General features: G+C 35.1%; 6 protein-coding genes and 1 pseudogene across 6 annotated transcripts in view; 5 read left to right on the top strand and 2 right to left on the bottom strand.

Moving 5' to 3' along the window:
• The window catches only part of macf1a (microtubule actin crosslinking factor 1a), a 388147-nt gene extending 376084 nt beyond the window's left edge, over positions 1 to 12063 (top strand). Inside the window, 5 exon segments of the mRNA XM_056479293.1 lie at positions 87 to 119; positions 3578 to 3789; positions 6241 to 6354; positions 8062 to 8167; positions 10533 to 12063. Of these exon segments, the coding sequence (XP_056335268.1) occupies positions 87 to 119; positions 3578 to 3789; positions 6241 to 6354; positions 8062 to 8167; positions 10533 to 10771 (704 nt within the window). The 3' untranslated portion in view covers positions 10772 to 12063.
• Positions 12064 to 15294: 3231 nt separating this feature from the next.
• Positions 15295 to 37547, top strand: bmp8a (bone morphogenetic protein 8a). The gene is made up of 7 exons (XM_056479290.1): positions 15295 to 16371; positions 25996 to 26188; positions 28128 to 28276; positions 32615 to 32794; positions 32889 to 32968; positions 34443 to 34553; positions 37162 to 37547. Exons 1-7 carry the CDS (start codon positions 15933 to 15935, stop codon positions 37309 to 37311), a joined length of 1302 nt encoding a protein of 433 aa, XP_056335265.1. The 5' UTR covers positions 15295 to 15932; the 3' UTR covers positions 37312 to 37547.
• A 2009-nt stretch (positions 37548 to 39556) lies between these two features.
• zgc:91910 (Zinc finger protein 706-like) lies at positions 39557 to 43260 on the bottom strand. Its single transcript, XM_056479292.1, has 4 exons — positions 43190 to 43260; positions 42508 to 42650; positions 40232 to 40362; positions 39557 to 40103 (listed from the first exon to the last, which is right to left on the bottom strand). The coding sequence occupies exons 2-3, from the start codon at positions 42640 to 42642 to the stop codon at positions 40267 to 40269; spliced, it is 231 nt and encodes a 76-aa protein (XP_056335267.1). The 5' UTR covers positions 42643 to 42650; positions 43190 to 43260; the 3' UTR covers positions 39557 to 40103; positions 40232 to 40266.
• A 375-nt stretch (positions 43261 to 43635) lies between these two features.
• psma2b (proteasome 20S subunit alpha 2b) lies at positions 43636 to 48365 on the top strand. The gene is made up of 8 exons (XM_056479866.1): positions 43636 to 43725; positions 44574 to 44650; positions 46493 to 46625; positions 47054 to 47176; positions 47252 to 47333; positions 47422 to 47495; positions 47611 to 47668; positions 48121 to 48365. Exons 1-8 carry the CDS (start codon positions 43685 to 43687, stop codon positions 48235 to 48237), a joined length of 705 nt encoding a protein of 234 aa, XP_056335841.1. The 5' UTR covers positions 43636 to 43684; the 3' UTR covers positions 48238 to 48365.
• On the bottom strand, positions 47335 to 51586 carry ntaq1 (N-terminal glutamine amidase 1). The gene is made up of 6 exons (XM_056479867.1): positions 51325 to 51586; positions 51147 to 51246; positions 50066 to 50116; positions 49790 to 49938; positions 48772 to 48896; positions 47335 to 48669 (listed from the first exon to the last, which is right to left on the bottom strand). Exons 1-6 carry the CDS (start codon positions 51402 to 51404, stop codon positions 48566 to 48568), a joined length of 609 nt encoding a protein of 202 aa, XP_056335842.1. The 5' UTR covers positions 51405 to 51586; the 3' UTR covers positions 47335 to 48565.
• Positions 51587 to 53775: 2189 nt separating this feature from the next.
• On the top strand, positions 53776 to 54985 carry LOC130247089 (forkhead box protein Q1-like). Its single transcript, XM_056480275.1, has 3 exons — positions 53776 to 54063; positions 54144 to 54239; positions 54337 to 54985. The coding sequence occupies exons 1-3, from the start codon at positions 53911 to 53913 to the stop codon at positions 54889 to 54891; spliced, it is 804 nt and encodes a 267-aa protein (XP_056336250.1). The 5' UTR covers positions 53776 to 53910; the 3' UTR covers positions 54892 to 54985.
• Positions 54986 to 58029: 3044 nt separating this feature from the next.
• Positions 58030 to 59099, top strand: LOC130246952 (uncharacterized; annotated as a pseudogene).
• The last annotated feature ends 12990 nt before the right edge of the window (positions 59100 to 72089 follow it).

The raw sequence follows: 72089 nt of genomic DNA, 5'->3' as shown, positions 1-72089 counted from the left end.
TTGAAGGGATCGCGAGTGTGTGTATGTGACTCTTTCTGCGGGATGGTGTGAATGCGTGTTTTCACGTTGTCTCTTGTGTCTCTCAGTGACGGTCACTCCTGGCTATTTCTGCTGCAGAGGTACCTCATCCTTCTCTCCTTTCCCACTTCTTAACTCTTCTCCTGTTTGATGCCATCTGTCTGTCTGTTCCATTCTCAGCCTCTAATACTTCTTGTCCAGCTTGGGGTCCATCCCATCATTGCTGTGTCTTAGTATCTGTTGTGTGCGTGTGTGAGCGTGTGAGGATTATGTGAGGTCTATGTGTCAGCTAGCATCATGCTAACCATTGAAACCAGGCTTGGCCAGGCCTGGGCTTGATTTCTTTCATGTGTGTCCTGGATGAATATTGCAAATGAAAAAGCATCCAGGACCAGGGTGTGGCCAGGCTTGGGGTTTCTAATATTGTTTGAAGCAGCTCTTAAAGAGCAATTACTCATGGAGAAATGAATTACAGGCCCCACCTGCTTTGTGGGGAGGAAATTACATGGTGTGGCAGTTATCAACTACCCTGCTCTTACTGGGTTTGATGGAAAAGCGAGTGTCATGCAGTGTTGGGGAAGCTACTTTAAATGATGAGAAGCTTTTGCAATCTGCAGTTTAAAAGCTACAGTCAAGTTAGACTTTTGAAAAGTTATTTAGCTATACGGCAGGCTAAAAACAAAAACTAGCTACACAAACCATTTAAGGGAACAAAATCTTATTAAAGTTGCCATCAAACAGAAGTTAAGATTGTCATTTTTACCAATATCATGACGTATATCCACTTGAAATGGTCCTGAGATGAGAAAAATATTAATAATAATAATTCCTTGCATTTATATAGCGCATTACACAGTTTTGGGGAGAATCTCCTCATTCACCACCAGTATGCAGCGTCCATCTGAATGACGCGAAGGCAGCCATATTGCGCCACCCCCCACCTTGGGGATTGGAGGAGAGGAGACAGCGTAATGAAGCCAATTATGATATGGGGATGGCCATAATGGACAGTGGCCAGTGGGCAAATTTTTCTGAAGGACGTCCTGGGATTTTTAACAACCACAGAGAGTCAGGACCTTGGCTTAACAATCCATCCAAAAGATGACACTTACTGAGCAGTATTTAGTCTACATCAATATACTGGGGCGTTAGGACCCACACAGCCCAGCGCGCAAGTTGAGCACCCCTTGAAGGTCTCACCACTTCTGGCAGCAACCTAGCTTTCCATTGTGGTCTCCTATCCAGGTACTGACCAGGTGCAGCCCTGCTTAGCTTTAGCGGGTGACCATGTGCGAGTTGCAAAACTGTATGAAATTGTGTTGCTAACAAAATGAAGGAAGATTGACGAATGGACCAATTCAGAGCATAAAACGAGACACACCCACTGATATACCTGCCTGCCCTAAAGAATTTCCATGTGACCAGAAGTGAAGAAAAGTCTTTCAAGGGGCAGGGAAGGTTATGGGATTAGATTAACAAGAACTACTACTATGTACATATAAAAAATAAGATACATTCGTCTTAAAAATGTATGATAACGTCATTACATTGAATCATTTGGCAGATGCTTTTATAAAAGCAAATTACAAATGAGAACAATAGTAATCAAGGCAACAAAATAATAAATGTATAAGGCCTGTTCACACCGAGCATGATAACTATAAAGATAATGACAAAGCTAGAATTATAAAAATCATTCACAGTGTTAAAGTATAGCATAGTTCACAACACAACGATCTGATGGACTATAAAACACTGACAACCTGTCAGAATGTATCGGAAATTAAAGGCCTTGTGCAACTTAAAGATACAGATGACACTGTGGAGGTTATGGCATGTGAAATAATGATTAAAAAACCATGGACGTTACCATGCTGGTAAATTGAAGCATAAAACTAAAAGTACTGCAGGAATCCAGTGCTAGTTTCAGTGTCTTTGTGTTGCCTTCTTTGAAAATGCTGGGGAACTGACTGTGATTTCCAAATTCACTGTTTGATTAGATTACATGTCAACAGCTCAGTAGTGTAGATACAAATATTATATACACATATATAGAGAGAGAGCTAGAGTATTAATTTTAGGTCAGATCAAGTATTTAATGAAATACATGTACATAGAAAGGGGACTAATAGTGTTAATCAAAATAACAGAGAGAGGACAGTTGTTAATGTTTCATCTAGCATGTCTGTCTGGCTACATGATACTGTATGCCCTGCTATAACACCACTAAAAACATGTAAAATATTGTCTTTGGTTATAGTTGGTTACTCCCCAACACTGATGTTTTGAGGGCATAACTTTTACCACAGCTACTGCTGCCATTACACACAGCCCTCTCTCTCTCTCTCTCTCTCTCTCTCTCTCTCTCACTCTCTCTTCTCTCTCTCTCTCTCTCTCCCTTCCTCTCTCTTTTTTTTTTCTTTCAAATGAGCTTTAGTTGTCAAGTATATTTGAGCTCTATTTGAATTGTCAAGTAATTGCCAAAGCATTGCACATTACATAAACAATTAATTAAAAGAGTGATTTAGATTATATATATATATATATATATATATATATATATATATATATATATATATATATATATATATATATATATATATATCACGCTATGTCTTTTTCTTCTGGAGAAAGTCTTATTTGTTTTATTTCGGCTAGAATAAAGGCAGTTATTAATTAAAAAAAATAATTTATAAGGTCAAAATTATTAGCCCCTTTAAGCTATATATATTTTTCAATAGTCTACAGAACAAACCATCATTATACAATAACTTGCCTAATTACCCTAACCTGCCTAGTTAACCTAATTAACCTAGTTAAGCCTTTAAATGTCACTTTAAGCTGTATTGAAGTGTCTTGAAAAATATCTAGTCAAATATTATTTACTGTCATCATGATGAAGATAAAATAAATCAGTTATTAGAAATGAGTTATTAAAACTATGTTTAGAAATGTGTTGAAAAATCTTCTCTCCGTTAAACAGAAATTGGGGGAAAAATAAACAGGGGGGCTAATAATTCTGACTTCAACTGTATATAATTTGAATGAATAAATGACTATAATAACAAAAAAAGCAAATAAATAAATAAACCCACAACTGTAAATTAAGATTAGTCTCTCTCTTTCTCTTTCTTTTATTCAAATTCTGTCTCTCTGCTGGCTGCTGTGGTCTGTATGTTGTGCAAGGGCTGCTGCGTTGGGTATCTGTTATTCTGACTGCTGTGTGGAGGCTTGTGTTGGTTTTCAGTGTTTGCTAAAAGCATTATCAGGCATGACCCTCAGGCGTCTTGTCTGCTCTGTGCACTTGTTTACGTGGTGGGCTGAGGAAGGCTGTGCTTTTTTTAAGTTTCTATTGACTTCTTGTTTTGAGGATGCTTGCTCTGACTCCACTGTTAACTCCCTGCATCGTGTCCACCACGCGCACTGACTGCTTTTAAAGTGGGTTCACCGACTGCAGTGAGCCGGAGGAAGCGCTGACTCTCTCCACTCACGCTCTGCACTGAACCTGGACGTCCATTAAAAAGGTCAACCAGCTGATCTCATTTCTCCTCTTCTGCAGCTCGCGGACGCACCAACCTGGAGCTTCGAGAGAAGTTCATTCTTCCAGAGGGAGCCACGCAGGGTCTGGCGGCCTTCCGGTCCCGGGGTCGGCGGTCCAAGCCTTCGTCCCGCACAGCTTCACCCACGCGCTCGTCTTCATCTGCGTCACACAGTGCCCACAGCTGCGCCTCTGTGCCCTCTGCACCCGCTACACCCACAGCCTCCTCTAGGGTGAGTGACAACATTACACCACATAAAATCTACATACTGCCTGTACTTTGCGTACTTATTAACCTCAAAAATGTTGCAGCTGGTATTATTCAGTAGGGGTGCGGTTTAAAAAAAACTCCTTACAGTGCTCAGCATTATTGAGCACACCCCATTTTGAAAATAAATATTTTTATCCATTTCTCAGTGAATATAGACCATGTATTTTGGTGCATTTAAATAAACAGATTTATTAAACAGATATATTTATTACAATAATATTTTAGTCACCAAACATTTAGAAATGAAAAGATAATACAATTAAATTCAAGCAAAATATTGCAAAAAAAAATTACAACCTACAAAATTTCAACTAAATTTGTACATTTTTTTGCTTCTCTTGATTTTTCCTCTTTTATTAAATTTGTATTTAATAATTTTTTATAACATAAATTTGGCTGTACTTGTTTTTGGACCATTATCGTAAGTTATTTTGTTAGATAAGCTCCAGATTTGGCTTCAGTACTGACTAATTTAATGTATATGCACAAATATAATATTGTAGAGCTTCCTATTAAAAATATGAATTTAAAAGAGAGATTTGACATGGGGTGTACTTATATAAGCTGAGCACTGTATATTTAGGAATTCAGTTGATTATTGTTGAGTGTGTATTTGTGCAGTTAAATTGGTTTGTTTACACTTGTAATGGACAAATTAATAGGTAAAAGATGCTAAACATGTTAGTAGGATGTGGTGAGGCATTAATTAACTCATTTATTCAAATGATTTGTTCAAAACAGCTGATTCATTTAGACACTAGGCATGTGACTTGCTGAACAGTATGTAAAAAAAGGATTCATGTCCAAATTCAATGTACTAATATAAAAGTAGGCAAAAATTACCTCCAGCGAGATTCTAAAGAAAATAATCTGTATTTGTTTTTCTTTTTGAAATAAATAAAAAATTTTATTCAACAAGGATGCATTATTCAATTGGCCAAAATGACCGCTTAAACAGGATTATATTGAATTATATATTATAAAGTACATTTTAAAATCGAATGTTATTGTAAAACGCAGTATTTAACGATAATAAAGTTTTACTTTGGCAAGCATTAAAAAAACATTGGAACTTTAACAACTCTTATCTGTAGTGTGCTGTACATTAGGCTCTCACTTGTTTACAATCTGTAATGATGTTTTAAAATTGACAAAAACGAGATGAAATCTTAAATTTACCACTGCCCTGAAGATGCTGACGCACAACGGGTCATTGTATATATAAATATATAGTACAAAATATGAGAAGACGTAGACAATCTACTTGAGCACACCTGTTTCTTTTTTTCACAAAAGCTTTGGAAATAAATGTCATCTGTCACTAAACGCATAACATCATACTTCATATTGAGTGTTAATCATGGTCTTTCATTACATCTATATGTTTCATGAGCATTTGATCATGTGATTGCTTGTTTTATGTTGTCATGTAAAGTTTCAAATTTAAGAATTTGAAAAAGCATTAAACGTTTTAACAATTATTTAAAATTGTAAAAGTATTTTGTAATATTGCTATTTTTGCTGTATTTTGATGTATTAAATGCAGTCAACAAAACCAGTCATGAGCATCCATTTTTGGAAATTGAGATTTATTATCTGAAAGTAAAATAAGCAAGACAAGCTTTATATGGATGTAAGCTTTAGATAAGATATCTGTCTATTTGAATATCTGGAATCTGAGGGAAAATTCTGGGAAATTTACAAAACTTACAATTAAAGTTCAAATGAAGTTCTCAGCAATGACCATTACTAATCAAAAATTGTGTTTTAATATATTAGTGGTAAGAAACATTCAAAATGTCTGCATGAAACATGATCTCTACTTAATATTCGAATGATTTTTGGCATAAAAGAAAAATGTATAATTCTGACCCTTACAATGTTTTTTTTTCCTATTGGCAAAAACATGCCAGAGCAACACAAGTCTGGATTTGTGGTCCAGCTTTACATATTGTAAAAGGAAAAGATAATACCAAGCGCCAAACTTTAAATGGTACTGGGCGAAAAAAAATTATTCTCCAATTTCTTGGCCATTCCAACACATCAGTCCTTCATTTGTCTTGAAATCTGCGGTGATGGTTGATATCTGGTGGACGGTTTCTCTGTCTCTGGTTGTGGTGTTTGTTTACATTGTTGTGTGTGGGATCAGGATGTGATCAATGTTGTCTTTGCATGTCAGAATCATATTGTCATCTGTGAGATTTTTATTTGTTCTTTGTCTTTTTGTCCCTCTCCCCTCCCTTGCTTGGAAAATGTGCCTTCCTCCACCCTTACTTTGTGTTCATCTCCACCTACCAAAACACTGTGCTGCATCGCCTTCCCTCTACTTAACTCTTTTTCCGATTATCCTGGCTTCTTCCCACTGCTTTTCCCACTGCTACTTCGCTCCTTTTTTGCTACCGCATTTTCCCAGTCCTCCCAATCCCAATCTCGTGGCTATGCCAAGCCCTGGCTGGCACACAGTAAAACTCCAACTCCAACCAAGTGCCAGTCCTGCCCAGAGCACAGCCAGACCCCTGGGCATGAGGTAACGCACTGCCCGCTCCCAGCGCCCTATAACACACTAACAAAAATAAAAGAAGCTTAAAGCACGGCCTGATCACAACAAATGAGAAGAAACTGAGATAGACGAATCTACGTTTAGATTCAGAATATGTAGAGGAATCAATCCTGTATGGTCCTATAATTATAGACTGTGACCTTATGCAGCTTAAACTCCTATTGGAAAACAGACCATTCATTTAATGTTCTTCAGGGAGTCAAGCCCTGTTCACACTAAAGAACTGTAACTATAAAGATAGATGTACTATATTAGTGTTTACATCCAATAAACAGCAAATGTGGGACAATAACATTCTTTTTTGAACTGCAAGTCACTCCAACCTTTCATCAAACAACAATACAGCACAAGCTTAGGGTAAAATCGCAACCTCACAACCTTTACTAAACAGCAATATCAATATGAAACATTGCTGGGATTCAACAGCATTGACACAAAATGCAGAGGAAACATTCAGTTTCTGTCCATTTGTATTTATAACAGGGTTATAATAGTGCACTTGATAACTATTATAGCTTGTTTTGTACTTGTTTTTTATTTTTAAAATTTCTGTTTTTGTCTTTTTTATTATTATTATTATTATTATTATTATTATTATTATTATTATTATTATTATGTGTTGTTGCTGTAAGTTAAATTAAAATTATATATATATATATATATATATATATACACACACACATCAGGGAGAATAAGTATTGAACATGTCACCATTTTTCTCAGAAAACATTTCTAAAAATGCTGTTGACTTGAAATTTTTCCTTGATGTTGGTAACAACCAAAGAAATCCATATATGCAAAGAAAACGAAACTAATTAGTTTACAAATGAAGTTGTGTGTAATAAAATGAAATGACGCAGGGAAAAAGTATTGAACACATGAAGAAAGGGCAGTGAAAGTCCAGACAGCAGCTGAAATCTTTCAGTAGGTTTTCAGAAACCTTCTACCCTTCCTCATTGTAAATGAATATTAGCTGCTTCCGTCCATTATATAAAGTATTACATACGTTTCAGCAGTTCAGAACTTTCTCCTTGTGTTATTTCATTGTTGTTACACATAACTCATTTTTCTTTTCTTTTTTATGTTTGTGTTGTTTGGGTTTTTACCAATATCTGGTTCAATTCCATGTCAACATCTCCATTAGAAATATTATCCCCAGGAAAAAAACAAGACGTATTCAATACTTATTTTCCCCGCTGTATTTAAACTACCTAAAGAGAAAATAAGTTTAGGATATTTTATGTATTATTTTTTTAGGTAATGTTTATTTTAAAGTAACACAAACTATCATACATGTATGTTTTTACTTAACTATAATAACCCTGACTTATACTAAATGTCTTTAAACTCCTCTGTTTTATAACAAATACCATCACAGAAACCACAGTGAAACTCCTTTTAACTGTGATTATGAGATTCTATAAAGCGACTCTTTTTAGACATGTACTGTATCTATATAGTTCTCATCCGTGGTGTGAATGGGCCTTTATTATGTTAATTATCTTATGACAGATTGCCAACAAAATGGTAGATGAAAGCAGCTGTATGTTTTGTCATCTGGTTTCTAGAAAAAGACCAGTTACATTGCTAGGCTTGTGTTTTAGACTTATATTGTCTCTAGCTACATTAGCAGATCTGCTCTTTGTATTAAACCTTCTCTCTTCACTTTCACAGGGAGGCTCCACGACTAAGCTGAAGAGACCAACGTTTCATTCCAGCCGTGGCTCCTTAACTGGGGAGAACGGTGGAACACCAACAGCTGCTAAACCCGGACGCTCCGGTACGAAACCCTACAATACTACTACACTAAAATCAAAGAAGCCTCTATGAATTTATCTAATATGCTATTTTGGGGAATCTACATTGAAACTACTGTATATGGCATCAAAAGATACAAAGAAATTCTTGTGGAAAACGTAATTAGCTGTGGTACAAGCTACTGAAAAGAAGTACTCTATTAGAGCCATGCAAGTACGCAATGAATGCCAGTGTTTATTTATTTTTAATTCTTTAAAGAAATGCAATTCAGTCAATCAATAAAATTAAGTTTGATGTCTAAATGAGAATAGCCTGAAGTGAAAGCTAAAAAAGAAAGAAAAGGCTATAAGAGAATTACACCAGTCATATGACTTCAACATAACCACAAATAAACTTCTGAATCTGATCACATGTTTATTTAACCCTTCTGTGCTGTTGGAGATGTTTTCATTCACTTTGAGGTGATTTTGAGTCTTAATTTGGCCACAACTTTCTCTGTGTTTTAGCAAATGGAAGGACTTTTGCTGACAAATTTTGTTTTGACACATATTTTGGGAAAATGCTTTGAAATTTTTCAAAAACTCAACAATACACTCTTGGCAATACACTACTCTTTCATGATGTTTGGGGCTGTTTTTGCCACATTGACTGAAAGTTTAAGTTACCTTGTAGACAAGTTTTTCTTGAGACATTTAATCAAGAATTATATATAGTCGGCAACACACTAAACTAATTCCTATGTTTAAAGGCTTATTCCTGCAGCACGTTGTTAGAAATATATACCTCCCCAATGGCGTACTTTGATGTTGTTTTTGTGCAAATATAGCAAAACAAATTGAACAATTATTTTACATTTTTGAAATAGTTTTTGTCCAAATATATCAAAATAATCTAGTAATTAATTTACAGTTATAAACTAATGAATCTAGAAACTACAGAATGTCAAAAATGTAGTAAACAGCAGCATTGAAGTTGAATTTGCCACAGAAATTTCAGTTAACTGCGTTTTATATATATATATATATATATATATATATATATATATATATATATATATATATATATATATATATATATATATATATATATATATATATATGTGTGTGTATGTGTATATATATATATATATATATATATATATATATATATATATATATATATATATATTTATATATATTAGAGGTGTGAACCTACATTGGACTCACGGTTCAATTCGGTTACAATTATCATGCCATCGATTTGGTTCAATTCGATATCTCGGTGCATCACAGTGCATTGACAATGCTTTCCATACACAACTTTATATTTTACTTCACAGCACAACTCTTGTCTAAAAATGTATAAATATAGCCTATTTATATTTTTATATTATTTGTAATACAATTTTGTCCTTTAAAGCAAGCAGTCAGATATATGAACTGTACCTTTAAAAACTCAAGTACAGGCACAGAACAACATGAGCATTTATAGCAAGTAAACAAATGTAAATATCCTACTCGCTTTCTGAGCGTCGTTGAGCGAGTTCTTACACCCCTATGATTGGTCACATGCTCAACAGAAAGGGCTGCGATTGGCTCTAACGCATTGGTGCTGTTAACCGATGAGTGACACTGATAAAAGGCAGCAGCAATCACAGCTGATCCGTGATAGAAGCAGAGGAGAAAACTCGCTCTGCAGACACGCACTTGTGGCTGGATCCATAAGTATCGTTGGAACAGCCGAGAGGAAAAGTCACCTCACGCCAGCAGGTCAAACATCCAAAGTCAGAGAGAGAGACAGAAATCGAGTTTACTTTCATTTTCTCCATAGGAGTGAAATAGGGGCTTCTGCTGTAACTTCAGTGTCAGTGAAAGACTGTCCAGCAAACACAATCAGTAAATTGTGCAAGGTTTTTTTGTATTATTAAGTAGTTGGAGTGTTTTAATTACTTGCGCTCGCGTCCCTCGCCATAGTAAGCTACTGTAATATAGCGCATATGACATAAATGACGTCAGTATGTAATAACTGGTTATGATCTATTACTGAACCGATACCGTATTGTCCACGTCTGCATTGCAATGCACCGAAGAAACATTTAATTTTGACACCCCTATATATATATATATATATATATATATATATATATATATATATATATATATATATATATATATATATATATATATATATATATATATATTAGGGGTGTTAAAATGAAATGTTTCCTCGTTATATAAATATCATAGTGATTCCTAAACATCGCTATTGTAGCAGTTACTCCCAACAGTTTTAAATTGGGGCGATGTTTTCATGTACTGTACCTTTGCTTTGTGTTTGTGATCCTGATTTGCTCTATTCCAATAACCCTTAACCCATGCCTAAAACTCTTTTTAATCTTTCTTCATTAGAAACCAAACGCACTCCGTCCTCGACGAGTGGTCCAGCCAGTCGAGCAGGGAGTCGCGCTGGAAGCCGAGCCAGCAGTCGAAGAGGCAGCGACGCTTCAGACACATCTGAGCTCATGGAGACACGCTCGGCCTGCTCCGATACCTCAGACACCCCTCGCCGTCCTGGGGCCAAACCCTCCAAAATCCCCACCATCTCCAAGAAGACTCCCAGCCCCAAAACACCCGCGGGCAAGAAGTAAATCCTCCATTGATGGTGGTCACGGTTTAACCAGCAGGAGGAGATCAACTCTCAAGTCTCGCCAGCTCAGACGGGACAGGACCGCACTGCACTCCATCCACTACAGCGTCCAATACTGCTACACCACCCAGATTCAAACCTACCATAATGCTGCCTTATTTGTGTTACACATTATGTCCTTAATCTGACTGACGTTACGTGTTTTCTTTGAATGTGTGATGGAGAACATCCAGTGTGAGCAGACATATCCTATACTGACACTAGAAGGGGCTGAATATGCAAACGCCCGTCACTCACCAAACCCTCATGCATGGTTGGACAAAGTCGCCCTCTCCACCAGCTGGCATCTCGCCCGGATGTCAGTGCCACTGCAAACGAGAGGAAGTCGATTAGAAACACAGACCTTTTCCATTGGCACATGGGACATTTCAGACTCATGTATGTTTGTGCGTGCGTGCGTGTGTATGTATGTATGTCATGGTAAATTAACGCAGTAATAAGGAGAGGAAGTGGACGAGGATACATATCTCCGCCTTGTGATCCGCCTTCAGGTCACACGCGATCCTTTTACAGGAACTCCTATTACGCACAACACACGAGTTTCACACACTCGCACCAACCATGTGTCTATTTGTCGTTTTGTTACAGACATCATGTTACAGAGCTTTTCCACAGTATGCAAAAATTATTACAATTGTGAATGTTTGGTTAATTTATAATAATCCCGACGTTTCTTTTTTAGAGTAAAGAGCTGTATTTATTTGTGATTGCAGTATCATATCAACTCTTGAGAATGACTAGTATTAACACAGGCGGAATCACTCTTCGTTACGTGTTTTTGTTTTGTTTTGTACATCCGCACCTGACGTAATGAATTTCTTTGACTGATCATTTCGGATGTTAACTGACCAGGAAGCTTACTGATTCCAATGGTGGCCTTTTTGCCGGTGACTACACACTTTAGATGACGTCAAAAGTGGCTTCCTACTTGTTCTTTCGTGACGGAAGCACCCTGAATAATGGATGATGGGGGCGACTGGCGTAGCCCCTGTTAAAAACAGCTCTTTGAAATCTTGTCTTTGACAAGCTGAAGTATATGAATACCTGAAGAAAGGTGATTTTTATTTATTTATTGTGTCATTGTGAGGGGGGGTAAGGGCTGTGAATGAATCCACCTTTTGATTGTGTTACTTTTGACATGACTGAGAGAAACAGGGGTGCAATTGTGTAAAAGTAAAGAAGTTATAAATTCTTTTTGTTCTCTTTTGTATTAAAACAATGCTTGCAGTAAAATTGTCTGGCTTTTATGTTGTGTGTGAGCGTGCAGGGATGCCGCAGTTAACAGGAAATGGCACAGTAATTACAAGCAGTAGAGATAATGACACACCCCATTAAATCTTCAAAAGGGGACGAGCCTTTGGTGTGTGCAGTTTTGAACACGCTGCGCTTTCATATAAGATTTACACTAGGAGAGGTCAAAAATGGGCCCACGAGTGCATAGAAGCACCTTTGTTTGCGCCGGGTGTGTTGGTCACACATAAGTAGAGTGTGTTTGTACTGGACCGTGTGTATGTTTGGTGGTCAGATGCAGCGGATGGGGTTTGGGAAGGGTGGTGTTCCATCATCTCCATTCTGCAGCTGTGTGTCTGTGTTTATATACAAATATTTAAACCCACTCACATCCTTTCCCACCAAAACACCGTCCACACCGCAGAGCCAAGCTCTAGTGGCATCTCGCAATCCTGCAGTGACATTTCATTTTGATGATTTGGAGGATCATTGAGTGGTTCTATCAAACCACTGTTTTTCCTAGTAAAACATACAAGTCATTAAAACTGGTCATTTGGAATTTTGGTTGAGAAATGACAAGTATGTTTAGACATGAGGGGGAAAAAACATTTTTGCACGGCATTTATATTTAACTCCATTTAAAGAGCCCCTATTTTGCATTCTAAAGGGTCATATTTTGGTTTTGGGGTCTCCAACAACAGGTTAATATGCATGCAAGGTCAAAAAAACACTTTCATTGTCTTATAATATGCCTTTATTTTTACCTAAATATCCCAACGACTCCCATATGATTTGTTTAGCGATTAATTTGTTCTCAAAACCCTCCTTAGCGCAAAGCTAATCTGCGCTGATTGCTCTGATGACCCAGTCTGTTGTGATTGGTCGACTGGGTTCAGCGCAACAGAGAGAAACGCCCACCACAGCTATGAAGTAGCATACAAAGTACTCTTAACCCTAATCCAAAGTAATAACAAAGACACACATTCAGTATTAATCACACAGTGGCAAAAGTTGAACTACTTTGAAAATTGACCACACCACTCGTGTGTATAAACAGCTGATCGTGGCCATAGAAATGACAAACGACAGAGGATCAGAAACGCACTTAAATCAGAAAAAGCAATAAGCACGCGTTACATTTTCAACCTGGTTTTGGACGCAATATGTGAATAGCCCCATAAAGATTTAACCTGAGAGATACAGTACAAGCACTCATCTATACTAGATAAGTGATTACAAGTTACAATACACAATTAAATACATATTTTGCAAAGTACACAAATTGAGACAAATTTAATTACACTTATATGTTATGATCCGGAGGAAGAAGAAACTATTCCATGTGAACTGTAACAGTTACTGACAAAGTCCCTGTCAAAGTCTGACAAAGTCCCATACATAATAATCTGTGTTGCTCCTATTAATAGCAAACAGCCAACGAATCCCGCATTGCAGCGTAGGTTACTGCATCAATCATCAGAAAAATGACAGGAACAAACACAGGCACTAGGTTGGCTATACTGTGGTATTGTTGTGAAAATTAACCCTTTATTAGCCAAATCTCCATCTGTCAGTGATCATCATCTTCGTGTCATGATCAGTCCAGTGATCCCCCACGTTCCGCTAGTGTCTGACGGGGAAAGGCGCGTTCACGTTTTTACCAGAACCGGCATTTCATATTTGATAATGTACCGTATCGATGTTGAGGATGTTCAAGCAAAAGATCAGAACCCAACACGATTCGTTTAATTGACTCTGAGTCGACTATTTTAATAAAGAATCAATAGTTTTAAACACAGTGCACTTTCAGATTTAAACCTCAGCTGGATGTTTTCATTCACTCAGTGCTATTACACATTGCATGGAGGCTCATTTTCAAAAACCCATAATAGGGGCTTTTTAATTCAAACAATTACGACTTTTGATTTTAATGTGTTATTGGGCATTAACTTAAGAAATTAACAACGCCTTATATTAATAAATGCTTTTGTATTGTAGTTGTCATTACATTGACTTCAGCTAAATTTACTGTTGACAACAAATGATGCCTTACTGTACAGAGATAATGAACAAAGGCATATAAATGGTCCAAATGATCATTGTCAAATGCCAGATTAGCATGAAGTTGGTCATAATCCTGGACGAGCCCATATCCTAAGATGATGCTGCAGCGGTCATGGAGGAGCGGAGAGCATGAGGCTGATTCCTGAAAGACCCCAGTGACAGATGAGTCTTCGCATTGATCCAGTGGGCCAGCATGATCACCCGCCGGTGACCTACTCACACATGCAGTTCTCCGCGATGGACGTCCAGTGTTCTCCAGCCTCCGGCACTTAGACTGCAGCTCCGCACAGAAAGTTTGGCCAGAGGAGAAATGGTCGTGCCCAACTGAGCCTGGTTTCTCTCTAGGTTTTTTCCTTCTTTCGTCAATTGGTGAAGTTTGTTCCTCGCGACTGGCTTGCTTGGTTTGGGACTTGTGGAGCTGCGCATCGATGGATTTGCTCTTCAGTGTTTGGACTTTCAGCAGTGAATATTAAACCACACTGAACTGAGCTATACTGAACTTCAACTCTAAAAACTGGACTGACTCAGTTTCAATTAGAACAGATATGTTAAGCTGCTTTGACACAATCTACATTGTTAAAGCGCTATAGAAATAAAGATGAATTGAATTTTTGAAAATATTTACCTATTAAATACACTGCTCAAAAAATATAATGGCAACACTTAAACAGCACAATGTAACTCTAAGTGTTCCCTTTATTTTACTTTTATTTATTTTGAGCAGTATATTTACGCATTTGGTGCTGTGATGAACAACTAATACAACAATCTGAATTTTCCTAGAAGTTTAAATAATATATTTTCAAGTGTACACCATATTAGTATTGTCATTATCAGGACATATTGAATTGTTGAATATCGACATTCGTCTCATACACAGTAATCTCTCACTCCTTGGCTACCGCTGAACCCACAGAATACAAATTTAGTTTTCATATTACTGTAGCCACACAAACTCCGTCCCATTCTGTGCAAAGACTGGATCACATCTCCACGCCAAACCACATGATAATTGTCAGCAATTTGTGAGGTATGTGTAGAAGATGAGACGGTTTGATAGGGCAGATGGAGATTGAGGTGAGAAGGGTTTGGGATAAAGAAAAGGGCGGAGGTTTGAGATGGTGGAAACCCTCCCTCTGCGTAAGCTCGTTTCTTGGAGGGAAGGAGCTTGCCTGTGTTCAGAGTAAGCCTTCAGTGCAAGCAGCACACAAGCTAAGAATACCACAGCTCAACAAACTTCAGCGGTGAACCAATACACTTCCTTCCCTGAGTTTTCAGGAGCTTTGGATATTTCCATCCTTTGGAATATTTATTTTTTTTAAAGCTCGACTTTTCATGGATTACCTCAAGACAGTTTTGTTTTTCAATTAAACAGAGGATTTTATCAGTTAAGAGTTCTCAAAAGAAGCAGGTGTGCTTGATCATTTAAAGGTTGACCACTGGTTTTAGTTACTCAACCAAAAGACTTTCCATTCCACATTGTGCTTTGTCCTTCCAACATCCAAAATCCAGTTTCCAGGATATATTGTCATCCATCTTTGTAAGTACACTATAAATTATGAGATTGCTTTGGTAAATAAAGTGACGGCATGAGGAACGACTGTCAAGAGGCGATAAACTGAGCAAGTAAACATTGCATTCTTCCAAATAACGATGGCTGCTGTGGAATCTGAGTGGCTTAGACGTTCGAGTGTTGTTCGGGGTTGAACTTCGAGACGGTAGTCGGACCATTCCAGAGAAACCGACGTCGGGTGAACAGCCAAAGGAACAAATATCTTTACAGACAGCTGGACTTTACAGCTACACCAATGGACAGACACGAGGTTGAGATTGTGTCCTCAAAACCCCACAGCAAAGGGAGGAAACGAATCCGACTTTTCCCTCCGTCCATCTTCCTCCCTCTGTGTGTATTGCTGTGTGTTTGGGGTCAGGTGGAAGGAGTGGTTCATTCCAGCTTTCGTCGGCTCAGTGGTCGGGAAAAGAAGGAGATGCAGAAGGAGATTTTATCCATTTTGGGTCTCCCCGGGCGGCCTAGGCCTCACCCGCCGCTGCGGCCGCCTTCCTCCGCCCCGCTCTTCATGCTGGACCTTTATCATGCGGTGTCGTCTGAGGCTGATGACAGGCCGGGTTTGGGTTTCACTCCGGAAGTGGTCAGTCATGCCGCACTGCCCACTTTAAGCACACACATGCCGCCGCTTGGTACAGTGGTCAGTGAGGCAGACACGGTTATGAGCTTCGTCAACCTGGGTAAGTGAAATCTGGTAAGGGTTAAACATGCTTATCTGACAGAGGACGCTGATTAAAATACAGTGGCACAATTGATGTGTAAATGTAATAAAGTGTATTCGTAATGTATTAAATATTAAATGAAGTAGGGCTGCACAATATATCGTTTCAGCATCGATATCGCAATGTGATCATTCGCAATAGTCACATCACGCATATCCAATGTTTTTAGAGTCTGGGTTATAATTGATAATTTTGTGAGGGTTTTAAAAGCATTCAGGCATAAGATATTTTACTGTTTCTAACTTGTATGTTTCTAAAAATGTATTATGATGAATTTTTTGAATTGTTTACAGAACAAAGACTATGCGGTATTTTACATTTGATTATTCAATTACTGTATACGTAAACACGGTGACCCCTCGTAAAACAATAAAACACTGTTTATTTTATTTGTATCTTTTCATTATTGATGGTTCCAGCTTGAATGCAACACTGGGCTATTTTAACTGTTTATTATAGTTTATGCACTCCCATACTGAATCATCCCAATCAATCTAAAATTATAAATTCGTTCCAAATAGTTTGTTTAACTCACCTAGTAAAATGTATTAATATCGCAATATATATCGCAGAATAAAAAATATTGCAATGTTGGATTTTTCCAATATTGTGCAGGCCTAAAATGAAGTATCATTTATCTGAAAAAAATTCAATACAAATCATTTTTATAATGGAAAGTTTATTGGGTTTAAAATGGTAAGAACTAATATTCGCCAACAAGTGATTCTGACAATTATTTATGGACAGTTTGTCAAACATAGATAAACATTTTTAGTATTATTTGTGTACTTAACTATTTAAAATGTAGAATAAACACCAAAAATTTATTAATTAATTTTCCTTAGCCCCTCAGCTTAGTCCCTTTATTCATCAGGGGTCGCTACAGCGGAATGAACCGCCAACTTATCCAGCATATATTTTTTACACAGCGGATGCCCTTCTAGCTGCAACCCAGTACTGGGAAACATCCATGCACACACCTTTTCACACATACACTATGGCCAATTTAGGTTATTCAATTCACCTATACCAGCATGTCTTTGGATTGTTCAATCTAATTCAATTCACCTTTATTTGTGTAGCGCTTCACATAGAAGATTATAGTAAATTGAAACAGTGTAGTTCAGTTTTCAGTGTTTAGGTTCAGTTCAGTTTAGCTCAGGTCAGTGTGGTTAATAATCACTACTGAGAGTCCAAACACTGAAGAGCAAATCCATCGATGCGCAGCTCTACAGATCCCGAACAATGCAAGCCAGTGGCGACAGCGGCGGGGAAAAAACTTCACCAATCAGCGAAAGTGAAAAATTAAAAAACCTTAAGAGAAACCAGGCTCAGTTGGGCACGACCATTTCTCCTATGGCCAAATGTCTTGTGCAGAGCTGCAGTCTAGGCGCAGGAGGCTGGAGAATGCTGGACCTCAGCGAAGACTCGTCTGTTCCTGGAGCATCACAGGAATCAGTCTCATGCTCTCCACTCCTCCATGACCACCACAGCAGCTGCTCAGGATACAGCCTGGTCCAGGATTATGGAAACCTTGGGATTGTCTCGGGATGAGTATCTCCAGGTGGAAATAGAGATTGTGGGGGAAAACCAGAGCACCCAGAGGAAACCCACGCGAAAACAGGGAGAACATGCAAACTTCAGACAGAAATGTCAAGTGGCCCAGCGACCTTCTTGCTGTGAGACGACAGTGCTAACCATATACATATATATTTAGGGTTAGGGTTATATATATATATATATATATACAGTTGAAGTCAGAATTATTAGCCCCCCTGAATTATCAGCACGCCTGTTTATTTTTTTCCCCAATTTCTGTTTAACTGAGAGATTTTTTTCAACACATTTCTAAATATAATAGTTTTAATAACTCATTTCTAATAACTGATTTATTTTGTCTTTGCCATGATGACAGTAAATAATATTTGACTAGATATTTTTCAAGACACTTCTATACAGCTTAAAGTGACATTTAAAGACTTAACTAGGTTAATTAGGTTAACTAGGCAGGTAAGGGGAATTAGGCACGTTATTTTATAATGATGGTTTGTTCTGTAGACTATCAAAAAAAAATTGCTTTAAGGGGCTAATAATATTGACCTTAAAATGGGTTTTAAAAAATTTAAAACTGCTTTTATTCTAGCCAAAATAAAACAGAAGAAAAAATATTATCAGACATACTGTAAAAATTTTCTTTCTCTGTTAAACAACATTTGGAAAATATTTTAAAAAACAAAAAAAATCTAAGGGGGGCTAATAATTCTGACTTCAACTATATATATATATATATATATATATATATATATATATATATATATATATATATATATATATATATATATATATATATATATATATATATATATATGAATTAAAATCTCTTATTTCCTATAATGCTTACTATATTTTACAAAGTGACTTTGTTTCTTATTTTAAACTTTAACTTACAGTTACCTTTTTGAATTAAATAAAATAGGTTTAAGTACTAAATCTACATATGATTAAACTGAATACTTGGTTTCGTATTTTGGTCATAAATTTAAACAACAATTCTGTTTCAGCAGCCTAAAAATGTGAACATTTAAAAACCAACCTCAAAACACTACATTTTAGGCTTCATCCACACTATAACTCCTTCCACTGGGAGGTTTTGTTAATTAAAACTAAACCATTTTTGAAAAGTTTTTTGACGATTGATAAATTTGACTGACAAAGCAGCATAGTGGACAACATTGTACTGCCAATGTTTGGGCTGCTGACCAGTTTGATAGCTTTTGTTAAAAAAAAAAGAGAAAAGAGAAAAGAAAATGTCAGTTTGTACAAACTTCAGATTGCAATTCTCATGCCCGTAGCCAGGGGGGCTTCGGGTGGTTTGAAAGACCCACCCCCCACTGATAAAAGGTCTATAACCCCATACATGAGCTGATTTGTCTTATTTTGACTGCTATGCCATTATAAATTATAAAACCAAAGAAGGCTTCCAATGAATGCAAAAAATTAAACAATTAAAGAGTCCAAATGCAGATGTGCAAGAAAACATACAATATGACGAAAGTGGTCATCTTTAACTACAAGTAGCCCAACTTTTATTCTGAATCTTGGACATTATTCTTGAAAGAAGAAAAAACAATAAAAGGTTTGAAGCACCCTAAGCGGCCTATATTAAAGTTCATTTTAATACTAATTAGGCTTTCAAAATTTACTTTTTTGTACAAATGTGCTGGCCAGTTTGTTATTTGCTTAATAAATGACAATAGGCTACAGTTTTTTTATTTAAAACTTTAACTCCTTTTTTCCCCAGTGATATATAATGTAATAAATTTGTATTTAAAAATAAGCATTTTTTTCATATTTCTTAATTCTATATATTTAGCAAATGTTTTTAGAACCTCAAAAAGTGTGGTTATGATGACCATCCGATAAGCTAATCCAGCTGTAAATGGTGCTTAAAATGTAACTAAAATGCAGTATTCAAACCTTACAAATAAATAGAACATAAGACGAATAACTGCAAAAAGATCCACTTTTTGAGAAAAAAGAATCACCCTTTTCACCAGGCTGGCTTACGGGCCTGATTCTTTGATAGAGATGGAATATTTGTTCACAGATATTGTATATCGTTTAGATAACGGCAAGGGCAGTTTTTCTCGTGTACAGTACAGTGATGTACATGTTTTCTTATGTTTCAGAGTGGATGAGTAACTTATAGAAATGTTGGAAACACTACTAAGGTGTTCTTCTTACATGTTCCATGTACTTATTATAGTAAATACAATTAATTATACATAATTACATGCAACTACGCCGTATTCTAACCCTGAAAGTACATACATTTAATTATTATTACTCAGTAGTTACATTAATAGTTACACAATAACAAAGACACCTTTTAAATAGTGTAAGCGAAAAGCTTTTAATTGAAAACTGTTTTCGCATCGAGAATAATTTTTGTATCCTCATAAACTATAAAAGCATTATTTTGTAAAAATGTTGATGTTGTATGCATGCATATTAAGTATTTAGTCTGTAGGCATACAATGTTTAGCAAAATTGAATACACCCCATTTTGAAAATGAATATTTTTATCCATTTCTCAGAGAATATAGGCAATAGATTTTGGTGCATTTAAACAAAACAGATTTATTAAACAGATTTATTTATTACAATAATATTTTAGTCACCAAACATATTTAGAAATTGAAAGATTATACAATTAAATTTCAGCAAAATATCGCAAACCTACAAAATAAAAAAAACAACTAAATTTTTCCATTTTTTTTGGCTTCTCTTGATTTTTCCTCTTTTTTAAATTTGTATTTAATATTTTTCGATAACCTGTAAATTTGACTACTCATTTATGGACCGTTATGGTAATTCAATTTGCTAGATAAGCTCCAGATTTGGCTTCAGTACTGACTAATCTAATGTATATGCACAAATATAATATAGTATAGCATCCTATATGTGAGGTGTGTACTTTCATATGCTGAGCACTGTATGTAATTGACAATAGCATAAATAATGTGATGCCCAAGATGCGGAGTGACTTACAATGTTTTTGTCTTTGTGAAAGAAAAAAAAAGTTTTTAAAATTTACTGTGAAGTGGAAATTCACTTACATGATCTACACTGTGGTGATAAGTAATGTGTATGAACTTGTACCTGTTTGTACAGTTCATATTAGGGCTGAACAATATATCGTTTGAGCATCGATATTGCAATGTGTGTATCTGCAATAGTCGCATCGCTGGTTTAGATTATTTATTAAACAATCAAAGTTAAAGATATTATTAAATATTTATAAACATATTTTAATTATTTATACAATGATGACCATGTTATTTTACGTTTGATTGTTCAATATCTGTACCTAAATATTGTTAGACTAACCAGAAAACCATTAAGCGCTGTTTATTTCACTTATATTTTTGTTTCGTTTGCTTGTAATGTATTACAATTTATGCAACTGGACTTCATAGAAAAAAAAATACTTAATCACCCAAGTCGATATAAATTAATAAAATCTTCCCAAATAGAGCTATTCAAATACATCTGGTGAAATTGCATTCATACCGCATACCGCAATGTATATCGCAGCAAAACAAAACAAAATATCGCAATGTTAGATTTTCCCTAGTTCATATGTTCAGAGAAATTCTAATTCACCTCAAAGGTATGGTCAAAATAGTGGGAAGTCTTTTTTCACTTGGTATGACATTTTAAATAATACAATAGCATATTTAAGCCTGGCTTCAGTCTCTAAACCTATTTTGGTGGTTGGGGAAGAACTGTAAACTATACTGTTTTATAGCACGATCATGTAACCTAGGTGGTTGTTCATATATAGTCACATATCCCACTGGTTTTAGAGACTGGCAGGACTGTAATGTGTATTAATAATAATACAGTCAGTTTACTGAGACAGAGCCACAATCAGTCCATCATCTCTTCCTGTCTCAGCCCAAACACAGACGATACTTATCTGTCACGAAACAAACAACAGTTTAACATCCTATTTACAATTACTGCTTCTCTTTCCTGTCACAGTATGGCTGGTTATCACCTCTTTATCGTATTTGACCAATGTTGTTCCAAAGTCAGGCATCGCTGCTATTATTGCTCAAATTTCATCCTGACTGGAAAAACGCGGGAAAAATCACGGCGTCCAGTTGTAACGACAGAAGTTATAGCGCGAATCATGTAATGAAGTTTTGCAAATTGTAGATATTTATATAAAAAACAAAGTGCTGTAATGTTAACCTAAACGTGACGTGGACTACCCTACTGCCTGTCTGATATTAAACGTAAACACATTATTTAGTAAACGTCAAGAGCAGTTTCTTGTTCTACACAGATACTCACATGTACATTAATTACATTTTTGTTTTTTTCATCCTCTGTATTCCCTCTAAATGTGGCCATAAACTTCTCCGGAGCTGCTTTGACAGTCGATGATAATTTTACCCAAGATTTTATCATACAAACTGTCGTTACGGTTACAGAATCACGAACGTTTTCAAAACCCGTCAAAATAAAAGTTCGGTTTTACATGAAGAGACAGAAATATGTCCGTAGCCAGCCTTTTAAAAGGGGTGGTTCTTTTTTTTTCTCAAAAAGTGGATCTTTTTGTGGTTATAGGGCTCATTTAAGCTACAATTTAATTGCGAGATTTAAATACTGCATGTTAATGACATTTTAAGCACTACTTTAGCTTAAATAGATTGTCGGATGGTCATCAATCATCATAACCAAAAAAGTACATTGGAAAATTCATGGATCACAACAACAGCCAAAATATCAAATACATTTTTATATCAGTCGCTTTTGATGCTTTACACTTTTTTATTGGTCATTTTCTTTTTGTTCCAAGATTTACAATAAAAGTTACTTGTAAAATATATTCTCTATTTAAAAACAAACCAGTAATGAAAATGACTTCACTTGCATTAGATTTTATGTTTTCTTGCACAGCTGGATGTTGGACTCATGAAAAAAATAATTGTTAGCATTGGCCAAAACTGATTAGCTGAAGTCACACCAAAGCGACAGCCAACAGGATTCCACTTGGCCTTAAAACCTTTTTCGATGGGTTATTTTCACTATTTATGATGGCATAGCAGTCAAAATAACACAAATGAGCTCATGTATGGGCTGCATTCTGGACCTTTGTCAGTGAGGGGGGGATCTTTCGAACCACCCGAAACCCCTCGGGCTACAGCCCTGCATAATACAATAATAATCATTACACAATTATTATTCTTTGTTTTTATTGTATCACGAAAAATAAATAATTGAAAAAATATATTCTGTCGTAGTTAAATTTAATGTTTTATGATTTAAAATAACTGGCCATACTTTTTGATTAATAAAATGTATTTAAACCATTGAAATACTAATTAAATTAATAATGTAGTAGCTATATTATATAATTAATTTATTACACACAAAGAGAATTAGGGAGAACAAATAAACTGATTTTAAAGGTCCCTTTGGTTACTGATTTAAACTTGTACACACTAAGTATTAAACTTCATAACTGTCCAAACATGAATGATGTTTCAAATAAAGTTTTTACCTAACAATCTATAAGGCAAATTGAAGTAAAAAATTCATTCATTCATTTTCCTAGTCCCTTTATTCTTTAGGAGTCGCCACCGTGGAATAAACCGCCAGAAGTAAAACAATATATGACAATATAACAATAAGATTATAAGGATAGTTACATCTAGTTACAAAGAAAGAGTTAAAATCCAAAATATATGCTATATATAACAAATATAAACAATCACAGGACAATAGGTCATGTGTCAAGTTACAGTGCATCCGAAAGGTATTCGCTTCACTTTTTCCACATTTTTTCGTTACAGCCTTATTCCAAAAATGGATTAAATTAATTTATTTCCTGAAATTCTACACACAATACCCCATAATGACAATGTGGAAAAAATATTTTTTTGAGATCATTGTTACAAATTTATTAAAAACAAAAAACCTGAAAAATCACATGTACATGAGTATTCACAGCCTTTGCTCAATACTTTGTTGATGCATCTTTGTTCATGGCAGCAATTACAGCCTCAAGTCTCTTTGAATATGATGCCACAAGCTTGGCACGCCTGTCTTTGGGAATTTTTGGCCATTCTTCTTTGCAGTACCTCTCAAGCTCTATCAGGTTGGATGGGAAGCGACTGTGTACATCCATTTTCAGATCTCTTCACAGATCTTCAATATGATTTAGATCTAAGCTCTGGCTGGGCCACTCAAGGACATTCACAGAGTTGTTGTGAAGCCACTCCACTGATATTCTGGCAATGTGCTTTGGGTCATTGTCCTGCAGGAATATGAACCATTGCCCCAGAAGCAGGTTTTCCTTCAGGATGTCTCTGTACATTGCTGCAATCTTTTTTCCTTCTATCCTCACTAGTCTTCCAGTTCCTGCTGCTGAAAAACTTCCCCACAGCATGATGCTGCCACCACCATGCTTCCCTCTAGGGAGTGATAAGCCTGGTTTTCTCCAAACGTAACGCCTGACATTCACTCCAAAGAGTTAAATTTTAGCTCAGACAGAGTAACCATCAGGTTATTGCTCTCAATTTAGAGCTTCTTGAGTAGAGGTACACTCTAGCTTTTCTATTATAAAATATAAAGGTTGCACAAAACAAAAATAAGAACAATTAAAAACTTTCCTTTCCTCCGGGTGCTTCGGGTGCTTCCCTCACAAGTCCAAAGACATGTGGTACAGGTGAATTGGGTAAGCTAAATTGTCCGTAGTGTATGTGTGTGAATGAGGGTGTATGGATGTTTCCCAGTGATGGATTGTAGCTGGAAGGCCATCCTCTGCGTAAAACATATGCTGGACCTTATATCAATATACAATGCAATACCTTCTACATTCGCACTTGTACACAGCACCTTATAACCTGTATATTTATAACAATCTGTACATACAACTCAACATTCAGGTTTCTTGACTGACCGCATCTGTTTAATGTTTATCTTTTTTTTTTTTATATTTATTATGTGTTGTCAATTGTCACTTTATGTACACTGGAAGCTTCTGTAGCCAAAACAAATTCCTTGTGTGTGTGAAGCACACTTGGCAATAAAACTGATTCTGATTCTGATTCTGATTCTGGATAAGTTGGCAGTTTATTCCGCTGTGGCGACCCCAGATTAATAAAGGGACTGAGCTGAAAAGAAAATGAATAAATAAAAACTTTAATAATCCGAAAAACCTTTTTACTCTACCAGTAAAAGTATAGGGTGAAAGTATAAGGTTCCAAAATTGGGTTTGCAGTAAATTTTTCATTTTTCCACTATAAAGAAACGTTTGTGCAATGGAAAGATTTTCATGAATGTTAAAGCAACCATAGATCCCAATAGATGCCTATTACTTTCAAGAGTGGACTATTTATATGTTGAAATCAGGTTCTCCAGCCTGATCCCACGAGGAAACGTATTTTACGTTTTGTCAAAAATGTACGATTTTTAAAAGGAGGCGTGGCACCTAACTCCAACCGTCATTGGGTGATGAGCAAATCGTACTAAATTGTACGAATTAGATTGTACGAATTCATACAAATTAGCCACTAAATCAAAAAGTTACAAATTGTTGTGAGATTGTGTTGGGTTCTCACAAGCTCCTGCCGGACTCTAACATGGTGTTTACACGATGTGTATTCTTATTCTTGTGTGTCTACAAAGGCCAGTCCAGATCACGCAGGCCATGTGATGTTGTAGTGGGCACACAGCTGTGGCGAATTACAGGCCCCACTGAAAGCCAGAAAAAAAAGATGAGATGAAGTGGATGAAAATACTATTGGGCACTCATCTAAAAATACAGCGCTGGACTGTAATTAGTGGTGGTGCGCTGAGCTGCTGCTGCTCCACAACGCCTCTAATTACCCCACTGCAGAGCCTTGGCCGTGGGTGTCAGTCCGCTCCACCAGAACAAATGTTCCCTATTTTGTTTCCCCATCATCTCCTGCCAATCAGCCCTCCCGTATGTCTTCTTCATCTCAAGTGTCTTCAGACTCAGTTTCACAGTTGTTTTTTTTATTGTTGCTCTCTGTCTGACCACAGTTGAACAGGAGAAGGATCTGCTACAGCCTCGGCCATACTGGAAGGAGTTTCGCTTCGATCTCACTCCGCTTCCTCAGGGAGAGACGGTCACCGCTGCTGAGTTTCGCATCTATAAAACTCTTAGCGTGGGTTGGCGTTCCAACCACACCCTCCATATCTCTGTCTATGAAATCCAGAGGGAGAAAAGACACAGGTCAGTGCTCAGATATGCGAGCTAGACTCAATGACATTTAAACTTGGAGGAATGATTCAAGGGTCCTTCAGGTTTAAATTAAGGATTAAAATAAGGTCTAGTAAACAATTTTATGATAATTGAATACTTTGTTCTGCAACATAAAATGCAATGTGCAGGCTACTCAAAAGGTTTTTATTTAGTCACTTAAAGTGCACCTTTTTTTTACCCCTTTTACAAGATGTAAGATCATACCTGCTAACATTCGTATCATAAAATCTGGGAGATTTTATCCGGGGGTGTGCATAAATTGAAGAGCGGGGGCATGGGGGGGGGTATGGGCTGGAGGCTGATTGTTGAAGGTGCGCGCGTAACGAAGACAGGGGGTGAAGGAGCGCGTGAACTGGGAACCAAGAAGCTGAGGAGCGGGGGAGAAGGGAGGAGGGTAATTCTGGGAGCTTTCCGGGAGACAGAACAATACGGGAAGTGGGTGGGAGATGGGTCTGAAATACGGGAGACTCCCGGGAAAAACGGGAGTGTTGGCAGGTATGTGTAAGATAAGCCGTTGGTGTCTCCGGAAAAGTTTGCGTCTGTAAAGTTTTTAGCTCAAAATACCTATAAGATTATTTATTATATTTATTTTATTATAATTTATTAATCTGCCAATTTTGCTGTCTTGAGCTGTTTTTGTAGCCTGTGGCTTTAAATCTAAATTAGCTGCTTCTCCCCGCTCCCACGTGCATGTCTGCTTCTCCTGCTTTACATCAGATAAACAGCAGTCAGTGATAGAGACCGACACAGATAAAGCTGAAATGGAGCTCATTAGTCAAAAACATCGTTTATTTCATATATTTGTGGTGGAGTTTATTCAAGCCGATGAATCACACACAAATGCCGTTTGCAGTACACACACACACACACACACACACACACACACACACACACTCACACACACATATATATATATATATATATATATATATATATATATATATATATATATATATGTGTGTGTGTGTGCGTTTACTGACACCATGCGTCCATGGTGTTTATAGCAGTTAAGAATTACATAGCGATTTTAATGTTTTTATTACAAACATGCTCTTTTTTTAAACGTGTTGACCTTATAAAACCTCTAAAAATCACAGAGAGTTGGAACAGATATTTCAATCCGTTTATTTGCAAAAACATGTTCTGTGGACATGTCTATAAGTTATAGAAACATGGCGTCTGTCAGTCAATTCGGTGGGCGGAGAAAACCGCACTCCTACGTCACGCTGTGGTGGGCCATATTTTAACGTCAGGAATTTTTAATAAAGAGACTTCTTGTGTTTAAATCACTCCAATATGACTGTGAACAGACTATACCTACACACAGTTTAGTTCAAACTGCTTACAAAAGTTTTATTTTCATGAGAGGTGCCCTTTAAAAGAAACTTAGAAAATACACAACTTCTTAAGAAGATGACAAGCCATTAATTTATTATGAAATGGTAAAGCTACCCTGCGTGTGCATTATTTTGAAATAATAATATTGTGGAATTATTATGCTTATTCTACCACATTTAAAGACATTGTTCAGATATCCACTTGTGTGTGAAGGACTAGTTGATTATCCATCTCATTAGAGGCAATTATTTAACGTTTATTTTTAACTTTATTGTTTTATGCTCAATCCACCTAAATTTGTAAAAATAAGTAATAAGTAAATTCCTTCAGGTTGCCCCAACACAAATCGATTGAGTGGAACCCAGCATTTTTAAAGAATGTTCCTCAACCAATCAGAATCAAGCATTCAAATACCCTCTAGTATAAAAAGTACAGCCCTAAACTATATATTTTACAACCTAATCTATTAAGTACTAAATCAAATCCTGGAAACTATTTTAGTGTTTTATGCCGTCAATGTCACCATCATGGTTCATTATAGAAATGCCATTAAGATCTTGTGATTTGCCAGGGAGCCTGAGCTGGTGCTGCTGGACATGCAGTCTGTACCTGCTGGTCAGGAAGGTTGGCTGGCATTTGATGTGACTTCTGCAAGCAATCGCTGGCTTCTCCATCCTCGGAGCAACCTGGGCATCCGCCTATATGTGGAAACTGAGGAGGGTGAGCTAATTTTGTTGTAAGAAAGCTGAATTGAAGCAATCCCCACAAAGATTGCTGAGGGTGCAACTAAATACTACTAAATTGTGCTCTTACAAATTGACCTATTTAAATTTGATATTTAGATGCATTTTGGACGACTGGATCACAAGCAAGCAAGGGAGACACGTTTCCATTTACAAACGGTTTAAAGGGATAGTTCACCCAAACATGCAACTCTGCCATTATTCATTCACCCTTTACTTGTTCAAAACCTACTTTAATTTCTTTCGTCTTTTGAACACAAAGAGACGCTAGCACCCACTGAGTTCCATAGCATTTTTTTAATACTACAGAAGATGATTGTTGCCAGCAAGCAGCATTTTTCAAAATAAATTACATTGTATTCAACAGAAGAAAGAAACTCACAAGTTTAAAACCACATGAGGGGAAAAATAATGCGATTGGGTGAACTCTTTTTTAGATCTCTTTAATTCACTTTATTTATTCCTTTTTTTTTGGTATGTACAGAATCTTGAATGTATGATATTTCAATTGAATATAATTGTGAATTAAGCTTATTTAATTTACATTTAGACTTGATAGGACACTATGAAAAACAATATACAGAGCAGCAACTGCCATAAAACTTTACTAAATGCTGGTGGTTTGTGCTAGAATCAAGAACATTGTGGTTTGTTTAAATATATATTTTTATATATCCAAACCACTTTCTAATCCAATAAAAAAAGTCAAGTAAAATAAACCAAGGCTAATTTTAAGTCATTTCTGGCTTATGTGCTTAATAAATGCATTGTGTAATGTTTAAAATGAGATGTTTTCTGTTGTGGTGGAAAACACATTTAGAGCACATGAGCAATTATGATAGCAATCCGTTTTTACTACCTCTCCAAGTGGTCCTAATTGGACAAGTTCAAAATTTTTCAGACTCCCATTATACCATCATTTGATCAACAATAATGCATATATTATGCAAATATTGACAGGTGTAAACATGGCCTGAATTTCGAAGTCAAGCTTAAGCTTATCTATATAGCCCTTTTTGCAATATTAATTGTTTTAAAGCAGCTTTAGAAAAGGTAAATGTTGTTACATTATAATCAAAATCATAAAGATAAGGTGTTTTGTATAGGACGGACAGTTTATTTGATCTGCAGTATATACAGTGCTCAATTTATATAAGTACACCCCTCACAAATCTCTCATTTAAATTCATATTTTCAATAAGAAGCTCTACAATATTATATTTGTGCATATACATTACATTAGTCAGTACTGGTCAAATCTGGAGCTAATCTAACAAAATTTTAAAGTTTAAAACATTTAAAAAGAGAAAAATTCAAGAGAAACCAAAAATGTAAAAACATTTTACATTTTACACCCCCCCCCCCCCCCCAATATTTCGCATACATTTAAATGTATAATCTTTCTATTTCTAAAGATGTTCGGTGACTAAAATATTATTTTAATACATCGACACCTTAGAATTATATGGTTTTATCTGACATTTTTGTCAATTTGAGTTATTCACATATTATTAAATGACATTTTTTTTTAAATTATGTGATTTATTTATTTTTTTTTTTAAACATTTTTAGACTTTTTATTTAAAACAAAAAAAATGGTTTTTATCTACAAAGTCGAACTCGAGCTTGGCTCCATAAGGTCCTTTCTGTGAGCCAATCAGCATTTCGAATGCATGCTGGAGGACCAATCAGGATCAGCTTTTCTTGTCATTTCGCCGAACTGCTCTATTGACAGCAGGAAAGACCTGAAAGAGAAGAATCCTGAAACTGAAAAGATATATGTAAATGTGATGATTTAGAAGCATTTTTTGACGCTGAGATGAAATGTAAAACTTTACATTGTTGAAAAAGAAACAGTTATAAAAAAAAGGGTAATATATTATATATATATTTGTGTATATAGTCCGTGAAACATTTTTCAGTGTTTATTAAACTCATTTACTTATTGTCTGTTTTCTTTTAAAGTCTTTAAATTTAAAGAGCCTTGAAGGGCAAATACTTAATTTAATTCATGGGCATATAATTCAATAAATTGAATTTAATAGTTCATACAAAGCATAAAATTCAATAAAGAATACCATATTAATTACATAAAATTAACATCTGCAGTGTATTAAATGTTTAGTACAGCCTTGCATGCTTAATTTGAACAAGAAAAATATTCAAAACATTAAATAAAAGGTATAAAAAGCAAAAATGTAACTTTCTCAAGCATCAACATGTTGTTACAACATCAATTTGTATTTTTTTGTGATTGTATTTCTTGAAAAGTAATGCTTCACTGAATGATCTGCCAGATGGAACTTATAATTCCAAGCGGAAAATGACTTTTGAATTAGGAGGTTCTTTCTGCATTTGCCCTGTTTGTTTTTATCCCAATTTGCAAGTTTAAGAGAATTTTGATGAATTACATTCAGATACATTTAGGGTCTCCGTCTTGTTTATGCATGAAAGAGAACTGTTACATGCATATTGTTTGCTATATGCAAAAACTTTGAAGCTCAATATCTTAAAATTCTTTAGAACGCAGATAGAACCTTATAATTCCAAGGTGATAAAATATATCTGTTTAATAAATCTGTTTTGTTCAAATGCACCAAAATACATTGTCTATATTCACTGTTCAATAAATTATTTTCATTTATCTATTAAAATGTATGATTCATTTTCAAAATTGGATTTACTTATTTATGCTGGGCACTGTATATACACTGTAAAAACCGATTAGTTGACTTTAAATACAGAATAAACTTGTTGCCTTATAATTATTATGTAAACAAACTATGTGAATCATTTAGTCAATGTGCTTACTGACTTTTTAAAAGTAAAATCAACTTGATACTTTTAAAGGTGCAGTATGTAAGTTTGACACCCAGTGGTTAAACTAGGTATTGCACTCCTGGATCAAAACAAACGCAAGTGCAGGTTGCCAGATTGAAAACAGGAGCGAGTGATTTAAACCATGTTCTAACTAAAAGCAACGGCACCCGATAGAAGGAATATTTTTCATATTAAAAGGAGTTTTTGTTCTAACCAACACCTCAAATTGATATATTAGAAATCGCTTCTATTTCTTGCAGCTGAACAACAGAAAACTGACAATGATCACCTCAGGTACACTTCATGTGCTTTATTCAGAGTATGTTTGAATGTCATTTCACATGACTTATTGCCATATTACTAAAAGTAGCAGCAGATAGTTCACCTCAAATCTTGAAAATAAAATAAACCCCTTGAAAGGGAACTTTATAACAGTGACTCATCATGTTAGCCAGGGATCACCAAACTTGTTCCTGGAGGCCGGTGTCCTGCAGATTTTAGCTCCATCCTAATCAAAGACACCTGAACAAGCTAATCAAAGTCTTACTAGGTATACTTGAAACAAACAGGCAGGTGTGTGGAGGCAAGTTGGAGCTAAATCCTGCAGGGACACCGGCCCTTCAGGACCGAAATTGGTGACCCCTGATGTTAGCGATTCAGCATGCATATTTAATAATGTTAAAGAGGTTTAATATATATTAAATAGATTATAAACCTTGCCCTTTCGTGAGTGAGTGAGTGAGTGAGTGAGTGAGTGAGTGAGTGAGTGAGTGAGTGAGTGAGTGAGTGAGTGAGTGCATGTTCTGGGCTTCTGAATGGCTGTATTTAAATTGTCGTGTTTCGTCTGGTGCAAACAACCCAATTGTTTATCTCTGCAAATCTTGTCACGTAGCATGTTGTTACAATGTAACCTGCTCACCTAGTGTTTATGTTTGTAATATTTATATTATTTAATAATTAATAACCTCATGTGGAACTCTGAATCTGCGTCTCATTTTGGAGTCTGCTACTGTCCACCAGAGGTTGCATTTCAGTCACTGGCGCATACTTTGAGAGCCTTTCTGAATGAATGAATGAATGATATACCAGGTTTTCCAACAAGGTAACTTGGGGCACTGAAATATAATTGGCTAAAGTGGCAGTGGGTGGGTTAAAAGAACCAAAAGAAAGACAGCCATTCCAGCTCATAACGGACATTTTCAAAGCAGAAAATCTGACTTCAGCATTGCTTTTTAGATAAACAAGAACGTTTACTTAGCATGTTTCTAAATCTGCAAACATATGATGGTATTTTTATGCTTTAGAAGAGTCAAAAACTTTCAGCACCTTTAAACTTAAAAATAATTGTTTCAAAGCAGCGCTACAAAAGGTCCATGTAATTACAATATAATCAAGGTCAGAAAGCTAAGGTATTATATATGGGTCAGACAGTATAGTTAACCTGCAGTATACATTGTGTCAATGTCCTTGGTAAAATGCTTAAATGTTTTCCCAGATCACAGGTCATGGGTGGGTCTGGTGGGTCGGCGTGGGCCTCGCTCTAAGCAGCCGTTCATGGTGACGTTCTTCAGAGCTAGTCAAGCCCCTTGCCGCCCACCGCGCGCTGTGAAATACACTCCACGCAAGAAAAAAACTAAGTATGACCTGCCACACCCAAACAGACCCGGCATATTTGGTGAGCCACAATAAGCGGTTTAAGAGGCAGACTGTGTTTACAGGAGCATATGAAATGATTTGCCTTTGAGCTGTGATCCTCTCACTTATTCCAGACCAAAATCATACCAACAGTGGACGGCAGGCCTGTAAGAAACATGAACTCTACGTCAGCTTCAGTGACCTTGGCTGGAAGGTAAGAAATGCTGGCTTTTCTTCATTTGTTAGACATCGAAAAAGAAAAACAACAACAACATTGATTAATATGTTTTGCTCACCAAGTGGAAATAATTCCAAAAAATTACAGTTGAAGTCAAAATTATTAGCCCTTTTTCAAATATTTCACAAATATTTAATATAATGTTTAACATAGAATGGCAATTTTCACAGTATTTCCTATAATTTTTCTTCTGTAGAAAGTCCTATTTAGGCTAGAATAAAATAAAATAAAAGCAGTTTTACATTTTTAAAAAACATTTTAAGGTGAATATTAACGCTCTTAAGCTATATATTTTTTGATCGTCTACAGAACAAACCATCATAATACAATGATTTGCCTAACTAGCCTAACATGCTTAATCAGGCATGTGATCAGCCGAGGACAAACTGAAGAAATATGTGACATGAGACACCCCCCCCCCCGCCCCCCACAAAATTATAATTCTAAAAATTTATTATAAATAATATTCTTTATATAAAAATTTGATATTGGCCACACAGTTCAAGTTTATTTTTTTGTTTTGTTTTATCAGTTTAATAGTCACCTAAATAATATTTAATAGATTGATACTTTGTACCTCAATGTCTGGACAGATCCACACACCACCGCTAGATGGCGCCACTAACTCGGTTTAGTGCTCTTGTGTCCACAGAATATAAATTTTCCTGTAATTTAGTGACTTTATTCCACGTGATAAATAAACTACAAGTCAGTCAACAATTCGAACCATTAAATTGTTTTAAGTCCACCCTGGAAAAAAAATACATTAAAACGTTGATCACTTTCCCTTTCCTTCGCCTTAGTCCCTGCTTTTTAATGGTTTTAATTAATTATAAAATATATTTATATATATATATATATATATATATATATATATATATATATATAATAAATATATTTATATTAATTCAATATATTTTATTTATTTATTAAATAAAATATATTTTTATACATTTGTAATATCAGTTAAACTTACAAATCATTCAGGTATTAAATTTCAGGTGCTTGGCTGAAGCACTGAATAAATGAAGACATAAGGACAGATGACTTGCTGAGGATAGTAACAAATGAATAAATGAAGACATAAGGACAGATGACTTGCTGAGGATAGTAACAAATGCGCGTCCTTGCTTTATTTATAATGCACATAGTACAAAAAGTGCACAGCTGCACACACATTCAAAACGATTTCATATTCTTGCATATTATTATCGGATTCCTCCTCCTTGTGCACAATGAAAGTGCAAGCCATCAGGTCGTCTCCTTTTATGATAATGATGAAGAATGTCACTGAGACCCAGCCAACCCCCCCCCCCCCCCCCCCCTTATTTTTTATTTTTTTTTCCACATTTTGAACAAACACATATGAAGTAACAAAAGTCATCTGCTTTTGCCATTGGAGTGTGTGTAGTTTATATATTTTACTTGATTTTATTATTATTTTTTTTAGGACTGGGTTTTGGCCCCTACGGGTTATTCTGCGTATTATTGTGACGGGGAATGTGATTATCCTCTGGGCTCTTGTATGAATGCCACAAACCATGCCATGATCCAGCTGCTGGTACGTGATCTGTACTTTAAATGTTTCTTGATCAGATTACAAAATAAACTATAGGGCGACATGGTGGCTCAGTGGTTAGCACTGTCTCCTCACAGCAAGAAGGTCGCTGGTTTGAGTCCTGGCTTGGTCAGCTGGCGTTCCTGTGTGGAGTTAGCATGTTCTCCCCGTGTTCGTGTTCTTTCCTCCGGGTGCTTCGGTTTCTCCCACAGTCCAAAGACATGCGCTATGGGTGAATTGGACAAGCTAAATTGGCCATAGTGCATGTGAGAGTGTATGTTTCCTAGTGCTGGTTTGTAGCCGAATGGGCATTTACTGTGTTAATCATATGCTGGATAAATTGGCAGGTGGACTAAGCTGAAGAAAAATGAATGAATGAATGTAAATAAACTGTTTTGGGTCAAAGAAGAAGAAGTGGAGTTATGTTTTTACAATTATTTACAGAAGACGCTTAATATAATCAGTATTGATAATAATTTCAGTTTAACAACAGTTTATTGTTGTCAGGCTTATTTGAAATACGAATCATTTGACGACATTTCCATTCATTCATTCATTTTGCTTTAAATTAGTCCCTTATTTTTCAGGGGTTGACTCGGTGGAATGAACCGCCAACTATTCCAGCACACGTTTTTACGCAGCGGGTGCCCTTCCAGCCACAACCCAGTACTGGGAAACACCCATACACTTCCACATTCACACACACACTGCAGCCAATTTAGTTCATCCAATTCACCTATAGCGCATGTCTTGTGGGGGAAACCGGAGCATCCGGAGGAAACCCATGGCAACACTGGGAGAACATGCAACTCCACACAGAAATGCCAACTGACCCAGCCGAGGCTCGAACCAGCGACCTTCTTGCTGTGAGGTGACAGTGTTAACCACTAAGCCACCGTGCCCCTTGAAAATATTTGAAGACTCTATTTAGGGATCACAGTGCATCTTCAAAATACTAATTGTCATTTTAAATTTTACTTTAATAAATATTGCCACAATCCTACATTTTATGTAATTTAATAAGTAAAGGTCAAATTATGTAGTATATTTTAGTTGCAATTATTTAAAAATATTTACTTTTCCACTGAGTGGTTACAGTAGGGTACGGTATCAGGCTTGCATTTACACTGCCAAAAGGGTACCAATGGCGTGGTGTACGACAGAAAGTTTCAGTCGACGTCATTCTCGCTTGAGGAAATGTCTAAGTAAAGCTGTACGGGTTGTTCACATTTCATATTAGAAGCTCTTCTCTCAAAACAGAGGCTTTATACAGATAAATACTTGTGTATAAATGTTCATTACTAACCTTTCTATGAACAAGATTTGATTATAACTGCAGATCAATGAGAATGCGAAATATCCTACTGTAACGTCTGGGATTACATAAAATAAATAAATATATACAATATATATGAACACATACAACAGCATACATTTAGCCCTTATTTAGGTTCAAAAATAACATGCAACATATAGCCCAGTCAATGCAAACCTCTTATCTGCATCTTTAATCTTCAGCAGCACATGTAATCTCTGTTAGAAAGTAATTCCACCATTCGAAGTTCATAATAGTCCAAAAGGTGATGATAATAGTTAAACATGGCTGATTGTTCATCTTTTAGGTTGCCGTAAGAATCATTTGCTCCTTTGTTTTTTCGTGCGTCGCTCTCGCATTTGTCCGTTTCTAAAAGGATGTCAGAAGCACTTCAATAATCATATTATTATCATCAACTCAAGAAGTACCTTATTTCAAACATAGATGTGCAGCGAGCTCTCTGGAGAAAATGAAACCGCTCGTGCTTTTAGATGGGCTGGTAAAACAACAACAGGTAACGGAAGATTTTGTTCTTCTTGGCTTTGTGGCTGTTCATCTGGACAATAACAAGGTTTGTTTGAGCTCGGCTCGATCATGGCTTGTTACTAAATGTATATCTTATTAAGGTGTAATGTCTCGGCTGTGTATTTAAAAATGGCAGAGTCTTTGTTTTCATTCTCCTGGCTTGTGCACGCTCGAGTGATGCATCTCTGTAAACCAATAGTGGTCATCTGCGCGTCAAGCTCCGCCTTTTGGTACCCTTTTGTCATGCTAGGTACCCTTTGGAAATGGTACCCAAAAAGTGGTACGATACGGTTCGCTTTTTGGTACCCTTTGACAGTAGAAACGGCCATAAAAGCATACCGAACCGTACCACTCAGTGGAAACGGGTCATTAATCATTTAAGTTATACTGAATGACAATGGAGCATATTTCACCCCTATTTTGACATTTCCTTTTCACAAACTAATTTTTAAGTAGACACTTAAACACCTTTTTAGCATTTTTAATATGCTAAAAATATTTTAATTATAAAATCACTTTTATATATTTCATTCAATGCAGATGAACTAATAAACTAGCCAATACTTCATGGCTACAGAACTTGTAGTCTCACTGGAGTTCATTAATCAGTCTCTAAATAGGCAATGGTAAATAAAATGTTATAGTTCTTGTCAATAGTACAGGCATCAGTCATGAAAGGCAGTATTAAAAATATGGATATTGACAATTTGTACTGCCTAGTTACTTTTCACCCACGCTGAATGTTTGTGTGCCTTCTGTCTCTTTTGGCAGGTTCATCTTCTAAGACCAGACGAAGTGCCTAAAGCCTGCTGCGCTCCAACCAAACTCAGTCCCATCTCTGTGCTCTTCTATGATGACAACAACAATGTTATTCTAAAGAAACATCGAAATATGGTGGTCAAGAATTGTGGCTGTCTATAGCCACTCGCACATTCCTGTTTTAAATCTGACACGATGTAGATTTGTTATAATACTCACAGCCACCATTTGTAATATAGTCATTAAAATTTATTTAGCCAAACGAGCGCTTCTGCCTGTCCCAAATGATTGACAAATTATATTTATTGAAGCGTCATGATGGTTTATCAGCATGTGACCATTTTAGTGTGAGTGGATTTAAGGTTGGTCCATCCCATAATAAAAATGTACTTTTCGCATATTTGTCTCGCATATAAACTGTCTAACTGTGCATAGGTATGAAGTATACATAAGACAGGGAATTCATTCTACAAAAGCCTGTTGCTTTGACCATCACATGCACATTTTTCGCATCAATCTGGTAATATGCATTTAAAATAACTTTCTTTTTTTTAATGTACCACACATACAAAAAAATACCATTAACTTTGTTCGCTCACATTGCTCATTTTGACGTGAATATTTAACCCTTGTTTGCTGTTAGGGATGTTTTCATCCACTCTGGGGTGATTTTAAGTCATAATTTGGCCACAATTTTCACTGTTTCAGCAAATTGAATGATATTTGGTGATAAATTGTATTTTAATATTTGGGGAAAATGCTAAAATTCACCAGTACACACAAGTTTGCTACTCTTTTGTTATGTTTGTGGCTGTTTTTGCCCCATTGACTTCCATTATAATGACATTTTTTGATTTCAAAGGTATGACGCCATATATCATTCTTTATTGTTGCTGGTTTTTCCTGTTGGGAAGTGGTAAAATTTTTTACTGTTGTTCATCAGTGGCATTGCAAAAAAACAACAACAAAAAACCCAAAACAAACAAAAAAAGCTTTTTGTTTTCTATATGGAGTATAGTGATAGTGTGAGAGAGATATATGTGCACTTATTTTAATGTGTCTGAGAAAATGGGGTCCATTCTTCATACCTCAATTAAAATAATCGAATTGGCTAATTTGGTTCTTCAAATAAGTTCACGAATCAATTTAAAATGTCTGGATGAACCTTATTATAGTAGCCTTGGCCTATTCAAGTTTCTTAATCTGCGTAAAGAATAACTGGCTGTTTAAATTAATTTTGCATCATAAAAAGATATCAGTAAAGGTGTCTGCAACTTTTGCGAAGCATCAAATCACAGTCATATTAACTGTCAAATCATGTGCATGACTGCGTAAAGCTGTGGTCACACTAGAGTTTGAGCTTGCAAAATTCTGTAGTACGGCGCTGTGAAAAGGGGTGGGATTAAACAAGATGATTAGACATTTAAAAAAGCAACGATTGGTCCATGTTTTAAATTCCTGTCCAGAGAGGTCATGTTTTCGATTGGTCCGACGCATTCGTGTGTGATGAATGGAAGTCTATGGGGGAGAAAAGTGCAGTGTGACCACAGCTTCAATTATTATTCATTAAAAAAAAAAACTAACAAAAAAACCACACAAACACACACACACACACAAAAAATGAACAGTCGAATATTGTGCATGTCTACTATCATACACAAAATGTACTAAAGCTGGGTCGGTACTTTAAAATAGTGTCTGTTTGTATCTAAAAAGTCCATATTAATAAAGTTCTCTTTGAACCTCTTGCGGAGAACCACCCCGTGAAGGTTTTTGTACTTTTATTTTTGAGTGCAGATTGCCTAAAATGTATTTAATGTTTAACTATTTTTTCTAAGTGTATATAACTACTACTGTAAGAAAATATCAGCATTCGGTACATACTTTCAGTATTACCTTTGTTTGAATGACCCGATGCAATCCTGTTTATATGAAATAAGCCTGCTCCTGAGCAGGTTTGAGCTACCTGACCTGTTAGCTATGACAACTCTTGGATGAGTTTTTAAGAACGAAATGATCCTGGACCATGTGAAATCGTCAATAACCAAATCTAGTTAATTTAGTAATCCATATGTGAAGAATGGACCCCAGCTCTCAGAACACAGTAAACATAGTAAGTGTATTTATGCGCACACGCACATTATAAAATCTCCTGTTTTACTCCATTTAAAAGCCAGATACTTTTTTGTGCAGGCCTAAAGGGTTAATGCTGTCAACTGATGATCAACAGTAAAAATTACACATTTTCCCTCATCTCAACAGGTAAACAATCAATAATGCGCTAAACCTATTACAATCATGGCTAAACCTATGACATATGGCCTATTATTTAAGCCTAAAAATTATAATTCTATAATAATAATAATAATTCTTTATATTTTAACAATGAAACACACATATGGACCACTATATGCATATACATTTATTGAAAACGTTAGAAAACAAAGTAACAAAAGCATATTTGTGGGTCCCGACTCATTATTCTGAATGCTAGAAGGAACAGGTGCAAATTTTTGCATTTGTGATCATTTTAAGCATGTCAATCAATGCATCTCAATCCTAATCCTAGTCAATGCATATTCGTAATACACAGTGGTGCACCACTCCATTTTGGTTCACAGTTAAAAGATCAGGGCACGTACATTTTTATGGATTGCAGCACCTAATATTATTTTAAAATATAATCTTACTTTACAGGGATGAAGCGCCACAGGGTATTGGAAAAGTGGTGAATAAATATGGCGAGATACAGCACATGGCAATGGGACTGTCAATTCACAGCACACTTGGAAAGATGGAAGCTATATGCACATATAAAAATATCAACAAAAAAGAAAAAGTGTGCTGGTGTGCTCGAGTTCACCCCAAGATCTCCTTTGTCATGGCATCCAAATGGTCCATGTTTGTGAAATACATCAGTCGGCTGAGTCGAATAACATTTCTTTCTCCAGAGTCTGAAAAAAAGAGGACAATCATTCACAAATTCAATCTCAACGTTAAAGTTACACAATTTATTTAAAGTACTTTTAGGTTTGATTCTCAATTCCATCATTGCTTTTGGAAACATTTGTATTAGACTCACCCCTGCGTTAGGTCCATGTTGGTTTATTCTATCCTTTAGGCTTGAACATCTGCCAGCTCAGCAGGCATGGGGGACTTTGGGTGTTTACTTTCAAAATGCTGTTTAAATGTCTTGGGGTCTGGCATCTGTGTCTATACAGTATGTATATAAAAAAAACATTTCTCAGCAAGCATGCACAGAGAGGATTGGGTACAGCTGCTTTTGTTCATTAGCACAAGAAAACTAAATTACGCTGAAAATATGGTCCGTACTGATTTATAAAGTCACAGCTACCAGAAATTCAACAATCTAAATAGCACATACAGATTAGGGTTGTCAAAAGTATCGAGTTCACTACCAATCAGTGGTGAAATTTTTAAAACGTCCATTTTCCACTAACATTTAACCGCTTGCTTGGTCATTTCTGTTGAAATCATTACCACAATGGTCAATGAGCTGCGTTTAAGTGCTCAAATGTTAGTAGAAAATTAATGTTTTTTTCAAACATTCAATACAGATTGGTAGCGAACTATACTTTTAACAACCCTGATTCAGGTAAATAGAAAATAATATATGGGCCTCATGGTGAAATACTGCAATCTTTATAAGTGAAAGTAACTTTCGATGTTACATTGATTACCCCTGTTATCAACAAAGTAGGACTGTCAAATGTATTGACTTCGGTACTAACTGGGACTGAAAAAAAAAATTGTAAATTAAAATAAATTTTAAAAAAGTCGATTTCCCGCTAACATTTCCAGCTGATTAATCGATGAGCCAACATGTGAATGATCTGCTGATAGGTCAATGCCAATCAGCTGTTAAAGAACATGCTCAACAGCACTCAAATGTTGTATGAGACAATGAAGTATGAGAGGGCAATAACTCTTGCGCTGATGCTGTTGGTTTACAATGGAGGACACACAAGTTGTATTTTATACACATATCATGGATGTTTATATATAAAAAATGTTGGTCAAGATTAAAGGGTTAACCAAAAATGAAAATTCAGTTTTAATCACTCACCCTCTTGTTGTTTTAAATGCAATTTTTTTGAGCTCCCTCATCCTCCATACACAACAACGGTCCCAAGACATTCAAAGTCCAGAAAATAAACAAAAAACATTGTCAAAATATTTAATGTCATTCAGTGGTTCAACAGTAATCATACAAACCCCTAAGAATACTTGTGTGCCAAATAAAACTGTAAAAACAACTTTGTTATATGTCCTCCACATCAAATCAGGGTGCGTGTTTAACATACAATGCTTACATTTGCAATACAACACTAGAGTGTTGCGCTGCTGACTCTAATGTCAGTGTCATATTTCCCATAGTACTTGCACACCCTGATGAGCAAGAGAAGGTATAGGTGAACAAAGTCATATTTACAGTTGAGACAGACAAGTGTTTTGGGAGCTTCAAATGATCACACTTGAACCACTGAAGTCACATGAAATGTTTTGGATTGTTCTTCTGGACTTTGAATGTCTCGGGACTGTTGCAGTCTACAGAAGATTAAGGAGCAGCTATCAAATTTCACCTAAAATATCTTAATTTGTGTTCCTAATATTAACAAAGTCTTAGGGAATTGGAACGACATGATTAATTGATTGATTAATAACAATTTTCATTTCTGGGTGAACTAACAACTTACTAAATTTTACAAATACTTTCTGTTTCTTGCAGTTCTCATCATTAGACATAAATCAGGGTTTCAACAGGTTTCATCGAGTTAAATATAAGACCCTTTTAAAACCATAATGACAAATGAAATTTCAGAATTGCACAAGGCTAAAACGCTAAAGATTTTTTCTGTAGCCAAGTTAAAACCTTAAGAAAAACAAAAAAAACAAGTGTTAATGTAAGGAAGATAATTAAACCATTATTTACTTAGGTAAATAGAAATAATAAATAAACATTTCTTAAAACTTTTATTGAAATATATTGTTAGAGATTGGATAGGTGTTGGCCCAATTGGGTTTAGCTTTACATGGATATTAAAAATTAAGACCCATGTAAAATGATTTAAGACCTACAACACTATTTCAGTGGATTTAAAAATGTTTTTTGAAATGTAAGACCCTGCAGATACCCTGATAAATATATCGTCAAGGGTCACGTTAATTCTGTTGTGCCCACACTTTTTTCATACTGGTAGCCATTGACATGCATGCTCTAAATCCCTAAGGAGAACAGTTTCAGCTAAAAATCATATGTTCTTTTGATGAATTTGTGTTCTTTCATCTGCATTTTGTGAAACTATGTCCACAATTTAGGTTACACAAATGTCTCACCCTGCACACAGGACATGTGTGGACCAGTGCTGCTTTGGCTGCAGTCTTCTGATCCGCTCCTTGAGCTTTCTTTTTCTCAGCTGCCTTTTTTGCATTCTTCTGCTGGGACTGGATCTTCTGCTGCCCACGAGCCATGGCCTTCTCTAAAACAAATGGACATTTACAGATTTGGTTACAGACATGCATAACGCTCACAGTGTCAGTCATGATCGTCTTTTTCCTTACATAAAAAGTGAATAATGGCTGAGACTGCGGAGTGGTTTGAAACAATATGAAAAGATGAGATGAAGGCAGTTTACATGTTTGTGTGAAATATCACCAAAAATAAGTATCAAACTCAACAGAACAAATGTTAAAAACGACGTAGTTTTATTACTAAGCTTTACTAATTATTAACAAACGTAAAATAAGAGTTCATAAATGTAAAAAATAGCTAATACGGTCCACTTTTCAAGAAGGAGAATCCCAAATTTAAAACCCCAAAAAATCCCACTCAGGAGAGCGTGAAGATCACATTAGCCGGTAGCTTATCCGCCCTCTTTAAAGTCTTCTTACCAGTGTAGTTAAACAGACAAACGTAAAAGAAATACAATCAACACGACCTACACCAGCTTCTATAAACATCTAAAAATGTACCTATATAGAGAAATATCGAATATTGATCAGTTTTCAGAGACAATACCTCGGCGTCAAGACACGATAGGAAGTAACGCTCAACTGTTACTGACGCGATTCAACAGCTTCCGTTCCGTCAGAAGCGCTTACACAATAAACGTTTCCCTCGACAATTCAAATTGTAAAACAAACATAGATTGATTAGATGAATAAATAATAGACCAGTGTTTATTTCTTTATAACATTTCAAGTGTATAAATATATATTTATAACGTTAGTTTTTTTATATATATATTCACTAACACATAAATGACGGAATGAGCCTAAATACACACTATCATTTATTCATCTTCAAGTTTATGTCATGCAACAGTCAAGCTTTATTTTTATAATTGTATCACTTTATTGTATTAAAAACTATGGGAATATAATAAATGCCTCAAATATATAACGAGTAGCGGTGTAATTCTACAGTGAGTTTCTTTTATTTTGACGAGTGAGCTCACACACTTGGCGGAAGTTGTTTAAAGCGTTTCCGTAGCAAAAAAAAAAAAAGGCAAAAATGGCAGAACGAGGATACAGTTTTTCTCTCACAACATTTAGGTAATTATGTCATATATACATCCATATGTGTCTCTAATATTTCAATATACATATCTTCTAGCATATGTTCAGTTAAAATGTTGTGTTTTGTCCTAACAGCGTGTTACATGTACTTAATTACAAGTCGCACCGGAGATGCACTGTCACGGTGTTAGTAGCAGTGAAGCCTTTTCATCTGTTTTCTTTTTTATTTACAGGATTTTATTGTTTGTGCTTTCTCTTTTATCTCGAATTACTTTAATTTCTGTCGTATTTTAATTTCGGTTACGCATTGCTTTGTTTGCATGTTGTTTCGTTTTCTTGGTTACTAGTGTATTACCTTGTTTAACTTTTGTGATTCATACTGTAACTTATAGTATGACAAGATTGAGGCAAAGTTGGTTTTATATTCACACATTCAGACTTTCTCCTTAATTAAAAAGTATTATTTGCAAAATTCTAAAAAGTGAAATGATATAAGCAGCCGCCGACTACCAAAGTACAAGTTCACAGTCAAATAAATAGTGCTAATGTTGTTTTAAAGTCATACTCGCATCTGATTTCAGACCGAATATTCAAAGTATCATAGTAAACACTATAGGGAGCGTGTCACAAGTTGTCATTAAACGAATGTGCAACTATAAAACCAACTTTATCTCAATCATGACAAGCTAGTAGAAAGTATTAGTGTGAGGCTTTTGTTCAAGTTGATAATCTTTTGGTTTAAAATATTAAACGCCCGAGTTCAGAATCAACATAAAGTATGAAGTGTCTGCATTTGTCAAAAAAAAAATGCATTCGGTTTTTTTTTAGATACATCTCGGTTGCCTTTTATCTCGAACTGATGTTTTTTTTATTTTAATCCACAGCCCGTCTGGCAAACTGGTGCAGATTGAATATGCTCTGGCCGCAGTGGCAGCTGGTGCTCCATCTGTAGGAATCAAAGGCAAGTTTGTATAGAGCATCACAAACTTCACTGACCATGATGTGAAGAACGGTTTTCACACGATTTAAAACCTTAACTTTTCCAAACAAACCATGGTAAATCTTGAAACTGTTATCGTCCCATGACTAGCAGAAACGGATCATTTTTACACTGCATAAATACACAGAAGTACTTGTGAAGTGTCTACAACTCTGTATTCATTTAAAATTATTTTAAATAATATTTTAACACAAAAAGTAAATTTTTCATGATGCCTTGCTAAAAAGTTATAATAGTAACAGTATATATACAGTGCTCAGCATAACTGAGTACAGCCCATTTTGAAAATGAACATTTTTATTAATTTCTCAGGGGATATGGGTAATATAAATATGGGTGCATTTGAACAAAACTGATTTTTTAAACGGATATATTTACTAAAATAATATTTTAGTCACAGAACATCTTTAGAAATGAAAAGATAATACATTTAAATTCAAGCAAAATATTGCAAAATAATTACAAACTACATTTCAAAATTTGTAACAATTTTAGATATTTTTTTTTGTTTATCTTGATTTTTGATATTTGAAAAAAGTTATTTAATATTTTTCCCTAACATAAAAATGTGGGCCACTAATTTTTGAACCATTATTGCAAGTTATTTTGTTAGATAAGCTCCAGATTTGGCTTCAGTACTGACTAAACTAATGTATATGCACAAATATAATATTGTAAAGCATCATATATAACATATTTAAATGAGAGATTTGTAGGGGGTGTCATATATGCTGAACACTGTATTTATTTTGTCCCAAAAGAGAGAGAGAAAGAAAAAAGCATTGTCTATAGATGCAACGACCAGCTTTAAATGAAAAAAATTACATTTCTCTGTCATTGATCGCATGTTTACAGTGCTTAATCAGATAAGAATGATTTCCTTCTAATTATTAGTACTTTTTGTCTCATTTTTATTCACATTCATACACAAAGTTTATGTGAAAATTACTTAAAGCAGCCTTTCTGAAAAAGTGGTCTTGCACTTATGTACTCTACGCTGCGGATCAGAGCAGTCATGATTTAGTCTGGCTTTAAAGGGGACTTATTATGCAAAAATCATGTTTATCGCAACAGTGTGAGAATATAGCCAGCCTCTAATAATAAAAATTCATTCCAATTTTTATAATCACACTTAATAAAAACAGTGGGCAGAAACACTTTGACATTTTCCCATTGTACATGTCATTGGAGGGAAAAAGTCCCTGTCATTAGTGACTTGCATAGACAGAGAAGCAGCCGTCCGCCACTAGAGTTTTCACACTGTATCTGCCAAAGATAATTTTAGAGGCATTTTAAATATGGTGTTTTAGGATGCATAAATGAACACTGTAGTCTCTATAAACCACCTTCATGTTTGCCACTTATTTCGACATTTTCAGATTTCACAGACATGTTAGTCCTGTTTTAAGTCTGCTGCTATGCTGGCACACAGGCATTTGTAGCTCCGCCCTCCGTTGAAAAGCATGCTGCGACAACAATCTCATTTCAATTTAAAGCGACAATCAATTAGCAATTTGGATCAAAGCCTAAAAGAATCAGTTTCAAAGAGTTACAATTATTGTGGGCTATTTTTAGATGAAACGTCACATACACACTCAAGGGACATCAGAGATTTATTTTACATCTTGTAAAAAGGGGTCATAATAGCGCGTATTATGTCTTTACACATAACGAGTGTCTGATGTTCTTAATTATAGTACATTTCTATGGGTTTGAGAACATACTGACGGTATGGATTCTCCAATAATATAACATTAATTGTACATTTGTTTTCAAGGCCCCTTTTGTAATTTTTTTTTGCAGCATCAAATGGAGTTGTGCTGGCAACAGAGAAGAAACAAAAGTCCATACTGTACGATGAACAGAGCGTGCACAAAGTTGAACCGATAACCAAACACATTGGCATGGTGTACAGTGGAATGGGCCCCGATTACAGGTATTAAATAACATTATTTATAAATATATATAATTTTTTTTTTTAGAACAAATGGTTGATATGATGTATAAATGCATAAATTCTGGAATGGGCCTTATAGCTGAACCTGCCATCATGCATTGGAATCTTTTTGGCTCAACACTTCCGGTCTCATTCATTTCCACTGATTTCTAGACGTTACAACCCACTTGTTATGCTGCTTGATATTGCAAACTGATACTTTCTTTTTATATTATTCTACTTTTTATGTACAGTCATGGACACTTATTTGTAAAGCAAGTAGTTTGACCGATTTCAGCCATTTAATATTCCTAGTAATTTCAGCCATAGGCCACTGAATCAGAAGTTCTAAAACAACAAAAACAATAACAAAAACGAGCGCACTTAACAGAATAAGGTCAATAGAAATTATCTCTGTTTTTTGACAGGGTGCTGGTCAGAAGAGCAAGAAAGCTGGCTCAGCAGTATTTCCTGGTCTATCAAGAGCCAATCCCAACAGGCCAGCTGGTGCAGAGAGTGGCTTCTGTTATGCAAGAATACACACAGTCAGGGTATGTTTCCTTCTTGTCTATTGTTACTCTACTAGACACAAAGTCCCTAAAGTAATTTACTGTTGTGTTTTATAGAGGCGTGCGCCCATTTGGAGTGTCTCTCCTTATTGCTGGGTGGGACGAAGACCGACCATACTTATTTCAGTCAGACCCATCGGTACAATAAATAAAAAACGTTTTATTTACTGCTCATTTATTTGATCACATCACATTATAATGTCATGCATTTCTCTGATATCCCACAGGGAGCATACTTCGCCTGGAAAGCAACAGCAATGGGAAAGAACTATGTGAATGGAAAAACGTTCCTAGAAAAAAGGTATCACGTTGTACACTTTAGCAGCTTGAATAATTGATATTTGGCAAATCGTTATTGATTTTATGACATAAGTTATTTTGCAAAAGTTGTACAGCACGGCTTTGTTTTCTTACAGATATAATGAAGATCTGGAACTTGAAGATGCTATACACACTGCCATCTTAACTTTGAAGGTGAGATAATCCTTAAACTATTAACTCAAACAAGACTGAAGGTTTCAATTAGTTAGATCGGGTGTGTTTAATTAGGGTTGGACCTAACTGTAGAGCTGTGGCCCCCAGCATTTTGACACCTGTGATCTAAAGCCTCTGTTGTAAATTTCAAAACATATTAAGTTATTATTGTAGGATTCAGCTTTTGCAGGATATCCCAGGTTTTATAAAGATATATTGAGCATGTGTGTGCAATAATGGAGTCTGTGCATATTTCAACTGTTTAGAAGGAGCATTTCTGCTGAAAGCTAAACTAAAAGAGAAGCACTTTTTCTGCTTTTCAACTAAAATGCATTCCCTTGTTTGCATGTCATTTTTATTGCAATCATCTCAAATAACTGAGCAGATCAAAAAACCCCAGTTCAAGTCAATCTCGACGAGGCCACATTATAGTGTTTTCTCTTTATCAACAGGAAAGTTTTGAAGGTCAGATGACAGAAGACAACATTGAGGTGGGCATCTGTAATGAAGCAGGGTTTCGCAGACTGTCACCCACTGAGGTGAAGGATTACCTGGCAGCCATTGCTTAAACTACAGCACTACAACTGCTTACACAGTTTCGCATTTCGGTTTGGTTGTTTGTTTAAGTTCTGCATTTTTATTATCTGTACATCTGTGTAACTGATTTCTTTATAAAAAGATACACATCATCAACAAATGACAACAATGACTGTCCTTTCTGTGACTTTTCTACCTGACTATAAGTCACATTGTCAACTGTTCAATAAGTAAAAAGAATTTCACAGGCTATAAATGTGTTTTTTGAGGCCTGCTTAGTCACATCATTGTCCGTCATAATAGGAGATCTTTCCCTGGGGCTCTGTTTATGTACATTTTTTTTTGTGTTGGCAAAAAACATTACTTTACTCCAAAGTGTTTAACAAAGTCTGAAAGGCTGTAAACCTCTCCATATCCCACTCGGGGATCCATGCAGATGAAGTCATCAAGATTCATTTTGGATTCTGAAAAGGACACGGATTCAGTGTAAGAGTGTAAATGGAAGAATAAATCAAATTATAGTATTTGCTGTACAAAAATCTGCAACAGATCTATACATAACAAACCTGATGTCTCTAAACATGGATATGCTGGAGGTGGCATACGCCAGTTCCCATCGGAGTCCTTCATATGAGACCGATCAGAAGCAAACTCCTTTAAATAAGTGTTCCCCGGTATGACTCGAAGTTTCCTAAAACAGCAAAGAGCTCAGTGATTACATTCAACCAAGACTGAAATGGCTAATATTATTATTATTATTATTATTATTATTAATAATAATATTACTCAAAGACAGAAGTTTAAGCATTTGAAAAAAATAAAAGCTAATAGTATATTAAAATTTTTGGGTAGTTTGGGTAGCAAAAAATATTATACTGAAAGTAAAAATAATTTAAATGGAGTTAAAGATTTGGCAGCGGGACCACGCCTCACTTTGTCTCCTTAACCAATCACCTACTCCCTAAAATTTATTTAAGGCAGACCAGACCTCTAGCACAGTTCTTCTCGTTCTCTCGAACCCACCCTCTATTTCCTTGCCTACCATTTACAATACCTATAATAATCTCTTCCCTCCTATGGTGAATCGGGGGTCCAATCACTCTATCAAAATACCACAGAGACTGTACCCCCACTCTTGAGTCTCTGGGCATCATCATAGGACCCGATCAACCTACCAACCTGTTCACCGTTTATCCTCTTACTTCCATTGCCCTTCATCACACTGTTCACTTACCAATTCTTTCATCCCTACAATAAAGTCTATCTCAAAGTGTGGCGTGGTCCATGCTGGTGAATTGACTATTGTGCATTCCCACAATTTACATAAGATGCGCTCTAAAATGTAGTTAAGTGTAACAGTGGTTTAAAATACTTAGTATTTTTAAAACAAGAATAATGTGATGACATACTAAATGAATAACATGAAGCTTCAAAATCCTAATTCATTTTTAAATCTTTATACAATTTTGTCATCACATTTTATTATGCCCTTTTCTTTTATAAAATTAATAAGTACTTACACTGATGGCAGATGGAACATTATTTCGTCTATTGTAAATTGCAGATTGGCCAGATAATACTTGCCTCCAGAAAGCAGGTCTCAAATGCTCGTCAGACTGAAAGGCCTCCTTTGAATATACATCAAGTGAACAAGGAAAGGGAAGAATGGTGTCTAAATCGTAAATAAAGCTCGGTCCTTGTTTACTTGCGTGTAGAAGAATAACATGGTAATCCTAAATGGAAGACAATATTTTTATATCAATAGATTACCTTAAAAAAAATTATATATATATATATATATATATATATATATATATATATATATATATATATATATATATATATATATAAAGATCCTACCCAAATAACTGGTTCATCCCCTCGACCGGACCTTTGTTTCCAAATAGGTATCTGAAATATTACATAATTTTTACACACACACACACACACATATATTATATATACACTGTACAGTCACCGGCCACTTTATTAGATACACCTTACTAGTACTGGGTTGGACCCCTTTTGCCTTCAGAACTGCCTTAATCCTTCAAGGCATAGATTCAACAAGGTACTAGAAATATTGCTCAAGAGATTTTGGTCGACATTGACATGATAGCATCCCATGGTTGCTGCAGATTTGTCGGCTCACATCCATGATGCAAATCTCCCGTACCACCACATCCCAAAGGTGCTCTATTGGATTGAGTTCTGGTCACTGTGGAGGCCATTTGGGTACAGTGAACTTATTTTCATGTTCAAGAAACCAGTCTGAGATGATTCGTGCTTTATGAAATGTTGCGATATCCTGCTGGAAGTAGCCATCAGAAGATGGGTACACTGTGGTCATAAAGGGATGGCCATGGTCGGCAAGAGTACTCAGGTAGGCTGTGGCGTTGACACGATACTCAATTTGTACTAATGGGCCCAAAGTGTGCCAAGAAAATATCACCCACACTATTACACCACCACCACCTGAAACATTGATACAAGGCGGGATAGATCCATGCTTTCATGTTGCCAAATTTTGACCCTACCATCCTAATGTTGCAGCAGAAATCAAGACTCATCAGACCAGGCAACGTTTTTTTCAATCTTCTATTGTAAAATTTTGGTAAGCCTGTGTGAATTGTAGCCTCTGTTTCCTGTTCTTGACTGACCGGACTGGCACCCGGTGTGGTCTTTGCCTAAAGTCGCTTAAATCCCTTTTCTTCCCCATTCTGGTGCTCGGTTTGAAATGCAGAAGATCGTCTTCACCATGTCTACATGCCAAAATGCATTGAGTTGCTGCCATGTGATTGGCTGATTATTGATTTGCGTTAATGAGCAGTTGAACAACCTAATACCTAATAAAGTGGCCGGTGAGTGTATATAGAAAATAGAAAACTGTAACGTTACATTACACTAAATGTAAAAATGTTTGTGTGAAGATGAACCTCACCTTCTTTCTTTCATTAGATATAAAGACTGCATACACCTCTTCCAAAGGACAATATCTCTGATTCTTGATATTTTCGCATAATTTCCACACATTCTCCTCACTGCAACAAACATTAAAATACATGTATGAATATGGTGCGTTTTCAATATGAAATAATGTTACCAATATTTTCACTTACCAGTAACAGCTGGTGTAAACACATTGGTTTCTGGACGGGGTGATCATTTTATATTCAGACGAAGCGCTTCCTTCATTCATTGTTTCCTTCCCTGTATAAGTATATATATAGTAGGTCCGCGCGGACTTCCAGTTATAACGACATGACAAAGGATAATAAATGTGTATAATGTTACAATAAAGCGATTCGCCTTACAATCAGACTGTTGTTTGTTACAATATATCTTGTCCGTAAGGAACTTCAGGGAATTTGTCGTTCCGGCGAGTCAATGAGGTGTTGCGCGAAAATTCACTCCTCATGTGAATTGCAAATATAACACTTGTACGATTATCAGCATAAATGTTGAACGGTCTAACTTTCATAAAACACAATTAGAAAACACGTTAGCGAAAGAAAATGTGCAGTTAGGCATCGTTCCCAACTAAATACAAGTAGCCAATGTATTGGTTTCTAATTTCAGGTTTCTAATCTGCTTGTATTTTTTGCTTGTTAATTTGGTCTTTGCCACATGGTTATATAAATATTCCTGCATATCTATTCATTGTTTCGTTAACTGTATATTGCTTTAAACTAAAAATGTGTTTTGTTTCAAATGCATGTCTATCTTAAATCCTTTCATTTCTTTTGACATATTCAATCATTAGAGCAGTGGTGCTCAACCCTGTTCCTGGAGATCGACCTTCCTGAAAAGTTCAGCTCCAACCCTGATCAAACACACCTGAACCAACTAATTAGGACCTGAACAGCACTTGATAATAACAGACAGGTGCATGTATGATATGGATTGCAACTGAAATCTACAGGAAGGTCGATCTGCAGGAACAGGGTTGGTCACCCCTGCATTAGAAAGTCCCGAAAATATGATTCAAACTTAAACTATCAGTCCATTCAAATTGGCTTCCAAAACCTCAGTTTGAGTTCATATTGAGGGGGTTTGAGCAAGTAGTCTAAATGAACAACTAAACGATATAGTCTTCAGAAGTTGATTCACACCTGCTCCTTTTGTCATAAAAATAAGCTTATGGCTCTAAATATAGGCTATGCATGTCTTCTGAGGTAATATGGTAAATATATAGGCCTACTTTTTTTGATTGAACACATTCTGAGAGATGTATTTATTTACTTACTAGCCCAACTGCACTTTTTGTTTTGATACCCCCGTTTTTGAAGTTAGGCTATTTACAATTTTACAACCCACTGCTTGCCAGCGCGATTCGTTTGTTCAAAATGAAATGTGATAACATTCAAATACTAATGTTATAAAGTAGGCTAAACTAACAAATATTAACCTCATTCTTTTAGCAAGGCTTATTATTCATCCTATGTTTTGAGTTGTAGCTATATGAAAACGCCCACCATTAACTTCTCGTTTTTACGAATCCCAGTATTAATGATCTCATTAACACTTATGGACCCACTGATTTGTGAGCTAGTGAAACAAGAAAGAGCTTAAATAAATAGTTATAATAAATAAACACGAATAAATAGTTAGAATTGCACTTTATTTTTGTTATATATTTCTTCATTTGATTGTAATGTTTTGTGTAATTATCATAGTCTAAAATGCATTATAAATCTGAAGACATTTTTCTCATGCAAAAAAAAAAAAAAAAGAAATGGGACATTCTAAAACACAATGTAAATACCTAAACATCAACCAGAAAAAAACCCAAATTTCTGTCCAACTTTACTTGTAATTAATTATAACGACTGTAAAAAGAATGAGTCTCAATTCCATAGTTAAAGTGAAGAACATGGAGCATTTTCTCCCCCATTGAAGTCTATTATATGTGACTAAATATGATCCATATCACATGACAAAACACATAAATGGCCGAAAAGTGTTTACCGCGAAGTGAGCGAAATATTTTTCCACCAACGACTTTTCTAATTGCATTGTAGGCAACTTAGATCGTTTATTTTGGGTGATAATCGTTACATTTACAGTAATTCTACATTTTAATAATTCGCCTATTTGGAAACAGTATAAGACGACGGGGTGAACTATCTGGGTATAGGAACAAGGCCTACTATTTATATTAATAATCTAAATAGTTCCTTCATATATATTATTTTTAAGAATGTGTGGAAATAGTTTGGACATTTAAGAATCAGGGACTTGCTCTGGATGAGGTATATATAGGCGTAGTTTTTTTCATTTAAAATGACAGAAGATGGTATACACGCAGTATCAATATTTCGGATATTTAAAAAAAAAAAAGACTATGCAGAAACAAGTTTTCAATAAGATTTATTTTGTAACTATTATTAAAGCAATGTGTGTTTAAGATTGCAACGTTATTCAAACTATAATAGACTCCTTTGTTTACTTGATCTTTTACTCCACCTGAAGCTCATTACAAGCAAGTCGTCTTCCACAAGTACAAAATACTTCTTTTAAATCAACAAATAGCCTCATTCTTTTTGTTTAGCCTTAAAAACAACCGCTATTAACACCTCGTTTTCCTGAATTCCATTCAATGGTGGCCTCATTAACACTCGTAGACCCACTGAAAGACATAGTCTGGACATAAATGGAGCCCTTTTTTCTCAGTCTTTATTCTTAGTTTGGATCTGGAGCTCATCATGACTAACGGAGAGACCGCAGAGTTCAGCAGTTTTCTGGCGCAGTCCAGTAGAGCTCCGAGGAGATTGAAGCAGTGCGCGGCAGGAACATACACCGGACTTATTGCCTATGCAATTCAAGAATCACCAGACAAGAAGCTCACGTTCAAACAGGTAAATCTGCGAAATCTACTACTGTTTCCTAAATTTCACTTTTCTGTAAACTTGGCTAACGTTTTCATTTGTTTGTGTAGATAATGACGAAGCTGGAACCATACGTGTTTGGAGAAAAAAGAAGCTTTGAGAACAACATCAGAGTCTGTCTGTCCGCAAAAAAGTGTTTTGTGAAGGTGAGTTTATCAAATTTAACCTTTAATTGTATGGAGGCAACGAAATGCAAGTCTTACAAGTATAATAAACCATTTCGTTTTTTATGTGTGTGTTCAGGTGCCAGTCGATCCAGATTGTCCAAATCCTAAAAAGAATTTCTGGAAAGTGGACGAGAGTTGCATTACTCCAAAAATGTTTCAACGACATTTCAAATATATCATGCACATGTGTTCTGACACAGACGTTCAAGTACAACGGATACATAAATGTGAAGATAATTCATCTGTTCATGAGACACTCGTGCCAGTCTGCAAGGTCACTGAAAACAAAAGCGAAGTCAAGTTTACAGGCCCGTTTTCCATTGAATCTTTGCTAAAGAGTGACTATGAAGTGAAACGCATGCGCAGCACGCAGATGGAGGAACATCCACACTACAGAGAAGCGCGGTGTGCAGCGACCAAGAGAAAACACCTGTATGCCGCAGTGGAGTGTTTTTACCCCGTTTCAGCAGAAGAGAACCACTTAGTCTCGGCGAAAAGGCCTCGACTATCTCCAGGACCTCAGTTTGGACTGACTTTCCCTCAGCAGATCAAATACGATCACCGTGTTCTCTTCAGCTCTCCTTTAATGTTTGATAAGAGATATGTGAGCTGTGAGAAACACCAAATGTAAAGAGTTGAAATGGCACTTTTTAGATGTTGTTCACCTTTTTTCTCTCTTTTTATTTTTTTTAAAATAAAATTGTCTCCGTTGGCCTGTATTTGATTGTGATGCCATTAAGTCAAATAAACCTGAGACATTTTTTCTAATGCCAAATGCAAGTGAACATTATATTTCTCTTCTTTGTCCCATACACTTTTTTTTGCAGTTAAGAACAAATTATAGCATCTAACTAAAAGTAATTATTGATTGTTCGTATTTAAATTTTACATCGTCTGTTTTTAGGCCTACCTAAATTATTAAAATAAAAATTCTCATAACTGTACAGTTTAGTCCACGTAAGACGCATCATACAAAAAGAAGTTCCTCTGCTTTTCACAAAATTTCCACACATTCTCCTCATTCACAAAAATAAAGATACGAATATTGCACATAATGAGAAATGTATTATATCATCAAACTTTTTGCCTGATTTCTAAACGAGGTAGCCTAACAAAGTTGTTTTAGACGATGCGCCATTCAATCATTCTTAACCATTTTGTTTAAAATACACAACAAATTAAAATAAATGGCGCGTTTAGCTCAAAAAGTTAATAAAGTTGCTTGTTGATGTTTATCTTCTCTGTATAAGGAGGTTTAGACAGATTTGGTGGATCACTCCTCATGTGAACTGTAAATATGTCACGCACGATTATCACTATAAACAGCTACTGAACGATCTAAATTGAATAGCACAATTAGAGAAGCTGTTAGAGAAAGATTATGTGCAGCTGGGCATCGCTCTCAACTAAATACGATTTACCTATATGTGCTCTGTTTGTATTTGATATTGTTATTGTCTTACTCGTTTGTGCTCACAGAACCAGGGCCCAGTTTTTTCCCAAAAAATTAATCTAGATCAAATTGATTTATATTTGGAAATCCCATGTTCCGCTATCCAGGATTAACTTATATATCCTACTTTTGTGACAGTTTTTTTAAAAGTAACATTGGGTTAGATCACTGCGATAAATACCAAATTTCAGGATTACAGGACTTACCAAATACTGTTTACCAGAGCTTATTGGAACCAACCGTGTAGCCTATGGCTTAGCAAAGAACAAATGGTAAGTAAAATACCAGTGGCCACAAACAGTCGTTTTTTTTATTTTAATGGTTAGAAACAGAAAAACTGTAATCAACAAACATTTTATATTTTTTAGGTTGTTCTAATACAACGTTACTTTGATATTATTTTGTTGTTGTTATTTACCATATCTCATGTGACATGCTTTATATAGGCTTCAAATATGAAGGAATTTATATATCATCATGAGTAACCATTACGTTTGTGATTATTTACTTAAAAAAATAAAAGTTTATTTTATTCGGTTCAAATCACAACTGAGTCCACACTTCTGATGGGATCCTAATAATAATGTTTTTTTTTTTGGATCAAATAGATCCCAATCTGAGTTCAAAGTTTTGAATAACCCAAAGGGCAGGTTTGATCTAAATCAAATAAGATTGGATTACATGCATGGTCTTAACTTACAAAATGCCTCTGCTACTTTTGAAAAACCCATTTCCAAGATTTGCTCCAATCTGTGATCTAAAATCCCACTGGGTTACTTTTAAAAAACTGGGCCCTGAAGATTACACAGATTTCAGTTAATTAATACATTTATGACAAATCCTTTAGGTTAGGCTTAATATAGGCCTAAGATATACATGGCTGTTTTAAGTTAATCAGGTAAATCCAAGATAGATATTATTATAGATGTCTTGAATGCGCATTTGATCTTTCTATTCATTGGAGAATTCTGAAAAATATGATTATGGTTTCCACAAAAATATTAAACTTTTAAACTGTTCGTTTCCTGAACACCAAGTTGTCACATTATAATTATTTCTAAAGTATACTTAAAGCTTGTGCTAGCTGATATTTTGAAATAATAGCTAATATAGCAAAAGATTCTAATTTTTACCTTTTTTTTACGGCTGATGTTTAAGTTTAGTTGAGTTTTATTTCGTAAATAACAATAAAAATATAGTTGTAGATTTTTCAATCTAATAACCACCAATTATTATTTTTCTAACTGCAAAAAAATCGTTATACGGTTTTTTTTGTCAGTTAATGGCCGTTAAATTACAGCAATTTACTCTAAGATAACGTACGTTAAATTACAGAAATTTACCGGAAATCTAAATTTAAGAAAATTTCTGTAATTTAACATCCATTATTTTGCAGTAAATTTCTGTAATGTAACTGCAGTTACGGAATTTCTTTTACAGTGTAGGCTTTGCCCTTCAAGATTGTTTGGTAGTCCTAAAAATTATACTGACTGAATTCGTTAAACATTGGAAATGTGTGTGGTCATTTTTTTTATTGAAAAGGACCCATTCAGCCCTACTTTCTCAGTTGAATCTGAATTTCACGATCTGAATCTCCGGTTTTGAATTTTAGAGTTCTGAATTTCTTCATCTTTAAAACTTGAAACTGTGAACTCAGTTTGAAAATGCGTCTATAAGTCTGACTTAAAAAATTGAGTTGTCTTAAATTTTAGATGTTCAATATTCAAAATTAATGGCATAAAATTTCAGATTTATTAAATTACAATTGTCAATAATTCAAAATAACACAATTCAAACTCAGATTGTTTTGGCATATTGTCAGCTTCATAGTATTATGGTCTATTACTTGCAACTGTACAACTTTAAAGCATTAACAGAATGATACACCAACACCGTCACCATTAACGGTTATATGCGACCATGTTTAATTTGTCCAACATGAATAAAATTAAAATGAACATTTTATTTTTCTTAGGCTCATGTGTTACACAATTTCGCTTTTAATGTGATGAATTAACGCAATCTCACGGCAGTTCGTAACTTTTTGATTTTCCTCGTGAGATCAGGCTGGATGAATAGGTTCTCTTCATCCAAAAATGACTGAACATAAGGTGGCTGAGAAAATGCCTATTTTAGAAATTTTCAGATTGCACTTTTGCATGTGAACTCTTCATGTTCCCATTTTTAGCTACCATATATTATAGAGTACAAAATACTAGGTAAACTAACAAGTATTTCAATATCCTTGTTTAACCAGGTCTGTTTTGAGGTGGGCTATCCATAAGAAACCGCTCGCCGTTAACACCTCGTTTATGAATGGCATTTATTAATGGTCTCATTAACACTTGTAGACCCACTGAAAGAAACAACCTGGACATAAATGGAGCCTGTTTTTGTCTCAGTCTTCATTCTGAGTTTGGATCTGGAGCTCATCATGACTAACGGAGAGACCCAGTTCAGCAGTTTTCTGGCGCAGTCCAGTAGCGCTCCGAAGAGATTGAAGCAGTGCGCGGCAGGAACATACACCGGACTTATTGCCTATGCAATTCAAGAATCACCAGACAAGAAGCTCACATTCAAACAGGTAAATCTGCAAACTCCACTGCTGAGTCTTAAGTTTTACTTTTCTGTAAACTTAGCTAACGTTTTCATTTGTTTGTGCAGATAATGACGAAGCTGGAACCATACGTGTTTGGAGAAAAAAGGAGCATTGAGAACAACATCAGAGTCTGTCTGTCGTCTAACAAGTGTTTTGTGAAGGTGTTTATTAAAGATAATCTGTTTATAATTTATTTTTTACCATGGTAACGATTTGCAAAGTATGCTATTTGTTACTAAATGATACTAAACTTTTTTTGTTTTGTTTTTGTGTTCAGGTGCCAGTCGATCTAGATTATCCAAATCCTAAAAAGAATTTCTGGAAAGTGGACGAAAATGGCATTACTCCAAAAATGTTTCGACGACATTTCAAATACATCATGCACATGTTTCCTGGCCTTATGGCACATGAAGATAATTCATGCGTCAATGAGACACTCGTGCCAGTCTGCAAGGTCACTGAAAATAAAAGCGAAGTCAAGTTTACAGGCCCGTTTTCCATTGAATCTTTGCTAAAGAGTGACCATGAAACGAAACGCATGCACAGCACGCAGATGGAGGAACATGCACACTACAGAGAAGCGCAGTGTGCAGCGACCAAGCGAAAACACCTGTATGACGCAGTGGAGTGTTTTTACCCTGTTTCAGCAGAAGGGTACCACTTAGTCTCGGCGAAAAGGCCTCGACTATCTTCAGGACCTCAGTCTTTCCCTCAGCACATCAAATATGATAACCGTGCTCTCTTCAGCTCTCCTCTAATGTTCGATACGAGATTTGTGACCTGGTGAACAACAAGAAAGATCTTATGTACATAGTTGAAATTGCACTTTTTTTGTTCACTTTTTTTTTTAAATAAAAACATTTTCTTCATATTTGACTAGTTTGATTAATGCTAATTATCATTAACAAATTAACAGAATAACAAAATATTTTTCGATTACACGTTGTTGTTGTGTGACAAATTGAGAACAAAAATAGCCACTACACCCATATGACATAGCTCACAATGCAGCCCCAAACTACTAATTGATTGTAATTTAAAAATATTTATAAATTACAATAATAACTGTTTATTTAAATAAACTTTTTATAGTTCACGGCAATTCATGACACTGTAGAATTCGAAATTCGGGTATATAATTTATAATATTTATTATAATACATAATATATAATTATTAAATGTGCTAATATTATATATTAAATATCCGTATTAAAAGTACATATAGGTATTATAAATGTATAAGAAGTTTTAAATATATGTTTTTTTTGCTCTGGTCTTGCAATAGAATCTAGATAGAACGATAGAACCATAGTAAAGTGAAAATGTAGTTGACACCACATAATTAAATTTAATTTATATTTAGAGCTTAAAATGTGAATGAAATAATAAACTAATAAACTCTAAGTCTACCATAACATAATCTTCAATTTCTAAAGAATTTTGTGGCATAAAACATTAGGTATGGACTAACTTATTTGAAAATGTAAAAATGAATAGATGAATAAATAAATAAATAAAAAATTGAATGCCTAAAAGCATTTTAATTAAATGAAAGGTGATCTAACCAATACAAGTTATATTAAAAACGATTTAGGAAAGAAAAAACATTTGAAAATGCATCATATTAATAATAGTAATAATAATGCATGTCACATTGTTTTTAATAGTATAGCTCATCCCAACATCTTTATCTACTCAGCCTTGTTTTAGTCTCTTTATTCTATTAAACACAAAGATAAAGATAAGATATTCAAAATAAGATATTTTGAAAAAGCTTATAACCTGTATCCTACCAATGACTTATGGAAAAAACTGTGGAAGTCAATGGTTTGCAACATTTTTTAAAATGTCTTCTTTTGTGCTCAAGTCAATGGTTACAGGTTTCCAACATTCGTCAAAATATCTTCTTAACTGGTTTGGAACAAGTCAGTGGTGAGTAAATGGTGACAGATATTCACAGCTTGATAAAGTGAGATCTCAGTATGCAGTGCTTTCACGTGCATTAGCATTAACATGTTTGTCCTCGTCAAGAAAAACAGGCAAATTACCTTAATCGGTGGTTAGCACATCATCTAAGATTTACACATCTAGAGTCGTCGATTTCCCGTTAAAACCGGTTTGCTTTGCAAAACTTTTCATCTTTTCTATAACTGCGATGTGGCGTCTCTCTTAAATTTTTGATATATTAGAGACATGTTATTTGGGTAAAGAAGCGTTAATTACAGGCTCTCTTAAAAAGTTGTCATTTGCTCTTATTCACACACAGAAAAACATTCGAGTATGTTGTTAATTTTCACATCTTACAATGTGAATATTGGTCAATAAACTTCTGTTTATGAAGTGTATAACAAAATGCAATTTATTTTTTATTAAAAATGAAAACTTTGAAAAAGAGTTTATTGAAAATTAATAACAAAAAAAAGACTTGATGTAAGAATTAATGGAGGAGATTGTTTTCTGGTACTGATCCCCCGCTGTAATCGATGATTGTGTCCCAATATTTTATTATATTTTTGTACTACTATATTATATTTTGTTTTATTTTATTTATTTTCACTTGTTATATTTTTGTTTTTGCACTTATTGTAAGGGTCTTGGATATAGTTTGTGTCTGAATGTGTATTAATACTTCGTGTAATGTTTCAATGCTTATAATAATAATGGGTTATTTTCACTTTTACCACAGGGAGGCAGTAAAACGTTAAAGTTAGAAATTCACGTAAACTAGACCAATTAAAAAATTGATTTAGTTATTTTATATATACATAATCATAGGGCTAATTGGCATAATCAAAGCTGAAAATTACTCAAAATTGTTTCGCTTTATGTTTTTTGTCCTGTGTTTTAGGATTGTGGATACCGTTTTGAAATTTCAAACACTTTTAAAAACAAAACCACTCACTCGAGTCTGGAAAAACAAGCTGGCTGCACTTTTACGTGTCCGAGTAAAATGCATATACGTTTGCTTGAGTACATTTAATGAGCAGCAAGTGTCGTTGACACCTACAATTTAATGGGGCATGTATTGATTCTAACGTGACTAGTCTGAAATAGATTACAATCTTTACAAAAAATCTGATTCTAAGTTTTTTAGTTATATTTCTTTTATTACATAACTCAGAGATATGAAGTACTATAAACTTTTAAAATATGCTAGATAACTAGATAAACCTTTTAATAATGTTTGAAAATAAAAACGCAAAATAATTTCTGTGTTAGTATAGGTTATTTGTAAGTGTAACGAGAACCAACCCCACACATTCACAAAACAGTTTTCACATGCATTAGCATTAACATAATCTTTGTCCTCGTCAAGAAAAACAGCTCGATCAGTTTAATCGATGATTAGCACATCATCCAATATAAATGTCACATTTAGATACGTTTATTTCCAGTTAAAACCTGTTTGCATTGTGCTGTAAGGTTTATTTTCACATTTGCCACAGGGAGGCAGTAATGCTAAAGTCAATTAAAGAACATTGATTTATTTATTAACGACATAGGCTTAAAACGTGATTATTTATTTATTTACCACAGACCTAAAGAGGTTTTAAATCCTTTTTAAGAACACGAACCCCAATCTGAGCATCCTCGTGCAAGAGACTCCCATCTTAAAAGTTTAGATGCATAAAAATATACTCGATACTGTTAAAATTGACTGTGGTTTTGTTATAATTAAAATGTATACTATTTACAATTGTGCCTTTATTAAAAGTTTAGTTTGTTTACATTTTATTAATAATTTAATTAATTTGTATTTTTTTTGGAGTTATTCAACTTTTAATCATTATTGTTCAGATTTATTTATTGTGATGTTATTCATAATTTTGTATTATTTCATAATGAATGTAGTATTTTAATCCAGTTTTTATTTTGTAGTAAAAGTAAAAGTTATTTTTATTTTTTTTTATTTTTTTGGATACTTTATTTTATTGGATACTTATTTGATTAATTATAATTTTTAATAACAAATTATATCTATGAATGTTGTCCCAATGTTCGTGTGGGTTTCCAGGTGCTCCCGTTTCCCCCACAGCCCAAACACATGCGCTAAATTGGGTAAACTAAATTGTCTCTAGTGTAGTGTACCTGGAAGAGCATCTGCTGCGTAAAACAAATGCTGTATAAGTCAGCGGTTCATTCCGCTGTTGTGACCCTAGATTAATAAATGGACTAAGCCGAAAAGAAAATGAATTAAATTATTTCTAAAAATGAAAAAATGTAATCTTTGGCATTGTTAAATATTTTGGGTAATTTCCTCTCTAGGTTTCATATTAACTAGCTATAGCAACCTTTTTAACCTATATAAACCATTTATCCAAATTTCTATCTTTAAGGTGCACAACACCATGATTCTTTACCAGCCATTCAAATAACACAATCATTATATAAATATACATTTCTAAAAATAAATCTAATTCCCTAAAAAAATATATAACAATTTGGACTAGGAAAGGGACAGTAAATACACCAGACTAAAACAGTACTTCTAGTACTATAGAGATGCTATAGGACCTTTGACATTAATGCACACTTATACTTTCAATTTGATGCTGCGACTATCATGCAATATTGCAGGCTACCTCCATTCTCACGCTTAAATAAAGAAGACAATTGAGTACACAGGTCTGAGCTGTTCTTGATGGTAATTATAGCCATTGAAAATGTTCTCTGCTCCTCTGGTATTCCGGTGCTCTTGTGTTTGAAGTAGCATATGCAGATATAACACCACCATAAAACTAATATGCACATTAAACACAGGTAATGTCTTAGCTACATGATCTAATATTTTCTCAGATTCTTTAAAGTGTCAGATATCTGGAGCTTCCTGATTTATTAGTAAAGGGTGATAGCCTCACCAGTTTGTGACACTTCAATGATCCATCTGACAGACATGGACTAAAGAAAAGGCTTTGAATACACTATTAGGTTGCGTGCAGGATTCTTTTTTCCCTTATTTTCCTTGCTATTAGCTAAATCAGATTTTTATAAATGAATCTATATCCCAATCAAAAAAGTGTGTGCAAACAACTGAGATAGATCATTTTTGTTGTTTATGATTAAGCAAGATTCAATGAACCAAATAAACTGAATATAAATATCTAATATAAGACATTTATTAGTTGTAAGTCAGTAGTAGTCATACATATTTTAAGTGATGGTTTCAAAGGGCGCTAGGATGAATACTGTCTCATTTAAAAAAAATTGAAGGCTCCTCCAAATGTAGGCTCAAAATATGTCGTTTGTTTCCCAGGTAATATGGGATACAACCAGTGGATCTTTTGCGGCCTCGAACATCCCAAGATTCATTGCATGCTGATAATGGCAAGATGTTTTAAAAGAAAACTCTGGATTAAAAGTAGAAATTATATTTTATTTTACTTGGACATTTAAAACACATGTAAAAAAACAACAAAACGAGTATGACATGTCTTACTAAAAAGTGATTTCATAGTTTTCATTTTTATGCGTACATGTATGGATAAAAGGAAATATATTTCCTGCGTTCGTAAACCTTGCTTTGCCTTTAGATCGCTTAAAATAAGTTTTAAAATCCCTTTGAAAAAAAAGTCATTACAAGTTATGGTTGCTAGATGAGTCCTCTGTTTAGGCTAGATTGTCTTATTTCAAAATGCTTGGTTCGGCTTGTGTGGACTTCGAAGGACTCAGCTTTGAAGTCTCCATCCTTTGAAGGATGCAGCCTCTGAAATGAGACACAGCTAATGGTTAAAGGGTTTTGCCCATTGCTCTTTGCAGTACCTCTCAAGCTCTATCAGGATGGATGGGAAGCGATGGTGAACAGCCATTTTCAGATCCCTCCAGAGATGTTCAATAGGATTTGGGTCTGGGCTCTGGCTGGGCCACTCAAGGACATTTCCCCAAGTTGTTGTAAATCATCTGAACTTTCAGAGCAGCAGAATTTTTTTGGAACCTTCTCCAGCCTGTGCCTCGAGACAATTCTGTCTTGGAGGCCTACAGACTATTCCTTTGTCTTCATGGTTGGTTTGTGCTTTGACATTCACTGTCAACCCTGGGACCTTATATAGACAGGTATATGCCTTTTCAAGTCATGTCCAATCAACTGAATTTACCACAGGTGAACTCCAATTAAGCTGCTGAAACAACTCAAGAATGACCGGTGAAAACAGAATGTACCTGAGCTCAATTTAGAGCTTCACGGCAAAGGCTGTGAATACTTAGGTACATGTGATTTTTCAGGTTTTTTATTTTTTATAAATTTGCAACATTTTCAAAAACTATTTTTTCACATTGTCATTAAGGTGTAACATAACAATAAGGCTGTAACATAACAAAATGTGGAAAAAGTGAAGCGCTATGAATACTTTCCGGATGCACTGTATATACACAGTCAAAAGTTTGGGTTTAGTTTTTTTTATCCATGTTTAAAAAAATATATTATTGTGTTCATCAAGGCAGCATTTATTAAATGTTAAAAAAAATATTGAATATTTATTAAAATTTTAAATAAATGCTTTCTTATTGTATGAAGTTTGAGATAAAATTATTATTCCAGTCGTTATTGCTTTTATTACTATTACCATTAAAATTAATAATAATAATAATAATAATTAATATTAGAGAGATTTCTAAAGGATTGTGTGACTCTGAAGACTGGAGTAATACAGCTGAAAATTCATCTTTAAAATCCCTGGAATAAATTCTTAAATAAATTATAAACTACTTTTGAACAGTTTTTTTTAAAGTGCAATAACATTTCACAATTTTACAATTTGTACTGTGTTGTTTAATAAATAAATGCACCCTTGGTGAGCAGGATAAGCTTATTTTAAAATGTTGGACAGTAATGCATGTAAATTTGTGAACTACCCAGGCAAAAAGAAATATTGCCTAGGATTCAGTGGTTTCAGCATGCCACCAAAAGAAAGGCAACATATTGCCTGTATAGAGCATTTTGAGGGATGTAAACAAAAACAATGCTCCCAACATACTTCTTATTTTACATTTTTTCATTTCTAAAGCTTCTGAGAATCCAAAAAGAGCCACATGTTGATAAATAATGTTATGATAGCTGTTTTAACATTGAGTTATAATTGATTATTACAGTTATGAAATAGTTTGGTAACAAGCAGGAAATGTTCATGGGCCAATGTCATGACCACATGAAATGGCCTAGACAGAGAGATCCACAGGGACCATTAAAGTTTCTATTAAAACCAATACAATGCTTATTATAAACATAACCCACTACAAATGTTATGAGGGTTTCTATTGATTACTTGCTTTTAAATACTGCAGCTGCTGTGTATGGAGTGTAAGTAGCCTTTACCCATAACTTGCTGACTGTTGACATACCTTTGTTTATGTTTTGTGAGAGGTGCTCCAAATTCGTGGCCTAAAGGATATGGAAAGAACAGATACTTTCCCTCAGCTTCAGTCTCTTCGCCAGTCACCTAATTGACAACTATGACACCTAACTGAAAACTAAATACACTACATATTCAATACTGCCTACCTGCCTTTATATTTTACGACGCGATTCCTTGAAATGGGAGCATCATATTGGGGTCTTGTTTGGAAACAGTTTGAAAGCTTCTGTTTCAAGGTAAGATCAACGGTCGTTTAACAAGATAACTGTGCGTCATTCTGTGACATTTCCTAAACATTATAATTCATCTAGATACACTTTCATAACATAAATTCGCCGGTCATTGACACTATGATCTTATATTTCACGACCACCAACTGAACGACAGCACGGTAGGAAGATAAACAAACTTATGACGCTCCGATGCGATGAGCCCCGCCTATCATAGACGCAGTCACGTTGGCCACGTCTGCTTGACTACGTGAGGTCATTCACGTTAGAGACGCATACGTTGGTGCAGGTAGGAATGGTTGATTAGTAAACATTTTTATTCATTGAATGGTTTCCACATCTCATGGGTAAACCAAGGGCTTAAATATGAGGTACATCATATTAACCATGTGATGGAAGATGTATAAATTCACAAAAACTTTCTGTGAAAACTTCAAAACATTTAGGCTAGATTTACAGCATAATTTGAGGTTCATGACAATTTATTTACAAATTATTCAACTTAAATGAGTTTATTTTTTTCTGTTGAACACAAAATATGAATTTGAATGGGCTAAATGATAACAGATTTTCCATGTTTGGGTAAACAATGGCTTAAAGTCCCCATGAAATCAAAACAGACATAAAAAAAAAAAAGATTTAATAAAAGATTTATCAGCGCACATCCCTATTTTCTAGGTTTATTTTTATTTAATTATTTTCATGAATCATGTGTCCTCATTATTATGACCTTTAAAACAAATTATTTTCCTCCATCTTGCCTAATCTTCTCTGATGATGTTTTTATAGGGTGGGGCAATCTGTCACTCAGATGAGATTGACCAATAGCAAAACCACAACAATCAACTCTCAATGGACATAACCAAGTCCTGCTTTACACACATAAGTGCAAATAAGTTTCATACATCATTCAAAATAGCATATGAATAGAGATAATACTGATTTTTTTACTCGTGTTTATTTATTGCATACAGGATCACAAAGATGTTAAATTATATACAGAGCATAACATTTGTATTGTCAAAATATTTTCAGATAAAGACTTGACCTTTCTTTAGAAAATAAGTTAACTCGAGTTCATGGTAATCTGGTCATGTGCCTGTTTTGATGCTGAGAGCATGTTGTGTGAACAGGAGAGTGAAAAAATCACCCAAAGTCTTATGACTGGTGATAAGGTCAGTATAGGTGGATAAAATGATTAACAGAGAGATTGCCCTAGCGAGGCAGCGGTGTCCATTATCTACTTCAGCGACGGAGTAATTATTACCACCGCCTTTGGCTCAGGTTTCCCAAAAAAAGGTGTACTTTTTTCCTCTTTATTTGCTCAACCTGCAAACTAAGAAACTTTAAATCTTTCTGTCAGTATTGTTCTGAGCTTCGCAGACAGCACTGCGAGTTGCACTGTAAGTTGATGCTTCCATCATGGGATGTGTTAAGCGCTCTGTTTCGGGCTCAGCCAAACCTGTCCAGCTGTGACAGATGAACCAAAAGGTGAATTGTTTGAATTGTTTTTCCAGAAATTCTAAACCCAGTTTTCCTGTTTCCCGTAATATCAATATCTCTGGCCCTCCTGCGGTGAAGTGATCCTGTTTATCTCCCTGACTAAAAAATGCATTCAAGGGAATACAATAGGTATTAGGTATGTTGTTAATTTATGCATGACAGCAATAATTAGCATCATTCTAGACTGCTGTTATTTGTTAAGCAGTATTTCAAACCTAAAGCTTAAATCTGGACAAGATGGTTGCTGGTAACCTTGTAGTGTCGCCTTCGGCATGTTGTTAGTGAATGAGTTTAGGTCCTGTTTTAAAGGTTATTTTAATGGAAAACAAAACAAAGTCAGGTCAGAGCAATTTTCCACTTCAGTAATTGGTTGCATCTTATCAGCAGAGGCAGTGACCTGTGGCAGGAATGCTACCATGTAGCCAGGTCATAGAAAAGTGGGCACTGTGAAGCAGGAGGGTGTTTTCAAGTAGGTGATCCCATCCAGGTCTTCCGTATTAGTTGAAAACAGCTCGGATATGATAAAACCTAGGAAAACAATCCACCTTCACCAACTGGTGAAGATGAAGCTGTGAAAACAATTCACGCAGAGGGGTTTATTTGGCCGGGGAACAGCCCTGGGAGTGTCTGAATAAAACTTGTATGAGAACAAAGAATCAACTTTGATATAAAACATCTTCTCAAAAAACAATGCCTAAACATATTGGAGTCTACATTAAATTACGTTTGCAACGCTCATTTTATTTAAATAAAGCAAATTAAAATCAAGTCAAGTGTCTGCTTTAATGTCTCAAATAACTTTTGTAAAATAAAATATCAATATATGAGTGAAATAGTGTAACAGAAATATTTAAATCAAAATAACAAGACTTTCTGATATACACTGTTAACTGATATACACTCTTAAGTTACTGAATGTCAGCAGTTCGCCAGTAACTTACTGTAAATTAATTACAGCAAAACACTGTATTTACATTTACAGCACCATTTATCTTACATCTATTTACATTTATAAATACGTTTATATATGTAAAAAAATAAAATATATATATATATATATATATATATATATATATATATATATATATATATATATAGTTACATATATAAACGTATTTATAAGTATATATATATATATATATATATATATATATATATATATATATATATATATATATATATATATATATATATATATATATATATATATATATATATATATATATATATATATATATTGTATATCTTTACAATGAATTAAACTTTACAATACATCTTTAAAATACAGTAACAGACTACATAACTATCCTACAATAAAATACAGTTCATATTACAGTAAAATACGGTGTAATTTACAAAAATCGTTAATACTACTGAATGGCATTTTGTTAATGTCTCCTGTAAATCACAGAAAAAAGAATGATAGTAAATCTTTTTTATTTGATGAAACATGCACATTCTAAAAAAATCCCTTTTAGTTAAATACATGAAAAATTTCTGTAATATCACAGTTGTCAGAAAGCAGTCCATCTAGACCAAACACAGTGAAGGATTATGCCCTCAATTTTATGGCTAAGTTATTGAGTAACTTTATCATCTTGAGCATCAAAGTGAAATCAGCAGTAGAGTGCCATTATAATTGTTGTTCCAGCGACAAATGTTGATAAACTGATCGAAGATCATATACTACAACAACCTCTGTCAGAAATGACCTCTAAAAATGCCTGTGCCACCAATGAATAGTTAGCGAAAACTCCCACACAGCTGATAGATGACATAGCTTAATGTGTTTTGTAAATATAAAAGCATTGTTTGGGGTACGTTTTCTATTCTTTGCAAACCCGTTTGTTTATATTGTCCATTTATGAGTTGCTCTTTGTGCTGTTCCACAACCCACGTTAATACATAATCCATAATACTTTGATCACGCTGGCAGGAGTTTGTGTTGGCACATCATTACCTAGTTCATCATTTATTGAACACCGCCATTACCTAATTCTACAACTTGTTTATTTCATTGTCTGTGAATGAAATATCACATTAGTTTTTTTATCTGCATATTAATACTTTCAATATTTTAACAGCCCTTATAAATAGTATTTATTACTATTGTGTAACTTTTAAGATCTCCTATTATCCTTTTTAGTAAATCAGTAATTCGTGACATTGAACTGACTGCAGCGTTCTCACTTTAAGCCAAATATCAAATTCCCTGACTTTCACTGATTAAAAGCTTATTTTCTTTGACATCTAATTAATCTGAAAACTGCTGTTGTTTAAACAGGCTGCTGTTGTGCTTATATATTAATAATATAATAATAAAATAATGTTAAAATATAAAAATTACTTTTAAAATGGTTTTTAGCTTGAATATAATTTTGCATGACTTTAATAGGTATTTAAGAACAACAATAGATAATTTACCTCAGATTATGAAAAAAAAAACTTGGCTGTGAAGTGCTCCCTTCACCAAACTTGATACAACTCGATAGGAGTTTTAGTTTGGTGACTTAATTTGACTTAATCATAATAATAGGTGCGAAATTTTAAAAAGTTCAAATAAATACATTAATAAATAGAAACAAAATTTTAAAGCAACAAAACAAAATTCCCGATCTATCATGATAGACAAAAACAGCTTGAATATTATTTTGCATTAATGCTTAATTTACCTCAGATTTTGAAAAAACTAAAGTCCTTGCTGTTTGTGTGGCTGTGAAGAGCCCCTTTCCTATATTTGATATAGCTCGATAGTAGTTTTACAAACATTATATTTAGCTCTTCTGTCATCTTTTTACCACCCAGTTTTTGAAGTGGTCATTTTCAAGCCAAAGCTTTTAAAAAATGAAATTATCCTGACATGTTTGGCTTAGATAACAGATACAGTCTGGTGAATGCATTTGACTTCAATGGCTGCAAGCTGATAAGCCTGAAAGGAAGAAAATGGAGTTGAAATTAAACTAATGTGGAAAAACAAAAAGTATACACTCATCGGCCACTTTATTAGGTACACCTTACTAGTATCGGGTTGGACCCCCCTTTTCCTTCAGAACTGCCTTAATCCTTTGTGGCATAGATTCAACAAGCTCCCGTTCCACCGCATCCCAAAGGTGCTCTATTGGATTGGGATCTGGTGACTGTGGAGGCCATTTGAGTATAGCGAACTCAATGTCATGTTCAAGAAACCAGTCTGAGATTATTCGTGCTTTATGACATGACCAGTTTCCTGTTCTTCGCTGACAGGAGTGGCACCCGGTGTGGTCTTCTGCTGCTGTAGCCCATCTGCCTCAAGGTTAGACGTGTTGTGCATTCAGAGATGCTCTTCTGCATACCTCAGTTGTAACGGGTGATTATTTGAGTTACTGTTGCTTTTCTATCAGCTTGAACCACTCTGGCCATTCTCCTCTGACCTCTGCAATAAACAAGGTATTTGTGCCCACAGAACTGCCACTCACTGGATATTTCTCTTTTTCGGACCATTTTCTGTAAACCCTAGAGGTTGTGCATGAAAATCCCAGTAGATCGGCAGTTTCTGAAATACTCAGTCTGTCTGGCACCAGCAACCATGCCACGTTGAAAGTCACTTAAATCACCTTTCTTACCCAATCTGATGCTCGGTTTGAACTGCAGCAGATCGTCTTGATCATGTCTACACGCCTAAATGCATTTAGTTGTTGCCATGTGATTGGCTGATTAGAAATTTGCGTTAACGAGTGTACCTAATAAAAAGTACAGGTGTACCTAATAAAGTGTAAATTGATAAAAAGAAACTAAACAACAAAGAGGACAACAAATACAAAAATATATAAAAATTCTCTGACTTTAAGTGTCTGGAATGGACATTTAAAAAACTCAATGATATTCCAGAAATTTCATGACCTATGGGAACTCTTTTACTAGCGCCAGTTCTGAAGACCTACGTGATTGAGGTTTGAGGAGAGGCTTGCAACACTACACGCTGTCTAATGTCATGTGAATGTGAATCATGGCTTTTAGTATGATTCATACTAACTCTGTTATTGCATCACATACTGCATCTGCACTAAAGCAGTTTAGTACAGCTTAAGCTGATTGTGACATTGCATGTTATATCCTAACTCTAAAACAGAAGGACTGAGATTCTATTAACACATAAATAGGAATGTACAATATAAAAAAACTGTTTTAAAGGGAATCGGCTTGGTTGGTAAATGGATGCCATCAGTGGTGTAAAGTATCAAAATAGAAATAGTCAAATAACTGTAATTAAGGGCGGCGCAGTGGGTAGCGCTGTCGCCTCACAGCAAGAAGGTCGCTGGTTTGAGTCCCAGCTGGGTGGTGTTTGTGTGGGTTTCCTTCGGGGGCTCCGTTTTCCCCCACAAGTCCAAAGACATGTAGTATAGGTGAATTGGGTAAGCTAAATTGTCTGTAGTGTATGTGTGTGAATGAGTGTGTATGGGTGTTTCCAAGTGATGGGTTGCAGCTGGAAGGGCATCCGCTGCATAAGACATATGCTGGATAAGTTGATAAAATGCAGCGCGTTTCTTCAATTGTTTTTGTTGTGAGAATTTGCAACATGTGTGCTGTCAAACTGATGAAGATCGTTTCTTAATTTGCTGGTGTTTTTTTTGTAATTGCAGTGCGTTAAACTCTCTCGGCCACCGTATCAACCTGCTTTTAATCGGCTTTATTATAAGTGCATATATTAATATCAT

This window comes from Danio aesculapii, chromosome 19 (assembly GCF_903798145.1).
Source record: "Danio aesculapii chromosome 19, fDanAes4.1, whole genome shotgun sequence".
Classification (NCBI taxonomy): Eukaryota; Metazoa; Chordata; class Actinopteri; order Cypriniformes; family Danionidae; genus Danio; species Danio aesculapii.
The sequence above is the reverse complement of the archived record's forward strand: the minus strand, read 5'-3'. Positions and strand labels throughout refer to the sequence as shown.

Bases quoted from the DNA above. Each gene is read 5' to 3' on its own strand.
- ntaq1 (XM_056479867.1), bottom strand. From the start codon at position 51,404: ATGAATGAAGGAAGCGCTTCGTCTGAATATAAAATGATCACCCCGTCC. The intron at 50,117-51,146 runs GTGAGGTTCATC...GTAATATTTCAG, and splicing joins TATCTAATGAAAGAAAGAAG to ATACCTATTTGGAAACAAAG. The intron at 48,897-49,789 runs GCAAGTATTATC...TTGCTGTTTTAG, and splicing joins TTGAGACCTGCTTTCTGGAG to GAAACTTCGAGTCATACCGG.
- LOC130247089 (XM_056480275.1), top strand. From the start codon at position 53,911: ATGACTAACGGAGAGACCGCAGAGTTCAGCAGTTTTCTGGCGCAGTCC. The intron at 54,064-54,143 runs GTAAATCTGCGA...TTGTTTGTGTAG, and splicing joins AGAAGCTCACGTTCAAACAG to ATAATGACGAAGCTGGAACC. The intron at 54,240-54,336 runs GTGAGTTTATCA...GTGTGTGTTCAG, and splicing joins CAAAAAAGTGTTTTGTGAAG to GTGCCAGTCGATCCAGATTG.
- psma2b (XM_056479866.1), top strand. From the start codon at position 43,685: ATGGCAGAACGAGGATACAGTTTTTCTCTCACAACATTTAG. The intron at 44,651-46,492 runs GCAAGTTTGTAT...TTTTTTTTGCAG, and splicing joins TCCATCTGTAGGAATCAAAG to CATCAAATGGAGTTGTGCTG. The intron at 47,334-47,421 runs GTACAATAAATA...GATATCCCACAG, and splicing joins TATTTCAGTCAGACCCATCG to GGAGCATACTTCGCCTGGAA.
- zgc:91910 (XM_056479292.1), bottom strand. From the start codon at position 42,642: ATGGCTCGTGGGCAGCAGAAGATCCAGTCCCAGCAGAAGAATGCAAAA. The intron at 40,363-42,507 runs GTGAGACATTTG...CATACTGTATAG, and splicing joins ACACATGTCCTGTGTGCAGG to ACACAGATGCCAGACCCCAA.
- bmp8a (XM_056479290.1), top strand. From the start codon at position 15,933: ATGGACAGACACGAGGTTGAGATTGTGTCCTCAAAACCCCACAGCAAA. The intron at 28,277-32,614 runs GTGAGCTAATTT...ATGTTTTCCCAG, and splicing joins ATATGTGGAAACTGAGGAGG to ATCACAGGTCATGGGTGGGT. The intron at 32,795-32,888 runs GTGAGCCACAAT...CACTTATTCCAG, and splicing joins AAACAGACCCGGCATATTTG to ACCAAAATCATACCAACAGT.